General features: G+C 42.5%; 1 protein-coding gene, 1 long non-coding RNA gene and 1 pseudogene across 2 annotated transcripts; 2 read left to right on the top strand and 1 right to left on the bottom strand.

Annotated features, from left to right (window-relative positions):
* The first annotated feature begins 4,560 nt into the window (after positions 1–4,560).
* LOC120035064 lies at positions 4,561–5,741 on the top strand. Its single transcript, XR_005474103.1, has 3 exons — positions 4,561–4,611; positions 4,981–5,049; positions 5,439–5,741. It is a non-coding gene; the product is annotated as an uncharacterized LOC120035064 (long non-coding RNA).
* Positions 5,742–22,308: 16,567 nt separating this feature from the next.
* LOC120034724 lies at positions 22,309–25,607 on the bottom strand (annotated as a pseudogene).
* A 6,787-nt stretch (positions 25,608–32,394) lies between these two features.
* Positions 32,395–45,927, top strand: LOC120034725 (sodium/potassium/calcium exchanger 2-like). Its single transcript, XM_038981328.1, has 9 exons — positions 32,395–33,330; positions 42,185–42,217; positions 43,127–43,235; positions 43,489–43,581; positions 44,048–44,127; positions 44,286–44,420; positions 44,573–44,662; positions 44,937–45,103; positions 45,678–45,927. The coding sequence occupies exons 1-9, from the start codon at positions 32,395–32,397 to the stop codon at positions 45,925–45,927; spliced, it is 1,893 nt and encodes a 630-aa protein (XP_038837256.1).
* The last annotated feature ends 22,100 nt before the right edge of the window (positions 45,928–68,027 follow it).

Raw genomic sequence — 68,027 nt, forward strand, 5'->3', positions numbered from 1 at the left:
ATTGAACACTTCTGGGAGATTCTGGAGCGGTGCCTGAGACAGCGTTTTCCACCACCATCAACAAAACACCGAATGGTGGAATTTATGGTCTAAGGATGGTGTCGCATCCCTCCAGTTCCAGACAGAATCTATGCCAAGGTGCATTGAAGCTGTTCTCCTGGCCTGTGGAGGCCCAGTGCCCCATTGACACTTTGTGTTGGTGTTTCCTTCATTTGGGCAGTTACCTGTCGATGTGGCTGGCCTATGCAAGAATCAAACTCATAATAGGGATCTTGCTGCAAACAACTGGTGTACCTGGCATTGGTGTGTACCATGACCTATTGGAGAACACGTACACACACACACACAGGCGCACAAACACACTTCACTGTTGGAAGGCGCATGAAAACCAGGGTCATGACTGACTCAACAGAAATGTCTAAAGGTGAACAATTCTCCTTTTTCTTTCTGCCTCTCCCTCCCACTTATCCTCCACTCTTCTCCATTTCACTTCTTTCTTTTCTTCTTCTCTCTTTCTTTTTGTACCTGCCTTTGAAGTGAGGAAGTGTGCCGTAAATCTTGCAGAAGAAAAGCAGCAAAGGCCGAAGACGAAGAGAAGGCTTTATGGATAGAGAAAGAGAGGGCGGGGAGAAAGGAGTGCGAGGAGTTTAGACTTCTGCACCGTTTCCTCTCTCTTCAGTCTTTCTGTCGTTTTTGCCTGCGTTGTCTCTCTTCTCTTCTTCTCTCCCCTGTTTTTCTCAAGCTGGTCATCTCCAGAATGAATAGAAGGCTTGTACTTACAATCCTGGCCCTGAATGTTGGTAAGTCTTTATTTAAATACAGTCTTTCCGTGAGTCCATTATGAGACACAATTTTCTCATGTTCTGATACACTATACTGACACTGACAGTTGAACTTGAAGCAGCAGAATTGTAGTCATTGGCTGCGTCCCTATTCCCTATCAGAGATGGGCAGTATTTCTGTTACATGTATTTGATATATGTATTTCAATTACTTCTGAGTATTTTAAAATGTGTATTAAACTGGGCTAAACTCCAATGTATTTTGTGACAAGATACTTTCGAGAGCTGCAATTTTTATTTTCAAAATACAATTTCTATACAATTTCTTTAATTGCGGTTCACAATTTTGTGTCCCCCTTTCTCCCTGTATTGGTATCAGCATTTTGATGGCACTAAGGTGTACTAAAAGCATCTGCTAAATCAATTAAAATATAAATGTAAATGTGAAATTGTACAATTGCAAAGGATGCTGAGTATTATTCTAATGAAGTCCAACCCGAAACAAGGCCAATAATAATACCAGGTGTGCTTTGCAGATAATTTTGGTATATTAATTTTCACATATTTATTTACATTTTGGTCATTTAGCAGACACTCTTATAGAGAGTGACTTACACTCAGTGCATTCAACTAAAGTAGATTAACAACAACATATCAAAGAAAATAAATGTGTATTTGTCACATGCTTTATAAACAAAAGGTGTAGACTAACAGTGAAATGCTTACTTACGGGTCCTTTTCCAACAATGCAGAGTTAAAGTTAAAAAAATATATAAATATAAAATATAAAGAGTGACACGAGGAATAAATACACAGGGAAAAACGAATAATAATAATGAGTAAAAATAACATGGCTATATACAGGGAATACCTGTACCGAGTCGATGTGCAAGGGTACGAGGCAATTGAGACACAGTGCAATCGGAAAGTATTCAGACCCCTTGACTTTCTCCAAATGTTGTTACGTTACAGCCTTATTCTAAAATGGATTAAATAGATTTTTCCCTCATCAATCTACACACAAATATCACATTTCCATAAGTATTCAGACCCTTTACGCAGTACTTTGTTGAAGCACCTTTTGCAGCGATTACAGCCTTGAGTCTTCTTGGGTATGACGCTACAAGCTTGGCACACCTGTTTTTGGGGAGTTTCTCCCATTCTTCTCTGCAGATCCTCTCAAGCTCTTTCAGGTTGGATGGGGAGCGTCGTTGCACAGCTATTTTCAGGTCTCTCGGGATCAAGTCCAGGCTCTGGCTAGGCCACTCAAGGACATTCAGAGACTTGTCCCGAAGCCACTCCTACATTGTCTTGGCTGTATGCTTAGGGTCGTTGTCCTGTTGTAAGGTGAACCTTCGCCCCAGCCTGAGGTCCTGAGCGCTCTGGAGCAGGTTTTCACCAAGGATCTCTCTGTTCTTTGCCCTGTTCATCTTTCCCTAGATCTTGACTAGTCTCAAAGTCCCTACATTTGCAAACATTTCTAAAAACCTGTTTTCATTTTGTCATTATGGAGAATTGTGTGTAGATTGATGAGGATTTTTATTATTTAATCCATTTTAGATTAAGGCTGTAACGTAACAAAATGTAGAAAAAGGAAAAGGGTCTGAATACTTTCCGAATGCACTGTAGCTGTGTACATATAGGTAGAGTGACAAGGCAACAGGATCACAGTCACAGCACGTAAAACATTTCTGTAACTGTTACTGAGAATGTTGACGCTGTTCGGGCCGGCTACTTGCAAGTGTATTTCTGTATTTTAAAATGCAAAGTACATGTATTTTCATAAAATACATTTCTAAATAAAAGTATTTTGTAGTTTATTTTGATACATTGATCTTTATGGTATTTTGTAATTGTATTTAGTCATTTATGCCCATCCCTGTTCCCTATGGGCCCTGCTTAAAGGTAGTACACTATAGGATGCTGTTTGTTGTTGTTGTTGTTGTTGTTGTAGTAATAGTAGTAGTAGTAGTAGTAGGAGGAGTAGTAGTAGTAGTAGTAGTAGTAGTAGGAGGAGTAGTAGGAGTAGTAGTAGTAGTAGTAGGAGGAGTAGTAGTAGTAGTAGTAGTAGTAGTAGTAGTAGTAGTAGGAGTAGGAGGAGTAGTAGGAGTAGTAGTAGTAGTAGGAGGAGGAGTAGTAGTAGTAGTAGTAGGAGTAGTAGTAGTAGTAGTAGTAGTAGTAGTAGTAGTAGGAGTAGTAGTAGTTGTTGTAGTAAATATCATCCATTGATCTGATAATTACCCTTATGACCTCATCTCTCAGTAAAGGTTGTTGGATTAATTGATAGATTAGAGAGGGTTTAGGCTAATCCAGGCCAGTTTTAGTCCTTTAGTCCTGCCGCTGCAGGCGGCCAAACATTGCCCGTTAGACTTTTGAAAAACTGCCTCTGTGATTAGTAACTACCGCATGACATGTAATATTGATTTTTAAAAATCTAATCAAAATATATATTTTTTCCCTCTCTCTCTCTCTCTCTCTCTCTCTCTCTCTCTCTCTCTCTCTCTCTCTCTCTCTCTCTCTCTAGTAACCAATGAAATCAAGGTATCCACCTCCCAACCCCTCACACCATCCAACTCCACTTCTGCTACCTCCACTCACCCTGCTCCCACCACTTCTTGTGTGTGTAATATCTCCACTTCCTGTTCATCTCCGACCCAGCCCGAGTCTCCGCCACCTGCGCTGGGTGTTATCAAGGTCAAATGGGAAGCGAAATCCTGTAAGGGGGACATACACCTGTCTCTCCTCTCGTCCCATTCCTTACCGCTCTGCTTTAACAGTTGGACCCATCGTAGCCTTCAACATGCAGGGTTGTGTAAGAGGAAGGGCTGTGAGGGCTCCGCAAAGTGGACTAAGACCCCTGCTAGCTCTAAGGGTTACCAGATCGATAGGGATGGAAGGGTTACCAATAACTCCTGTACAACACTGAGGATCCAATGCGAAGGTGAGTCCTGTATGTTTGTGTGTCCTTTCTGCATATATTTCTCTAAGTGTCTGACAGCGGCTTTAAATACCACACATGCGTACAAGTACACTTTTTATATATTTTTGTCAATGTTTTATAAGGTGCTGTAAAACAATAGCCTGGTTCCATATCTGTTTAGTTGGTAAGACTGTACAAACAGATCTGGGACCAGCCTAGTAAAGTCATGGTTAAATATGAATCTCATCTCCTCTCCACTCCAGTCGTCCCAGATCAGTTAGTGGGCTATAAGGTGGTGACTGGTTTGCTGTGTGTTCTGGTGCTGGTGGTGCTGATGGTGCGTTTCGGGCAGCCCTCCCTCAAGGCCCTCCGTAGGAGACGTGAGTACTAGACACCTGGGCCTGTATCCACAAAGCGTCGCAGAGTAGGACTGCTGATCTAGGACCTGTCCATATACTCGTATTCATGATGATCTAAAAGGCCAAACTGATCCTAGATCAGCACTTCTACTCTGAGATGCTGTGTGGTAACGTTCCCAGATCTAAACACTTAACACATGAACGTACATTTAGGACGACAACAAAGCACTTAAATTGCTGCGATAAAGTACTTCAAGAAAAAAGTCCACAGTACTTGGACCAATCCAATAGCAGTTGATCAAATAATGTGTCATAAGGTCATTGCAGAAAAGAAAAGGATATTGATACCAGGGTTGGTGTGGCATTTATTTGATTCACATTTAGTCAGTTATGGATCAAGTGTTTGTTTGTCATTGAGGCATGTTATCTTGGTATTGTGTGTTGGTAATATAACATTATAACATGACCTCTAATCAACATGTTAATGTCTGTGATTCAGTGTCAGACAAGAGACAGAGTCGGTGGATCGGACCTACGCAGAGCCAAAGTGGTGAGTCAATGACTCCTAGACACACGCACACCCACCAGGCCAAGTTGCAGGCCTAAGTAGGAGAGACGTGGAATCGTTGAATAATGCATTGAGTTGATGAGTTCATGTTACACACACACACAGATTTCGGTTGTTCTCTCTCAAATAATGCAATATCTTGGCAAGCGATGTAATCCATAACCACCTCTTCCCCCTCCTACGTCTGTCTGTCTGTCTGTCTGTCTGTCTGTCTGTCTGTCTGTCTGTCTGTCTGTCTGTCTGTCTGTCTGTCTGTCTGTCTGTCTGTCTGTCTGTCTGTCTGTCTGTCTGTCTGTCTGTCTGTCTGTCTGTCTGTCTGTCTGTCTGTCTGTCTGTCTGTCTGTCTCACAGTCTCCTACCATAGAGGGAAGGCTGGACTCCAACTTAACGACAACACAGACAAGAGACACTCCTACCCTGGTGAGGCTCTCACACACACTCACACTCACACTCACACACGCACGCACGCACTCACTCACTCACGCACGCACGCACGCACACACACACACACACACACACACACACACACACACACACACACACACACACACACACACACACACACACACACACACACACACACACACACACACACACACACACACACACACACACACACACACACACACACACACACACACACACACACACACACACATACACTCTTCCGCTCTCCACTCTTCTATTAACACGGGCGGAAGCCTAACCTGAGAATTGTGTGATTTACACAAACTTTGAATGACGCATGCAAAGGTATCTCGAGTTTATTACTGGACCCTAAAGCGTTACATTCCCTCTCGTTCTCCCAGGATTGGAGAGGCTGACGGTGAACACCAGCCGAGAGCCTTCGTCTAACAGAAACAGTGATTATGACTCTTATAACTTGTGATCATCATCATCATCATCATCGTCATCAGTCATATCCTTCATTCACTATGACAATATACTGTACATGTATTTTTCATATTTTATTCTATTTTTTATATTTTGTTATATTTTTTATGCTAAATGTAATATTTTTTTAAGCACATAATATCATTTTTGGGGGGGTTTTTGTACGTAATTCAGTCATTTACTTCTTTTATTGAATAAATGTAAAGTTTGTTGTTGAATAAAACATTTGGACCTCATACTTATAAGTGAACAGGATGCTCAAGAAGGCAATGAAAAGCAGGATGAAAGAGAGAGGGAGAGAAAATAGTGTTGTGAGAAAGAAAGGGGGATAAAAAAAGATGTAGAGACAATGGAGGTGATGAGTGAGGGGTCTCGCGCGCGCACAAACTTCTGATTTCTGCAACGATGTGGCTTCCTGTGCCGTTGACACCAACATCCTGTTTCTGTTATTTCTGTCACACTGCCGTTTCCCTCGTTCTCTCGTTCTAAATTGATGTTCACCGTACACCTCTGTCGCTCATCTCATCCTCAAATAACCTCCATCACCCTTTTGTTTTCTTCTTCCTCCATCCGTCATTCCTTTCTTCATAACCCCCCTCTTTTTCTCCATCTTCATAACCCCCCTCTTTTTCTCCATCTTCATAACCCCCCTCTTTTTCTCCATCTTCATAACCCCCCTCTTTTTCTCCATCTTCATAACCCCCCTCTTTTTCTCCATCTTCATAACCCCCCTCTTTTTCTCCATCTTCATAACCCCCCTCTTTTTCTCCATCTTCATAATCCCCCTCTTTTTCTCCATCTTCATAATCCCCCCTCTTTTTCTCCATCTTCATAATCCCCCTCTTTTTCTCCATCTTCCTGTCTATTCATTTGGCTGTCGTGTTTCCATTTTTCAAATGTATTTTCTCAAAATAAGACTGTTGTTGTGGAGGAGCTTGTTCTTCCGTATCTTTTCATGTCTCTTTTGAGTTGAATGAAAGAATGTTTTCTGTCTGGAAGTGGAGAGGATTGTGCTGACGGCATCTTATTGTAGACAAACATTGTTTGGCAAACCGAGCCTCAGTCAATCTTCCATGTGTGTGTGCGTGTGTGTCAAAAGGTCAAATACAGGGTGCTTATACATGTCCTTTTTCACACATGTACAAGAGTGCAACCTATAGAGGTTGTTTTTTGCATATTCTATTCCCCCTGAGACACCCTTGGAGAGTGGGGTCACGGTGTGTGTGTGTGCATGCATACATGAGTCTCTCTCTCTCACACACACACAATGTATAGTTGTCTTCCATGCCAAATGGTGTGTGTGTGTGAAAGAGAGAGACTAATGTATGCACGCACACACACACACACACACCGTGACGTGTGTGTGTGTGTGTGTGTGTGTGTGTGTGTGTTTGTGTGTGTGTGTGTGTGTGTGTGTGTGTGTGTGTGTGTGTGTGTGTGTGTGTGTGTGTGTGTGTGTGTGTGTGTGTGTGTGTGTGTGTGTGTGTGTGTGTGTGTGTACATGTGAGTGCATGCAGGGCAGTGTGTGACATAATATGTGTCTGTGAGCGAGAGTGTGTGGGTGTAGTTCTGTGTCTTCCTCTCTGTCAGGTCACGCTAGACTAGACGATTAAATCTGTCCCGTCGGAGGAACAATGACAGATGACAACAGATTACACACAGAGATTATCTCAGAAAGAGGGAGAGATGTGGAGTGAGAGGGTGATGAAAGAGGGGAGAGAGGAGAGAGAGAGGAGAGAGGGGAGAGAGAGGTGAGCGAGGGGAGAGAGAGGGGAGAGAAAGGGGAGAGAGAGGAGAGAGAGGAGAGAGAGAGGAGAGGAGAGGAGAGGAGAGGAGAGGAGAGGAGAGGAGAGGAGAGGAGAGGAGAGGAGAGGAGAGGAGAGGAAAGAGAGGAGAGAGAGATGAGAGAAAGAGGAGACAGAGGAAAGAGAGAGGAGAGAGAGAGGAGAGAGAAGAGAGAGAGAGGAGAGAGAGGGGAGAGAGAGGAGAGAGAGGGGAGAGAGAGGAGAGAAAGGGGAGAGAGGAGAGAGAGAGGAGAGAGGAGAGAGAGATGAGAGAAATAGGAGACAGAGGAAAGAGAGAGGAGAGAGAAGAGAGAGAGGAGAGAGAAGAGAGAGAGAGGAGAGAGAGAGGAGAGGAGAGAGAGGAGAGAGAGGAGACAGAGGAAAGAGAGAGGAGAGAGAGAGGAGAGAGAAGAGAGAGAGAGGATAGAGAGGGGAGAGAGAGGAGAGAGAGGGGAGAGAGAGAGGAGAGAAAGGGGAGAGAGGAGAGAGAGAGGAGAGAGGAGAGAGAGATGCGAGAAAGAGGAGACAGAGGAAAGAGAGAGGAGAGAGAAGAGAGAGAGGAGAGAGAAGAGAGAGAGAGGAGAGGAGAGAGAGGAGAGAGAGGAGAGAGGAGAGAGAGAGGGGGGAGAGAGAGGGGAGAGAAAGGGGAGAGAGAGGAGAGAGAGAGGAGAGAGAGATGAGAGAAAGAGGAGACAGAGGAGAGAGAGAGGAGAGGAGAGAGAGGAGAGAGAGGAGAGAGAAGAGAGAGAGAGGAGAGAGGATGGAAAGACTGAAGTATGATCAAGTGAACCTGCTGTAAATACAGTCACTTTGAGACATTAAGTGAGGGAGTACAAACAGAATACAACATGAATACAAGCTTTAACAGGCATACAGATATTAAAATGGAGCTCTCACTCACAGATACGCACACAGATGCACTCACAGACATGTCATGCAGTATACACACACACTGAAATATCTGTACTCGGTGAAGTCCAGTCCATGTAAATAAAGATGATTAAGTTATTAGGATGTAATAACACCTCATCTTATATTGCTTGTTCTGATATTTCTTAATTTCATGTTTTGACTTTTTTTGTGTGATTATTTGTGTGTTCATATTGTACTATTAGACACTTACTGCCCTGCCGGAGCAAGAAACGTGAACATTTCGCTGCAGCTGCTTTAACATCGGCTAATCTGTGTACGTGACAAATACAATTTGGTTTGGCCAAGATAAAACAAAAAAAATGGTAAGAAAAGAGAGACTGGGAGAAAAAGAGAAAGGAAGTCAGTGAAGTAAATGAAGAAGCTTGAGGATGCCGGGTAAAAGAAAGGAGGCAGAACGAAGAAGAAGAGAAAAAGAGATGGATCCAGGAAGACATCTGGGACTGTTTCCAATTCTACTAGTAATACGAGAATGCTTTGTGAAATGTAATGCTATGGGTTTTACGCTAATCCATCCGTGTCGGGGACGTGGGTCACGTCTAAAATGTCACCCTATTCCCTATATAGTGCTCTACTTAGTGCACTGTGTAGGGAATAGGGTGCAATTTGGGGCGCAGGCATTGTCCCTAAGCCCCTTCTGTTGGCCTATTACAGGTGTATCCCTGCACAGAAATGCGGAGAGAGGGGGAGAGAGGGATCAAAACTATCCACAATTAAATTAATGTTGCAACTCTCTCCGAGTCCTCTCAATCTCTTCACATTTCTCGATCTTGTGCTCCTCCTCTCTCTCCCCCTTTCGTTTTGATACATCCTCCTCTCATCTCAACATATTTCGAGCCAAATATTCAACACCCACCTACAGATGTGTTTGTGTGTACACTACCTGTGTTCTGTAATGGCTGCCGTCAGATGAGGATGTCGCAGGTGTGACGTCACGGTGTGACACCATCAGACACCATTTGAACTGTTGTGGGGGAATCAGAGAAGTAACATGAAAACATGGAGCAGTGGGTGTTTATACGGTGGTGGGAAATGATGGTAATACCATAGTTAGAGAGAGAGAGGTGGGGGAGAGAGAGAGAGAGTGGCAGGGGAGAGAGAGCGAGAGAATGGTGGGGGAGGGAGTGGCAGGGGAGAGAGAGAGAGGCGGGGGAAAGAGTGGCAGGGGGAGAGAGAGAGAGTGGTGGGGGAGAGAGGTGGGGGAGAGAGAGAGTGGCAGGGGAGAGAGAGCGAGAGAATGGTGAGGGAGAGAGTGGCAGGGGGGAGAGCGAGAGAAAATGTTGGGGGAGAGAGTGGCAGGGGAGAGAGAGAGAGAGAGGCGGGGGAAAGTGGCAGGGAGAGAGAGAGAGAGTGGTGGGGGAGAGAGAGAGAGAGAGAGTGGTGGGGGAGAGAGTGGTGGGGGAGATCGGGATTGGGGGAAAGCAAGGAGGAGAGGAGAAGAGGTGGGGGGGGAAAGGTTTCGCGGGTTCACTTACAGATCTGTCATTTAATCAAACCATGATTATGAAAGGATAGATGGAGAGAGGGAGGGAGAGAGAGCTCAACAGAGAGGGAAAGAGTTCATACAGGATAGTGAGAGGAAAATACAGAGGGTTAACATGGGATAGGTAGGATGTGTTGATAACAGAAGGATAGATAGAGGGAGAGAGAGAGAGAGAGTGAAAGAGGCATATTCGTGTTCTATTGCAAACCACATCACAGAGTCTACATCCGAAATAGCACCCTATTCCCTACATAGTGCACTACTTTTGACCAGAAAAGAATTTCAGACACAGTCAGGGTATGGAAGTGTTAATGTCACAGAGAGAGAGAGAGAGAGAGAGAGAGAGAGAGAGAGAGAGAGCGAGAGAGTCAGAAAACATAAAAATATATAAAACAATCTGGCCACTAGCTGAAAAAAATAAGAAAAGTTGAAAGGGATTTATTTACGTTAAGAGACTGACTGGGTAGAGGAGAGTGGTTTCAACCCCTGATGCGCCGCATTTAGAACTAAGCCTCAAAATTATTCAACTATTAAACATGAGCGGCTTAATGCAGCAGATACATAGACCATCTGATTCTGAACAGAATTGAAATCACTACGAGACGAGAAGAGAGAGCGGGGGATGGATGGAGAGATAAAGAGTGGGGGAAGGTTGGTGCTTAGCTAAAAACTTTAGGGCTAATCAATCTTGCAGAGAAAGGGGGGAGTACGTAAGAAAGAGGGAAGAAGAAAGAGAAGGGGGGGGGGAATGCTTGTAGAGGGAGAGAGGGATTATTCACCGTTTCAAATGAATAATTGCGTATTGTGTGAATCTGGCACACACAGAGAGAGAGGGAGCGAGGGAGGAAAAGAGAGAGCATCAAGTTGAAAAAGACCTAAAGATCAAAGAGATCCACAAAAAAATAGAGGGAAAGAATTCTCAACTGCCAAGAAAAGGGGAAGAACAAGAACTGAATTTAAAAAAAGTGTTTTCATGATCTCTAAAATCTCTCTGCATTGGACTTGGAATAAGCTTCTCTGCAGTTACAACCACCCGATACCAACCAACGAAAGAAGACTTCGCTTTAACATAAACTTTGGAACAGCGAACAGGAGCTGAAGCCCTGAACATACGATAACAGAACATGAAAGAGAAACGAACGAACATGGCATTGGAATAGAGAGATACTCAGAGTGAGCACAGGTGCAGAAGAGAAGAGAAGAGAGAGAGAATCGAGTGAAGAGAAAAAAGAGAAGAGAAGGAACATTTCAGAGGGTATATTATTTCTGGGTCATCACCCCCGATGAGAGGACAACACCTGCCAGGTGAGTTATGTTGTTAAGCACAGCCAGGTGGGGAAAGTTTTGTAAATAACTACATAACAGAATAATGTAAAATACGATATGTCACGTTTTAGTTTTGATAGTTGTAATTATACGAGGGCGCTGTCAGTGTACATGTGGTCCATGTAGTAAGACACTGTTCTGTCAACCACTAAAGAACCTACCGTTTCATGAGGATATCGATGATATAGGACCTACTGGTTTATGAACGACAGTTTTTGGATGTATGGTCAATAGTAGCCTACTCCCCGGACGCATTTTTTGAACGTGTGTGAACCTGAATCATCGTAACACCTCTCAACACCTCAGAGCTGTAAGGATGTTACGACACTTTTGGAGTTGTGTGGTTTTTCGGGATCCTTCAGGGGTGCAGTGATGGGTGAGCTCAGCTGCCCCAGTGCATCGTGGGGGAGAGAGGGTGTGAAGGCGCTCGTGCTCTGTTCGCTCCTAGTAGTCGGTGAGTGAGGTTATTTTTCTTCCAAAGATCTATTGTATTGATATACGTTTTTTTATGAGTATATATATACCAACAATTTATCTTCTACCCTTTTCACGTGTTTAAAATAGCTGATATGTGATCTACAGTAGGTGTAGGCCTAACAATTTATGTGAAATTGATGTGAAATATACCAAAGAGAAAGAGATACAAACCAATCAATATTTCCCTCTCCTTTTCCGTCGATCTCTTTATCTCATCCACCAGTACACACATCCCATGCCCAGCCTCCCCTCCCTCTCTCCCTCCTGGCCAAAATCACGGTCCCCCCTCCCTGGCATGCTCTGCCCCTGTCGCAGGCTGATCTTGGCCCACTGTTCTCCAACTCCAGCCCCTTCGCCTTCACCCAGTCCCTGCTCATGGTGCCTCCGGCTGGGGCAGTCTCCAAAGCGGGGGTTCGGGCTTCATTCGGGCCTTACTCTGTCAGCCAGGTAAATCAATTGGGAGCAGAATGCTGTAGATCTCCGCTTATACATTTGGAGAATTAGTTCCATAGATTTTATATTATTCCTGTGTGTCCTAAGAAGTTGCAACATAATATGTCACGCAGAGATCTTCCTCTAGCCCTCTCTCTCTCTCCTTCTCTCACTCCTCAGCTGGTCTCTGGGCCCATCCTCCCCCTCTCCCCTCCTCTGTCTGCGTCTCTCCTCTCTAAACACGTGGAGAGAGAGGGGGATGAAGGAGGAAAGGAGAGGTACAGGGTGCGGGTGTTGTTCCATGTACGAGGGGACACCAGCAGAGGGAGCTGTATCACCCTCCACGCCTTCAAAGAGACCGAGGAGCAGAAGGCTTCGTGTATCACACAGGTGTGTTCGTGCCACACACTATATTTAGCCACCATCACCTGTGACCATTCAAAAGACTGAAGCCGGACTAAACGTTTTCTTTGGAACTCTAGTGGGACTCTGAATGATGGATATGTGGTATTGTGTGTTTGTTACACTGGCCAATACACTGAAATGTTCTGTTCTATATAAAGTATGACACTTGTTCTATATAAAGTATGATACTTGTTCTATATAAAGTATGACACCTGTTCTATATAAAGTATGACACTTTTTCTATATAAAGTACGACACTTGTTCTATATAAAGTATGATAATGTTCTATATAAAGTATGACACCTGTTCGATATAAAGTATGACGCCAAATGCTCACCAATCCCTCTCTTCATCCATTCCTCATCTCTCCTTCCCAGCCTCCACTGGGTCTATGTGTGGTGACCCTGGCCCTACCGAAGGACTGGTTTGAGGCGGACCAGACCAGCCAGCCCTACCTCAGCCCCAACCAGCATGCCCGGCAGACACACCACACCCGTAATCGGGGACGACGGCACGAGGGTGGTGTCGTCGGTGGAACCGGTGGCATCCCCTTCCCAGGCGCTCTCCGATACAGCCCCGCCCACGCCGGCGACCGCATCCAGCTGTACTACTCATTTTTCGGCACAGCATCCAACCTCAAACTAGCACCCCCTAGGTGTGTGGAAGACAAATTACCGCAGTCTCAGAGAGAGTTGTTTTATATAGGAGCTGTGACTCTGAGGGAGTACAATAAGCAGAAAGAAGCCAACGGGACCAAAGAGAAAATAGGCTGTTGCAATGGACAGGAAGAGGAGGAGCTATGGTTGGATTCCAACGTGCTGATTCGCTATCGCAGGGGACCGGTCCGAGCGGGACAGCCAATAGGGGTTTCTGTGAACCTGAGGCCCAATTTCAGTGCAGAGTTTGTTGTTATCCGGTAAGTCTTTGTTACGTGATGCTCTGTGATGTAAGGGATAATCCAGCAAATTGAAAAGGGACACCTGATGACGACCTAAACACATATAGGAACACAGCAGTGTGCAGGTTCTTCTCTTTTACTGATAAATACTGTATTCATATTTCGATATCAAACCATGTCTCTCATTGCCAGTGTATCTGTCTAGTATGAATAGTATGTATACAGTATGTAGTACATGTACGTTGGGGACGGCAGGTAGCCTAGCGGTTAGAGAGGAGAGCCAGCAACCAGAGAGTTGCCACTTCGATTCCTGGGTCCGACGGGAAAAATATGTCAGGAAGTGAGCTGGCAACTGGAAGGTTGCTGGTATCAAATCCTAGATGCCATTGTCTGAAGTTGTGCCCTTTAGCAAGGCACGTAACTCCCCCCACAACAACAGCTCAACGGGAGCCTAGTGTGACAGCCCCCCGCTCCTCTCCAGAACCTGTGTATGTGTCTTTCAGAGGGGTTGGCTTAAAAGTGGAAGTCAAATTTCATTTGAACAATAAAGTGGTCTTAATTTCCATTTGAGTAATTTCCCAGACGCTCGTATTCAGGGCGACAAACAGTAAGTCACACTATATCTGTATGTATCTATTCCAGACTGAAGGTGAAGAAAGGCCTTTTGTCTCTAGTTGCCCAGCGCTCTCTGAACTCTGACCTCTGGGTTGTGAACCTGGAGAGAACCCAGGGCTCCAAACATGATGTCATCTCCATCATCTGCCACAAACTGGCCAGACACATGGACAGCGACGGGTATTACTTCATCATATATATTACTGTACAATAGAGGAACGTATTCAATTTAACCGATTTGTGACATGTCAGTTACATTTATGACAATAAACATTATTCATATTGCATGCAAGTGATACCACATATGTGGGAGAATATTACTCTATTAAATATTCCAACATATGTGATTTATTTCCATCAAATCTCTTTTTTCTTACCCTCCCCACCTCTTCTCCCTACTCTCTCTCTCCTCCCCACTCCTCACCCCTTTTCCCACCCTTCTGTCGCCGTCCTACCGCCTCCTCTCCCTCAGTCCCGCTGCTCTGCAGCAGGTTGCCTGTCTGTCAGTGGACGGCTTGCGAAGGAGTTTCGGGGTTGCCATGACGGTATCGGCCAGCTGGCGGGTAGAGTACTCAGGCCGTAAAAACCCTCCGCCACCACACGGCGGAGTAGTGAGCAGCTTCTCCTTCACTGACAGAGAGATAGTGGGAATCTCTCCCATAACTGAAGTAGGTAGAACTTTATTCAATCAGGGCCAGTTTCCCGGGACACAGAATCTCCATTGAACATGCCTCTTAGTCCAAAACTCTTAGCCAGAAAAAAATAAAAAAGAGTTCAGAACTCTTAGTCGGGGAAATTGGTTTCTTCTTGTTACATAGTCTGTATGTATGTACTATGCAGTAGACTAATGGATAATGTGATAGCCACAGCACATATCCATACATCTACGGATCTCTTAGTGTTGCGGTGGACTGTTTCTGCCTTAAAAAAAGCTCATTATGCTTATTCCTAAATAAGGCCAAAAAACGGAACTTGTTGTCATCAACACACAGAGTGGCATGATCATCAACACGGCCATCTTGACCAGCGAGCCCGTGTCACTTCCTGTCATTGTGCTGGCAGTGGGGCATGATGGGAAGGTGTCGGATATCACCGCGGCGGTGAAGTGCCAGTCGTCCAACGATGATATCGTCAAGGTAAGCAGACACGACTCTACGTACTGTATACACACACGCACAGGGCTCCTGTCCAGTTCCGTTGTTTTCTGTGGGTTTTTTACGCTGATATGAACTTTTTTAGTACATAATGTCTCCGCCATCATTTCCTATGACCGAAAACAGCTTCTGTTTACATCAGAACAGCAATCACTAACCTCGATTTGGATGACAATTTCTACTTCAACGAGTTGGCACCTCTGGACGTCGGCACCTCTGGGCGTCGGCACCTCTGGGCTAGCCCTAATCCCTGGGACGCGAAAGAGGAAGCGACGGCGCAAGAGAGGCAAACGAGTACATCACTGGGGCCGAGCTCCCTGCCATCCAGAACCTCTATACCAGGCGGTGTCAGAGGAAGGGCCCAAAAATGGTCAAAGACTCCAGCCACCCAAGTCATAGACTGTTCTCTCTGCTACCGCACGGCAGGCGGTACCGATGCACCAAGTCTGGAACCAACAGGCCCCTTAACAGCTTCTACCCCCAACCCATAAGACTGCTAAATAGCTAACCAAATATCTATCCGGACTATCTGCATTGACCCCCCTTTCAACTCATCACATATGCTGCTACTACTGCTTATTATCTATCTTGTTGCCTAGTCACTTTACCCCTACCTATATGTACACATCTACCTCAATTACACGCACCCCTGCACATCGACTGGGTACTGGTACCCTTAGTATTTAGCCAAGTTATCGTTACTTGTTGTGTATTTATTCCTCTTGTTATTATTTTTATATTTGTCTCTCTGCATTGTTGGGAAGGGCCCGTATGTAAGCATTTCACTGTTAGTCCACACCTGTTGTTTTACTAAGCATGTGACAAATACAATTACATTTGTGTAGATTGATTTGACACACAATCCTCCACTCCCTTTATCACCCTCTGACTTTATTCAACAGGTGTCAAGCGATTGCTCCACCCTCTTTGTCGACGGAAGTGAATCAGGGGTGGGCAGCACCTGTGTAGGGGTGGAGTTTCTCCTGGGCACGCTCAGTGGGTCCCTGTGTCTGTCCGTGTGGGCTCCTGTCGTCCCGCTGCGCGTCTCACTGTCCGACAACGAGCTGAGCGCCATCGAGGGCTGGAACCACTACTCGGAGAACGGGTGAGTCCCCGTGCACGTGTGTGCGTGTGTGTGTTTAGAGAAAGATGAAGACACACTGAGCAGGAATGACATAAAGCAGGATTAGACATGGCCATGTCATTAACATCAAGATTCCTAATTCAGTTGATAGAACGATGGGGATTGGAACAGTTGGAACTCCCATTTTTATGTATTTTTATTTAACCTTTATTTATCTAGGCAAGTCAGTTAAGAACAAATTCTTATTTACAATGATGGCCTGGCAATATGGTCTCCTTTTAGCATAATTTCCTTTCCTAATCCATTTTTTTCTGTCTCAAGACAGAGCAGGAGGTTGAAACACCAAACCAGGCATGTTCAGTGGTGGAAAAAGTACTCAATTGTCATACTTGGGTAAAAGTAAAGATACCTTAATAGAAAATGACTCAAGTAAAAGTGAAAGTCACCCAGTAAAATACTAGAGTAAAAGTCTTAAAGTATTTATATTTAAATGTACTAAGTATCAAAAGTTAAAGTACAAATAATTATATTAAGAAAACCCCCCCAAAAATTTACGCATAGCCAGGGTCACACTCCAACACTCAGACATCCTTTAAAAACAAAGCATTTGGGAAGTGTGCGAATTGTACAATTTTCTGTCCTGCTAAGCATTCAACGTGTAACGAGTACTTTTGGGTGTCAGGGAAAATGTATGGAGTAAAAAGTACATAATCTCCTTTAGGAATGTAGTGAAGTAAAAGTTGTCAAAAATATAAATAGTAAAGTAAAGTACAGATACCCCTTAAAACGACATAAGTAGTACTTTACACCACTGGCAATGTCTGGTAGAACAGTGAAGGGCTGTGTTCCACTTGGCACACTATTCCCTATATAGTGCACTACTTTTTACCTTAGCCATATGAACCCTTGTCAAAAGTAGTGCACTATATAGGGAATAAGGTGTGATTTGGTCTACTACCAAAAAGCTTCATTCACCATACAAACACTTCAGGCAAACAGCTGGTAGAAGAGACTACTAATTCCCTAACCCAGAGCTTTAAAATAGACTCTCTGCATTTTCCACCTCTAATTCCTAATGGCACCTGCTCAACAATTCAAACACTAACATTATGACTTGCTGTCACATCTCAACCAGGGGTCAAATGGGGTCAATTCTATTTCAATTCCAGTCAATTCAGAAAGTACACCAAAATTCCATTTGTCTTCATGCTTTTCATGAGGAAAAAGTGGAATTTGATTGGAGTTTGGTTTACTTTTTGAATTGACTGGAATTGAAATGGAATTTACCCCAACCCTCAACATATTTAAGCTTATGATGTCTCCATGTTTGGTTTTGCCCAGCTTCTATGCCACATCCAGATTTGTGTAATATCTCTCACCTCCTCATCCATCCATCCATCCTTCTCTCTACCCCCACCCCCTCTCTCCCTCCCTCCCTTTCTTTCCCTGCTCCCCAGCTGTTCTCCAGTGTACCAGAGGTCCACAGTTCAGGTTCTGACCCAGTTCAGTGCTCAGGGGGGCCAGGGTCAGCTGACCTACCTGCTGGGCTCCTCTGATTGGTTTGTGGATGCCACAGAGATGGTCCGTAATTGGCTGAGGGTAGAGAATCCTCGAGTGGCGGTCCTCGACAAGCAGAGCAATCTGATTGGTCTACACCCGGGGAAAACTTCAGTTCATGTGAGTATCATGTGATACGAACAAGTAATATGATGTTGTATTTTGAATAGCATGGTGCATTTTAGTTGATGGATGGTCATTACAAATGATGAAATCTCCATTTGGTCAGATCTCAAATATATTTATTACCTATGGAAAGTAAACTTGAACAAGACACGAACAGCCAATAACTTTATTGACACCCCTCTCTTGTCTCTCAGGTCATATCAAGCCAATGGGACGGTGTTCTGGGTAGCTGTGATGTCATCGTGACCTCTGAACCCGTGACCCCAGGTGACCTCTCAGTGCAGGTTGTGGGAGGACTCGGTATGTCAATCAATGCAAGTCCTGCCCATCCTGCTGTTGTCACGGCAACAGTGACAGCATATAACATCCTCTATCACCATGGGCAGGTGAGTTCAGTGTTTTTCTTGACCCACTAACTTCACTAAAACGTTTTAGTTTTACATAACAGTAACTTCAGTGGGACATTTTTGCTTCAATGGAAGGACCTTTGTGCTTCAGTATGGTATGACACTGAGCATTTCTCTCTTTCTCCCTCCCCCTTATCTTCATTGTCCTTCTCTCTCTCTCCACCAGGAAGCGTCCATCAGTGTCTGGCTCCAGTTCAGTGATGATAGCGCCACGTTGCTCTCCACCTTCAGCCGTGGTACCTTCGCCCTTCGCCTCTCCTCATTGGCAGAGACCGTGGTTGCCGTGATGCCCGGCCCGTTGCTGCGCGTCATCGCCCAGGGCGAAGGGGGCGGGCCTTTACTGAAAGCAGAACTCCTGGTCACCACCTGCAAGCCAATGTCTAACTCCGTTGACGGGAACCTGGCCAATTCGAAAGAAGGAAGCGGAACCAGGAGGCTGGCTAAAGGATCAGGTTGGATCAGGGTGAACCTGGACTCGGAACTTCGTCCAATGGGAAGCGAGGAGGCGGACTTTGAGCTGCTCGACATGCTGGTTGAGTCATCGGATAGGGACGTTAAGTACAGCAACTTCCTGGACAATGACATCATCATAGGGAACGTCACCACCGTCAAAGGTGACGACTACTATGACAAGGCCGGCGATGGGATGATCGCCAGGAACGACCTGGAGAGAGCGGTGTTGACCCCAAATCACGAAGAGAGCGCTGTGTACTTCTCTCCCGGGGTGGAGAGAGAGAGGGAGAAGAAACTGGAGGATACAGAGCTGGGGGTGGGTGTCGGGGCAGTTCTCTCCCTTCTCTGCCTCTCCGTACTCCTCTTCCTGGTGAATTGTCTGCCCTGCGCTTTGAGGGAGAGGAGGATGAGGAGGAAGGACATGAACATGGAGGGGGTGGAGAGAGTGGTGAAGGAAGAGGGGGAGGAAGGACAAGAGGAGGAGGCAAAGGATGTTGCAGAAAAGATCGACAAAATAACATCGTACCCCAGGGTAATATCACTCCATGAGACTATTCCAGAAGAGAAGGAGGGGCAGCCAGATCAAAGCATTGACCATTAAGGCTGCATCCGAATAGGCACCTTAATCCTTTTAAGAGTTAAGAGCCCTGGTCAAAAGTAGTGCACTATGTAGGGAATAGGGTTCCATAGGGCTCTGGTCAAAAGTAGTGCACTATGTAGGGAATAGGGTTCCATAGGGCTCTGGTCAAAAGTAGTGCACTATGTAGGGAATAGGGTGCCATTTTATTCATGAGAGAAAGGTTGTTGATAAAATCATCATTCTTAGGAAAATTGACAATATACTTTTTGTCACAGTGTCACCAACAATGTATCTTAACGTCTTACAAGGTCATCTTCGTATAGGCTAGTCTTTTTCTCAGTTATTTATTTCTGAATGTTTGTCTATCTACCATCGCACATATACAGTAACTATACAACATAAGTTAAATATGTGTGCAGAAACAATGCACGTACACGACTGTACACATCTGCCATATTTATTTGATTGGTATTATTTCACATTCATCCATATACAATTGGTTGTCATATCTTTTTCGATGTAGGACTCAATGCAATCCGTATCGCTGAAGTTCACCGCTGTATTGCAATTGAATTTTAAAGGCAGCGTTCCCTCGTTCGCGGAGACTGAATTCACGATAAATACTGCACATTTCAGCTCAATCGGAAACGACCTTTACATTTCAAGCGCGCTGTAGCGCTGAACTTCGGAGATATGGAATGAATCAAGCCCTTTTAGGCCTATTGACGAAATAGTATAGGGTTGAAAAATCCTGGTAATTTTCCCAAACAATCCCGCCGGGATGACTCCCAGTTGTAGGATGCCGACATGCTTATTCCCTCCTGATTCCAGAGATTCTCCAAATTGTGATTTCTGTAAGAACTGAGAATTTGGGAATTAACACCCCCCTCCCCACTTTTCCCAGGGGGCCAGAGCCCCCATTCTGAACCCACTCTGCAGGCATACTATCAGCGGTGTAAAAAGTACTCAATTGTCATACTTGAGTAAAAGTAAAGATACCTTAATAGAAATTGACTCAAGTAAAAGTGAAAGTCACCCAGTAAAATACTACTTGAGTAAAGGTATTTGGTTTTAGATATACTTAAGTATTGATAGTAAATGTAATTGCTAAAATATTCTTACGTTTCAAAAGTATAAGTATAAATAATTTCAAATTCCTTATATTAAGTGTTGTGTAAATTCAACACAGGGACACTTACTGACTTTATTGTCCCCATGGGGAAATTTTGTTGCAGTGTCATGTACACGTTTAAGGTGGCGTTTAAATACAAAACAAAATTGACAATACAACTTTCATAACAGTTACATACCAATAAAAAAAATAATAATAATAAAAAAAGACTAGCCTGCTGGCCTTACTGAGTCGATAGGAACATTTGCCCGAGCTATTTAGGAGGGATATCACACCTGGCACAAATGATTGTCTAGTTCTGTTTTTCCTGCTGAGGGGTGCCCTGCGCCCAGAGGGGAGTAGTTCAAAGTCCGGGTACAGGGGGTGGCTTGGGTCTAAAATGATTTGAAAGTCAATACTAAATGAATCACTCTTTATTGTCAGCAAGCTGGAGAGGTCACAGTCAAACTTAGATGCACTTTCAAACCCTTCATTCTGGGTTACCCAATCTAATTAGTAACTGATCCAAGCACAGGCATGAACCAAAGATTATATATGACGAAAGAGACACAATGAACACTTTCAGGACTGTCCCTCCAGACTATACATTTCCTTCACATAAGCAAACCATTTATTTATGGCTAGCCAGGGGCACACTCCAACACTCATATGCCATTTACAAATAAAGCATTTGTGTTTAGTGAATCCGCCAGATCAGAGGCAGTAGAGATGACCAGGGATGTTCTCGTGATAAGTGCTTGAATTTGACCATTTTCCTGTCCTGCTAAGCATTCAAAATGTAACGAGTACTTTTGGGTGTCAGGTAAAATGTATGGAGTAAAAAGTACATAATTTTCCTTAGGAATGTAGTGAAGTAAAAGTTGTGAAAAATATAATTAGTAAAGTACAGATACTCAAAAACACTACTTAAGTAAAAATACTTTAAAATACTACTTAAGTACTTTACACCACTGCAGACTACTTCATTGGTTGCTTGGTGGGAGGCATCAGCATTATTCTTTGAGCCATTGTTTGACCATCAGACTTGCCAGTCTTAACTTTGCATGAGTATCACGGCAAATCTCATGTGAGTGCATACCATCTATTGGCACAATGGACAGTTTTAACATCTCGTCCCGTGTTTTATGATTCTGAACCCCCCCATTGTCAGTTTGTATTAAATTGTCTAGGCATATTGCACTAGCGTTTATGATGGGAATGCAGTAGTTTAAACCTCACATTCATGTAGCCTCTAAGAAATATGATGGTCAATTTGCCATGGGCTTGATGTGACTGACTGCTTGGGGATATAGTTAAAATTCTTTTTTCACCACACCAGTCTAGCAAAAGCTCATGTCATAACAGTACATTATCAATATCATAGATCAGGGTTATATTTTTCTTATAAAACTCACCGAAAATGACGATACGTGTTACATTAACTATATTGTTGGACAAAAGTAATACAATTGAAATTAAAAAGGGGGAGTCATATTGTACCTTCACAGTTGCTCCCTTTAGATTAGTGACGTCTGGACTATGGAGTCCTTCACTCATTAGATGAACTAGGTGCAGGTGGTTATGACCAGAGGTTGCTTCAGAAGCCTGGGACGGCGCACAAATATTCAAGTACGAGCACGGATTGGAGCAGGCGACCAAAATCAAACAACGCAGATCATAAAAATGACCCCATTACTTACAGCGTGATTCTGCAACAGAAAGCCCCCCAAAAATATTTACTACCATTTTCAATGAATGTTATGCAAATTAAATCAATTTCTTGATTGTGGATTAATACAATAATTATCTATCAATCTTAACCAAGATGGGAAAAAACGGCACATTCGTTTTCGAGATTGTCTACAGATCTAAAACAAGTTAAGTACAGACGCAAAAAAGTGATCACATTATGGAAAAATATATTTATTTTGCACATGCAGATCCTTCTACACATAACATCATCTTAGAAGTGGTAAATACAAAATGGAAGTTAACATGCTAAACAGTTGATAACATAACATTGCAGCCATCACCAGCTTCTGAGCAGTACAACGCTTCTCTGTCAAAATGTGTTGATTTATTAATTCCCTCTTGTAGTGACTTTGTGTATGGCATCTGCTGAGACGATTTCAAGTAGGCATCCTTGCTTCAGCTTCAAGGCATGTGTCAAGTATGAGGTATCAGTCATTTGAATCTCAGTTTTACATGTCGGGTGTATTACCAGCGGTCCACAAAAAAAATAAGAAAATAATAAATAAATAAAAAAACTCAGGCTACATCTTTACATCTAGGCTACATCTTAGGTCAGTTTGTGTTCACAGGTGTTACAGACCTTCCTGTAGAGATCCTCGTCTTCATCCACTAGTTCCTCAGGGCCGGTACTCGTGCCGGTGAGCACTGGTGTCCTTTGTCCCCACGCTGCTCCTCACCGCACGGTGGAGCTCTGGTCACAACAGAGAAATGAACAATCCAAGAAATGATCAATAACAGGTGTGTAGGAATTATTCAATAATGAGTTAAAAATAAAAATATGCACACTGTTTGCCAGTATCACTTGTGTTATCAGCCTTCTGATACATAAGCTCAGTAAACACAAATATAATGGCAAGCACAGCGTGTAGTTTTTTTCGTTTAAGTCAATAACGAAGAAACACAACTGAATGACCTGTTTTCTACAAGCCAGTGGAGGTGCTAGTGTTCTCTCTGTATCTCTCAGATAGTTTTGTAATGAGAAAAGGTGACGAATGGGGAAATTTAAGATCACTACATTTCATAGTCAGTTTAGAGTGGTTAAAACAATGTTGAGCTAAAACATATTTTCCCTTTCTGTAATACACATGGTTTCCAGTGTTCTATTTGTGACGCTCAAGGTGCAGGTTGATGGTCACTAGACTTGATACTGAATGTTATGGATTATTCTCCTATCTGTTGATAGTAGTTGACGCCAGACTGGAAGTACAAGGACACACTGATTATTCACTGTTGCATTGTATTGATGACAACCTGTGAACACTGTGATTCTGTAGCAGCTGACAGTTGCTGCCTTTTTGTTTTGTCTTCGTACAAGCCTCTCGGCTGGTGTTTACAGAACATTTGGTGCTGTCTGATTAGGATAGAAAGGCCCCATCTCCAAGAGGTCAGTTAGACATTATCTCTGCTTCTGGGCTGGGTGGTGTCTCTCTGTTTCAACGAGATTTTTTAAATTGACTTCACCAACAATTGGTCTTTTTTTGTTAATCTGGGAAATCCTATTACAATGACTTATTTGTTGAAGCGACATTGTGTCTGAGTGGGTATCAGAAAACAGTGTTACTGACCTTTGACCTTTGGGTTGACGCACTTCTGCACCTCCCTGTTCTCCTCTCTGGACTCCTTGGCCTCCTCGGAGCCCCACACCTCTAAGGAGCGCTTCTCCACCTGGAAACACACAGCACAGTATCATGTTTACTTAGATAACCTAAATACATATTTACCATCAAATACACATTCATCATTAAGAAATGCATGCAACATTTTGAAACTGAACACAGTCAGTTTTCTTCCGAATGCCTAATGAACAAAACCCTGGAACACACCGAGGTAGAGGTAAACAAACCACAGTAGGGGAAAACTGGTACAGTGGCAGTAAGTTCAGGACAAGGTGAGGGAAAGCTAGCCTGGCATTCAAACTGATTGAAACAATATTGGTGAGAGCAGAGTGTTCATTCTGGTTTTACCAGGCTGAGGGAAAGCAGCCGGTTAGAACCAGTGATGGTTGGTATCGGTTAGCTCGTCCTACCTGCAGCCTGAGGTAGAGTTTCATGTCTCCCCGGTGAGGGTTGTGTGGGGTTCTTCCTCAGGACGAACCTCAGCACTGGCTCCCTCTGGTCCAGGTCACAGTCCTTCAGTAGGTAGAGCTGCTGAGCCTCCGTACGGGATATCAGCTTGTGTTTCACCTCGTCGTCTCTGATCGGGGGGACATTAACAGAGGGAAGATAAGATAGAATACCTGTTCAGATGCATTTTTGCATCCTCTTACCATTGAAGCACAATGCAAACCAAAGCAAGGTAAAGCACTATATGTAATACTGCAGTGCACTCCGTTTATAGTGAATATGTGGTTCTAGCAATCAACCGGTCATACTGATCGACTTGTCCTGCACATATGGGAACACTATATATATATATATATATAAATAACAATATAGTTATTTGTGTTGGTTGTCATTGACACGAGAAGTAAGACTTTACCTGCAGTTGTCACAGACTGCCAGACGGAAGCCGTTGCTGAGGTAGGAATCCCTAAAACGGCGTGTCCCCGTCATCACACAGCAGATAGTCTGCCTCCAACACCGGGGCTAGGAGGAGGACAGAGTCAGAGAGAGCAGCAGAGCTAAACACTAAGCCTGAATGCCAGTTAGTCTCTGCTCTCCTGAAACCTACTTACAATTCCAAGTAGACTGGCACCCAGGCTCAACACTGTCTATAAACTACTAGTACATTTAAAATGATTACATTCTAGTCATTTTAGCACAAACACACTTATCCCGAATCACAGGCAGTGCAGAGAGAGTGCTAGGAGGGAGAGGTCAGCCAAGGTGTCTTGTCAGTAAAAACAGATATACTAGTCATTCAGATAGAGGTTGGTTGTCACTGTGCCATAAATAATGTATTAGGAACTTCCTTTATAATCTGTAATACCTGAAACTGACTCCACTCAGCAATTGGAATGTGGTATTACATGAACCCACAACGCATCTTTCTCTGTTACACCAGACATGCAGAGGATCTGCAGATAAGATTAATTCTATTTTTATCATGCAACAAATGTGAATACTTCCCCCTGCCATATTTGATTGACTATTAATGCACATACCTGGTTGATGCACAACTTTCTTTGTCCTTCTTCATCAATGAAGAACCATTCTCCAGAGTCGACTGTCTTGGCGACTTTAGCCGAGGTTCCACCCCCTTCTCCTGCCGATGGTCTGTTGGGCTTGCCTCGGGCATCAGAGCCCGCTGTCTGTTTCGTTAGATCTTGGCTCTCATCGCGGGGGACAGATCGCAGTTCTATCCTTCATCGGCGTGGGAGGCTCCAACAGATCCATCGTAAAAAAAGCATGCGCTAAATAACTTAGGCTAGGCTAAACTCTCCAGCGTCTTGGAAATTACAATTAAGTAAAGTTGTTTACCAGCAAGACAGCGGGCAGAGGGGTACTATTGTTTGTTTTTACTTATGACCCGTGGGCACAGCTGTGTGCTCGTGTTGTCGGCGGCTGCCATTTGTGGGTTGCACAACCAACTTCCGGGTTTTTATCATGTCAAAATAAAAGCCCTGTCATGAAACTGCTGATGCTTCTCTATGTGACCGCGACGTGTCGCCGGAGAGCGGACATATACCACCTTCACCCAGCACTAGTAGTTCTTCACAGCTTTATCCTGTTCTTTGTTGACTATGTCCTCATTGCTGGTCCATATCCTGAAAGACACAGTGGCAATGTGCCATATTTGATGTAATGGGCTTGCTGTAGCAATATCTCTGCTTGGTAAAGCGCTAAACATATGGCTCTGACTCTATCTGCATTGTGACCTGGCTGTTGTGTTGTTGATTTAAAAAAAATACTCATGAATGCGAGACAAATTATTGAAAAGATCAAGTTAAGTTAACGGAATGTGTCATCGAATAGACATGACGTTGTGTATGATGTGACGTTTTTAATAATTATTGTAGGTATAATAAATACAAATAAAACAAAGTTAAATTGTATTATATTCTACCATGAACAACCATGTTCTCTTTCCTTCCAGAGACTCTTATCAGGTAGTCCACACATAGATAGGCTAATCTGGTAATGGTTCCCACCGAACAACATAAAGTCATTCTCACAGGAAAACCCAAAGTCGGGGGGAACTGCAGTGGGGTGGCCCAAAAAAACAATACATATATTGATTTTTTTAAAGGAACAAAACAGTAAGAGTACAGATTGTTGTATGGGACAATATACAAACGTTTTTGAGAAATCTTTTTTTTTAAGTACATTTTATTGAGTAAATGTATTTCATTTGGATAACAGATGAAAATGTAATGAATTGAAGGTTATTTGTTGATGTAAAATCTAAATTTACCGATTTTAGGTTGTGTCATGAGATTCGGGGCGGAAAAAAATAGAGTCCCTGCTGAAAAAGTTTGAATATTCACTGCAGTAAGGGTGTCAATACACTATACTTAGCATCTATTTAAAGCAGTGCAGGACAGGAGCTTTAGTCATTACCGAACTTAATCTCATTTTAACAGAGTTGCATTAATCTATTGCTCTTTTTAGGGTACCACGGTGCTGCCAATACACTGAAATAGAGACTATATTCCCCTGTGTATTAGAAAAACAACAGTCTTAATATGGGATCCCGAATAGAAGACAGTTCAATTCAGTGTTAAATGGAGACTTACTGTAGGCTATATCGGTATTCCATATGCTTGTGGCCCCAATGTCAATAATATCAATGCTTCACGCAGTAACTTTTGAACCCTTGGGATTGACAAATTGGCATTGACCTTACATGCCTCTAAAAAACAAAATGATTTAAAAAATAAGAAATATAATTTCACATTTAAAAAGGAAAATAAGAATCCAGTTTTTTTTTATAACACCTCAGTTTAAGCTTTATAAGAGTTCTACCTTACATGACAATTTAGCCGTTATGTAATATATTTAGCCTGCCTTGGTTCTTCTTAACATAGCCGTGATGGCCGGTTACATAGGCCTAACCAAGGTCAGCTTCAAAGTAACCTAACCTGTAAAGTAGTTTAGCTGCCTTCACACACAACCTCATGTCATCTAGGGCCAAAGGGCAAGGACACTCACTACCTTATGCTGTATACTAGTACCACAGGTGGCACATTAATTGGGGAGGACGGGCTCATGGTCTGGAATGGAATGAATGGTATCAAACACATAGTTTCCATGTGTTTGATACCATTCATTCACTCCATTCAAGACGTTATTATGAGCCGTCCTCCCCTCACCAGCCTCCTGTAACTAGTGCCCTTCTCTACTACACTTCTATCCTATACTTCTGCCATACAGTACCTACTTGCACTTATAAAAGTCAGGAGCATATTATTTTATCTCGGCATGGTAATAGCATTTGATGATGTTCAGTACTTTGGCGCAGGTTTGAAAACCATGTCATGTATTAATTCTGTAAAGACCTGAGAGCCAGTACAGGTCAGATAAGTCGAGCTCACCTTCAGCAGAGAGGCTGCAGAGCATTACAGCGCTAATGGCTCACGTGTTTAGCCTGACCTCACCACCACCAGCTTTACTCTCCAGAAGAAGAAGAAGAAGAAGAAAAAGCTGTTGGAAGGATTCTAATACTAACCCCCCCCCCCCCCCCCCCCCCCCTCCTGCCCTCTGTCCATCCCTGAGTGTGCTTACTTACAGCGCCATATGACGATGAGCCTCCGTAAGGGACAGGTCTTTGACAGACGCCCAATTCTACACACGGACTGGTACTGTAGGCCTATAACGAACACAACGTGGCTTTTAAGTCTTAGTGACATTGTATTATAAACAGGCTACCTGGGGAGGCAGGTTGCCTAGTGGTTAGAGCATTGGGCCCGTAACCGAAAGGTTGCTAGATCGAATCCCCGAGCTAGCTGACAAGGTAAAAATCTGTCGTGTTGCCCCTGAACAAGGCAGTTAACCCACTGTGCCTAAGCCATCATTGTAAATAAGATTTTGTTCTTAACTGACTTGCCTCGTTAAATAAACCACATATTATTTTATTTTCGTTTATAAAAATTAAACAAGTCCACTGATGTTACCACAGTAAACATCATAAACAGCTATGTCTTTGAAAATGGGCAACAAGTGTAGTACATTTACATTTTGGTAATTTAGCAGACACTCTTATCCGAAGCGACTTACAGTCAGTGCTTTCAACCAGGCAGAGTCTAGGCAGAGTCTTGGTGGTTACAAACTTCTTCCATTTAAGAATGATGGAGGCCACGGTGTTCTCTGGGACCTTCAATGCTTCAGACATTTTTTTTGGTACCCTTCCCCAGATCTGTGCCTCGACACAATCCTGTTTCGGAGCTCAATTTCAAGTCTCATAGCAAAGGGTCTGAATACTTATGTAAATATGGTATTTCTGGTTTTTGTTTTTAATACATTTGCAAGAAAATTGAAAACCCGTTTTTGCTTTGTCATTATGGCGTATTGTGTGATGAGGGAAAAAAGTATGTGGACACCCCTTCAAATGAGTGGATTCGGCTATTTCAGCTGACAGGTGTATAAAATCGAGCACACAGCCATGCAATCTCCATAGACAAGTCAGTTCACAAAATGTATGCCCTGCTAGAGCTGCCCTGGTCAACTGTAAATGTTGTTATCGTGAAGTGGAATTGTCTAGAAGCAACAACGGTTCCGCCGCGAAGTGGTAGGCCACACAAGCTCACAGATCGAGACTGCTGAGTACTGAAGCGAGTAAAAATTGTCTGTCCTCAGTTGCAACGCTCATGACCAAGTTCCAAACTTCTTTATTTAACTGTTATTTTACCAGGTGAGTTGACTGAGAAAACGTTCTCATTTACAGCAACAACCTGGGGGATATTCACAGGGGGATGAAGGAACCAATTGTAAGCTGGGGATGATTAGGTGACAGTATGAGGGCCAGATTGGGAATTTAGCCAGGACACAGGGGTTAACACCCCTACTCTTACAATAAGTGCCATGGGATCTTTAGTGACCACAGAGAGTCAGGACACCCATTTAACATCCCATCCGAAAGACAGCACCCTACACAGGGCAATGTCCCCAATCACTGCCTTGGGCTATTTGGATATTATTTTAGACCAGAGGAAAGAGAGCCTCCTACTGGCCCTCCAACACCACTTCCAGGAGTAGCTGGTCTCCCATCTAGGAAGTGACCAGAAACAACCCTGCTTAGCTTCAGAAGCAAGCCAGCAGTGGGATGGAAGGTGGTATGCTGCTGGCTCTGGAAGCAACGACACCACAATAACTGTTCATCGGTAACTTCATGAAATGGGTTTAGACGCACACAAGCCTAAGATCACCATGCGCAATACCAAGCGTCGGCTGGAGTGGTGTAAACTCGCTGCCATTGGACTCTGGAGCAGTGGAAACGCGTTCTCTGGAGTGATGAATCCCGCTTCACCATCTGGCAGTCTGATGGACAAATCTGGGTTTGGCGGATGCCAGTAGAGCGCAACCTGCCTTAATGCATATTGCCAACTGTAAAGTTTGGTGGAGGAGGAATAATGGTCTGGGGCTGTTTTTCATGGTTCGGGCTAGGCCCCTTAGTTCCAGTGAAGGGAAATCTTAACACTACAGCATACAATGACATTCTAGATGATTCTGTGCTTCCAACTGTGGCAACAGTTTGGGGAAGGTTCTTTCCTGGTTCAGCATGACAATGCCCCAGTGCACAAAGCGAGGTCCATAAAGAAATGGTTTGTCAAGATCAGTGTGGAAGAACTTGACTGGCCTGTACAGAGCCCTGACCTCAACCTCAGTGAACACCTTTGAGATGAATTGTATCGCAGACTGTGAGCCAGGCCTAATCGCCCAACATCTGTGCTGACCTCACTAATGCTCTTGTGGCTGAATGGAAGCAAGTTCCTTTCACAATGTTCCAACATGTAGTAGAAAGCCTTCCCAGAAGAGTGGAGGCTGTTATAGTAGCAAAGGGGGGACCAACTCCATATTAATTCCCATGATTTTGGAATGAGATGTTTGACGAGCAGGTGAGCACATACATGTTATTTAGTATGTGTATCAACCTACTGGTAAAGCTATTTTGGTTAGTACACTATACAAACTGTCTTATGTAACCATTCCAAACATAACATATCATACTAATTTGAGTCATATATTTACGTTGACTATGTTACGTCTAGTCTTTGAGGCCAGGCTACAATACAATGGCCTGGTAGGATAAAGCCTATCAATAGGGTTGGGTTCTGGTCTTTCAAGCAACATGATCTCACGTTTTCCCCTCAAGTCAAATAAAGACAGAAGAAAACCTTAGGTAAGGTTGATTCCTGTCACGTGGCGGGTAGGCAGGTACATAAGGTAGAGGGGGAGGAGTCACCTCACCATAGGATTGACTGTTAGTTTCTGTAATCTCCACCCCTTCGGTGCTAAGGAAATTTTAGAGCAGATTTACATGAGCTATTCACAGTCTACAGTTCGAGCCTATAGGAACTTGTCACTCAGGATTGGCTTTACAGGCAAATTCTTCACCACCTACCTTATTTTCTTCTGTACAGCGTCCAACAGGAGACTGCAAGTGTGGTAAATTAGTACTTTTCTTTCAATTGTTATGCATTGTTTTGTGAGGATTTATTTTTGTTCTGAAGATATTTTTGCGTTTGATATCGCATTGGTTTGGATGGTGGTGTGCAAGATGAACTAGGTGGTTAGTTGATTGGCTTTGGTCTGTGTTCTGCAACTATGCAAGAGAATAGGGCTCATTTTTGATCTAAGGATATATTTGCTGTTTACAATGTTTTACATTCCTTTTGAGTCTTATCGTTGGAGGAAATTGCCAGTAAAAAAAGGTGAACTGTAAGCTTGGAGGTTCTAAATTAGCCTAATTGGTTTAACAATTCTAAGCAGCTATCACCTATCACCTCACCTAACACAGGGCTTCTGTTTTTAGATATCTGCGCTGTCATAACCACACTAATAGACGCATGTTTTAAAGATATTGGACAGATTTTCAAGATACCTTCCCAGGGTTTTGATAATCATCATAGCCTAGGCTAAGCTTGGTTACGCTTAGCTTGTGGGCACTGATGCAGGCACATGGAGAAATCAAACTGTAATCAAGTCAACTGAATGTATATGGAATCATTTGCCTCATGCAAAGTATTCGTCTTTCAAAATCAATATCTATTATGTTTAATTCAGCAATGATATTGATTTTTGTGAGATTGCCATTCAGCGATAGAGCTGCTGAGATTTGATTTTTAACAGGACAGGACTTTAAAAGTCAGCGAGTTTACAAGTACTAGAGATAACTGGGTAGGATTCATCTGTAAGGTAACACAGCTGTATTTCATTTATGGTTAGGCCAATGTACAAACACACCAACTTGAGGATATACATTAGATTGGAAAGAAAATAGTGATCTATCGCAGTGTTTCTCAAGCCCTGGTCTGTGAGCGGCACCGGTCCCTGGGATAGTGCTGAACAATCCCTGAAACCAATTTAGCCTGTAGTAATGTGCCAATTTTTATTTAAGCAGCCCTCAAAGAAAGAAGGACTAGGCCTATAGCTTATTGGTCCCTGGTAGGAGTATAGTAAATGTTGATACACAGGGCTTGTACACTGAGTGTACAAAACACTAAGAGAACCTTCCCAATATTGCATTGCACCCCCACACCCCTCAGAACAGACTAAATTAGTCGGGGCATGGACTCTACAAGGTGTCGAAAGCGTTCCACAGGGATGCTGGCCAATGTTGACTCCAATGCTTCCCACAGTTGTGTCAAGTTGGCTGGATGTCCTTTGGGTGGTGGACCATTCTTGATACACACTGGAAACTGTTGAGCGTTGCAGTTCTTGACACCTACTACCATACCTCTCAATTGTCTCAAGGCTTAAAAATCCTTCTTTAACCTGTCTCCACACCTTCATCTACACTGATTGAAGTGGATTTAACAAGTTACGTCAACAAGGCATCATAGATTTCACCTGGTCAGTCATGGAAACAGCAGCTGTTCAAAATGTTTTGTACACTCGGTGTATATAAATCGAGGCCTATAACTTAGTCTAAACTAAGGTTCACATTGGGCCTGTTGATATTTCTACAGATGTGAGGATTTACCTTGTAATAATCCTCTCTCTTCCCCGTTTGTGTTTTCCAGACACTAATATGAGGAAACCTTTATATGCCCCAGACCCTGGAGAACATCAGGGGCCAGTCGGTTGTTGTGTTTAGAGGACTATGCTCTCCTCGACACCGTAAGGCAAGCGCTCGTGCTAAGCCAGCCAGAGCAGCCTCACAGCCAGCCTGAGCCTCAGCCTCCACCTATGCAACAGCGATGGAATTGATGCTCCCAGGTGCTGACATGGGGCCCCAGAAGGACTCCTTCCCCCTGAGCAGAAGGCATCACTACCTCCACGTCCGGAGAAAACTGAGGCCCATAAGGATTCTAGCTTTCGTCCTCAGCATTGTGACTCTCAGCACAGTCTTCTCATTGGGTGCCTTCCAGTGGACTACTTCTTCTACTGGGCTTGATGGAAATGGAGGTGATCTACTTTCCTCCTCCCCCGCTGCTATGTCCGGGGGAGACCTACTGCAGTTGGCCCCCCGCAGAACTCTGCTCACCATCAAGCACCAGGGAGGCCACAACGTCTCTATGATGGAGGACATGCCCGTGGCCATGAAGTCTTCCATGGATGAGATGGGGGACTACCCCACGGATCTCTTCAACCTGGAGCAGAGAAGGCAGGGGGCTGTGGGTCTGCACATGTTTGGGATGTTGTACATGTTCATCGCCTTAGCCATTGTGTGCGACGAGTTCTTTGTCCCGGCCCTAACTGTGATCACAGAGAAACTTCAGATCTCGGATGACGTTGCCGGGGCAACCTTCATGGCGGCCGGGGGTTCCGCCCCAGAACTTTTCACCTCCGTCATCGGGGTGTTCATCTCCCACAGCAACGTGGGCATAGGAACCATTGTGGGTTCGGCCGTGTTCAACATCCTGTTTGTCATCGGGATGTGCGCGTTGTTCTCCAAGGAGGTTCTCCAGCTGACCTGGTGGCCCCTCTTTAGAGACGTCTCCTTCTACATCATTGGTCTGTTGATGCTCATCCTGTTCTTTTTGGATAACCAGATCTTTCTGTGGGAAAGTATCGCCTTGCTGATGTGCTACGTTTGTTATGTGACATTTATGAAGTTCAACGCACATGTAGAGACCTTCATAAAGAGTAAATTGGGCCAGAATCAAGTGGAAGAGGTGGAGGCCGCTCCTAAGGTGAGTTTTGCCGCCACCTTTTCCTCCCCAGATGTATTCTTAACTCACGTTCCTTTTGCTTTTGGCAGGAGGCTGCTCGCGTGCAGCGTAAAGGAAGGGTATTTAAAAGTCGTCCTGCGGGCCAGATAGACGGACAGACGCCAAACCTCTGCCTGCCCAGGGATTAACATTGGGTTTAGCTGCATGTCACCTGTGCATGGCCTCACAGAGATGGCCCTCCCTATTCGTGCTGACTAAGTCAAACCACCAAGCAGGTCGCTCCATGGAGTCTTCCATCCACTCTCATATTAAATACCAGGCCTCTGAGCCCTTTGCAAAGCTGGGTCACCGTACATACAGCACTCGCAGTAGTCAGTCAACTAACTTTACGCAAATCTAGTTTTCCCTTAAACGTTTTAAACATACTACTATACACAAGACACATTTACACAGCCAATGTTTAGGAAATGTATATGCCATTTAAGTAATAAATATGTAGACTTTTTATCTTCTTGATGATGGATACTGTAATTACACACCATTTATTGACTTTGTCATTAACTTTGACATTCATCGACCTATAGGAAATCGGTTACACATTAACTGGTTTACTGAATTCAGTGGTCTGTGGTTATCTGGGGGAGTTTTAAACATTGGAACCAACCAGCTGTCGACATATACCAGGAATTGTCAATATCTGTAATGGGCTGCAAATGGGGGAGGGTGGTTGCTCTGACGAGGTCTCAATGTTTGGAGATTCCAATTCTTATTATCAACATGGCTCCAGAGGGTAGTTTGGTGTGGCCACATTTCTTCAAAGTATCGAACACGTTTGAGTGGATAGGCCCAACAATGTGCACTGCACAGTGCACCTTGAACCAACTTCTCAACAGCTGCATTCATTCAACATCTCTTCATGACCAGAGTTGAGATAAAGACAGTAGGTTAAAGTAGCTTGAGCACTCATCGTTTTCTTAAAACTCCCACGTGTACTTCGTTATCAAGATCGGCTAACTAGTATTTTTTCCAGAAATGCTAGTCCTAATGTAAGAAAACAACAACAGCCCAACTTCAGATTTTAAGGAGGCTATACATACATTTCCATGGGATGAAACATTTAGGGGCCGACCCCAAAAGACACGGTGAATAAATTGATGTGCGTTAGATATAGATCGAATACATAAAAATAAAAAAAATGCATCATTATCATTCAAAACTCTACTGTTGTGACATATCTCCTACATGTGTCCGACCTGCTGTGTTCTTGTCTTTGTCTTCAGTTGGAGTCTGATTCATTGCTCTCAGATGTTATATACTCAGAGTCACACTCTTACGGAGCCCAGGTGAACCCTAGCTGGATGTTGGCTGTGATTGTTAGGGCTTACCTGTAGCTTTTGACTTGTATTGCATCCCAATTCCAGATCTTCAGGGGTTTATACTTTAATACTACTGTGCAATTTGGACTAGATTATAGGTCTCTATTTGGCATTTAGAAGAAAATAATATCCATATGTACTAATTATTATCATCGTCACACCACATTGAGACACTAGGTATTGTAAAGAAATATCTAGCAATGAGGTTTGATATATGATTCCAGCAAGCAGTACTTTAAAAATACTTAATTAAATTCATTAATGATAACTAAGTTACGAGCCATTTTTTTCTAAATATAAGGACCAATGTTGTAGTGACAGCAACATTTAGTGGGTAGCAGCAAACTTTGCTCTTACATCTTTACATAACATACAGTATCTGATCAGTAGTTATTTGATGTGTGGTACTCTTACATCTTTACATAACATACAGTATCTGATCAGTAGTTATTTGATGTGTGGTACTCTTACATCTTTACATAACATACAGTATCTGATCAGTAGTTATTTGATGTGTGGTACTCTTACATCTTTACATAACATACAGTATCTGATCAGTAGTTATTTGATGTGTGGTATGTTCAGTTTACACCTCGGATCTTAACGTTGAGATGCAAGTGCCATTATTAAACCCAACTTGAAGAGGTGGTTACTATTTCTATCATCAAGGGGATATAAAAACTCTTGTTTGTATTCCGTCCTTCGGAGAAAACTGCCCTGTTCACAGGAAGTCTCTCATCCTTGTACTGGTCTGACTCCTCAGGGCTTTCTTTTAACCAGCCAGCACATGATGTACGACTTGCTTGCCCTCATATGTCTGTAGTTCTTAAGTAATCCCTCTGCAAATCCTCCAATCCATTTACCACAGCTAATTTTAGCCAGGTGCCACTGCTGGTGTGGAGATCAAAACTCACCCAACACTAGGAAAAGTTTAAAAAAAAATGTTAACCAATTGTGTCTATTGTTTTGTCATTCAGAGTAAAGTCTGTGCTTTTAACCCAAGCCATATATATGTAGAGAGAGAGATGTATAAATATGTAAGATGGTGGAAGTCAGGAAGAACTCACCCTACTTGATTATTCTAAGACTCCAATCCTTCTTAAACCCTTTACTGATTACCATTTGTGACGACAGCAAATATAAAGCGACAGACTCCTGGGCCCCGTTGCCCAAAAGCATCTCAAGGCTAAGTGCATTGTTAGAACCCTCGTAGGGGCATCGTTGAAGCGCCGAGCTGTTTTCCAAAACCATCGTTAGTAAAGTTGCACTTGAAAACGTTCGTTATTTACCAACTGCCTCCTGACCACTCGTACAACAGCTAAGTGTGTCGTTAGATGCTTAATTGTCCTTCTGCGTTACTTTATAGTTACTTTATACACAGAAGATCTCCACTAAACATCTTGATGCTATCTGAATCTTCTGTGTCCAGCCGCCGATAACTTCAGCACGAAGGTGCAAATTTGCCAATGTTTTTGTATTTATGACTTCACAACTTACATCTTTCCCACTTGGTTATGAACGCAGCATTAGTTCCATCGCTATCAGAAATCGGGCCCTGGGCATGATGTGACTAACCTGCTGCAGCTGACTGACTAAAGCTGAATGACTAAAGACACAGAAACCTACAGTGACTCAAAGAACGAGCAATGAACAGTAGAGGATCCTTTCCACATTACGTTTCTCTATATCCACTATATATACACACTGAACAAAAATGTAAACGCAACATGTAAAGTGTTGGTCTCATGTTTCATGAGCTGAAATAAAAGATCCACAAAATGTTCCATATGCACAAAAAGCTTATTTCTCAAAAATGTGCACATCCCTGTTAAAAGCTTATTTCTCAAAAATGTTGTGCACATCCCTGTTAGTGAGCATTTATCCTTTGCCAAGCTAATCCATTCGCCTGACAGGTAGGGCATATCAAGAAGCTGATTAAACAGCATGATCATTACACAGGTGCACCTTGTGCTCGGGACAATAAAAAGCCACTCTAAAATGTGTAGCTTTTTCACACAATGTCTTGAGGGAGCGTGTAATTGGCATGCTGACTGCAGGAATGTTGAACAGAGCTGTTGCCGGAAAATGTAATGTTCATTTCTCTACCAAAAGCTGCATCCAATGTTGTTTTAGAGAATTTGGCAGTACGTCCAACTGGCCTCACAACCGGAGACCACGTGTATGGTGCTGTGTGGGCGAGCGGTTTGCTGATGTCAATGTTGTGAACAGAGTGGGGTTATGGTATGGGCAGGCATAAGCTATGGACAATGAACACAATTGCATTTTAGCGATGGCAATTGAATGCACAGAGATACCATGACGAGATCCTGAGGCCCATTGTCGTGCCATTCATCCGCGGCCATCAACACATGTTTCAGCATGATAATGCACAGCCCCATGTCGCAAGGATCTGTAAGCTGAAAATGTCCTAGTTCTTCCATGGCCTGCATACTCACCAGACATGTCACCCATTGAGCATGTTTGGGATGCTCTGGATCGACGTGTATGATGGCGTCTTTCAAAGTTCACGCCAATATCCAGCAACTTCGCACAGCCATTGAAGAGAAGTGGGACAACATTCTACAGACCACAATCAACAGGGGTGGCAGGTAGCCTAGTGGTTAGAGCATTGGAACAGTAACCAAAAGGTTGCTAGATCGAATCCCCAAGCTGACAAGGTAAAAATCTGTCGTTCTGCCACTGAACAAGGCAGTTAACCCACTATTCCTAAGGTGTCATTGTAAATAAGAATTTGTTCTTAACTGACTTGCCTAGTAAAATAAATAAAAATAAAAACAGCCTGATCAATTCCATGTGAAGGAGATGTGTTACGCTGCATGAGGTAAATGTTGGTCACACCTGATACTGACTGGTTCTCTGATCCATGCCCGTACTTATTTTAAAAGGTATCTGTGACCAACAGATGCATATCTGTATCCCCAGTCATGTGAAATCCATAGATTAGGGCCTAATTCATTTATTTCAATTGACTGATTTCCTAATATGAACTGTAACTCAGTAAAATCGTTGAAATTGTTGCATGTTCCGTTTATATTTTTCTTCAGTATAATACACTAGCGTATAGTACTTAGAATGACGCAACGTATTGGGAATGCATTCTAAATAGTATGCTAGTATGGACATTGGAACTCATGTGTAAGAGCTTTTGACTAGCATGATCTGACTGCACTCGGAAGTGTTTGCCGGCCAATTTTTTTTTGCAAGAGACAAGAAGACTGCATGCTTATTTTGCAGGGCAAAATTCTCACTGACGTTTTAGATAGAAAGCAACCACCAGTGTTTACGTAATTCCATCAACATTTTCCTTTCAATCATGCTTCTCAATGACATGTAAATGATTCTGGACCATGTTGTAAATGTCCATGCTTCCATAATCTTTAGTACAGGGCTCTCCAACCCTGTTCCTGGAGAGCTACCGTCCTGTAGATTTTCACTTTAACCCTAATCAAGCTCACCTGATTCTAATAATTACCTGGTTGATAAGCTGAATCATGTTAGTTACAACTGGGGTTGGAACGAAAACCTACAGCTTTCCAGGAGAAGGGTTGGAGAGCCCTGCTTTATTGTAATGTTTACCTTAATTGTGAGGGTTCACTTCCTGTGCTAAACCCCAGGGCCACAACTGACCAATCAGCTACACTGCGTTTCATTGTCTCAGAAATAGGGTTATGCTCCAATCTTTATTATTAATTGTAACCAAAAGTGTACTTGTATTGTTATTGAGTTAACTTCTTTCCCATGAAGAAAGGTTACCGGTAACACACTTAACATGTTATTCTATATCCAAGATCTTCTATATCCAATGGACACTGGAGCCCTTAAGGGTTGTAACGCCATTATTCAACCCAATACAGAATAAGTGTAATAAAAGTGTGAGGTTCGAATCAAACGTCACATTGTGACATGTGAAGGTTGTTATGAGAGTTAACATGAAGGGGTTGAAATTACTGTTCTAAATACGGTTATCTCTGTGGATTAATCCTCTCTAAGTCTGGGAGCTTGGCGGGTCAGGTGGACACAATTGACTTCTGCCTTGCAAGGATACTTGCAGAAACTCCCGGCTTCGCAGAAAGCCTTGGCTGGCTGGCTGTCAGCCTTATGGCATTTACGGCTACAGTATACTGTGAATAATTGTTATTTCGAAAGCACCACGTGTTCCTTGTAAAGATCTTAAAGATCATTTTGATTGGCAGTTTGAATTAATTACACTTTAATTAATCGCATTACATAACAAGGCAGTTAACCCACTGTTCCCCGGGTGCCGAAGACGTGGATGTCGATTAAGGCAGCCCCCCGCACCTCTCTGATTCAGAAATGTGGAAGACACATTTCAGTTGAATGGTGCAGTTACCTTCTGCAGTGCAAGTTTGATTGAATTCCAGGCGTAGCTATTTCCTGTTATCGAGGCACTGAAAGAAGTAAAAAAGATGCATTTGATATACATGTTGATTTTCTCTTGCAGATATTTGTTTTAGTACAGTGTGTGCATGTATGTATGTCCTGTTTGTGTGTTTATGTATGACGAGTATGAAAACCCTGCAAATTCCCTCTCCAAGCCATTCCCCAGCATTTTGGTAAATATTGTTTTAGCTATGAGGACATGTCTAGTGTTTGATTGCGCTTCTACAGCAAAAACACTTTGTGGAAAATAGTACTTAAAAGTAAGCAAAAAATAAGTATATTTCCATCATTATTGCAGAGGTATAAAGGGAGTTAGGGCGCCCGAGCTACTTGATATAAAAACAATGGCAGTGTATGTAAAGATCCCTATTAATCAATTAACTTTAATTAACTTCAATTACCCTGTTTGTGGATCAAATGGATCACCCATTAGTGCATTGTTTACTCAATCCCAGATTCTGTACCTCGAGACATCTATGCCTCTGTTATCATTTTGGCAAGAGTTAATAACTATCAATTTGATGATGTTCTATTATAATGATATTAATCACAGTTCATCCTGTGCTCCTGTGTTCTTTTTGGTATTTGTTTTTATATGTAGACTCATACATAATTCACCTCAAAATGTTTGTCTAGATAGGCCTACAGAATTTGTCAACTCATTATTTGTTCTTTAATAAATCCCTTTCCTGCAGTCAAATGACCAAATCGCTCTCTAGTGGCCTCGTTGGTGGACTGTTAAAATGTTTCATAATTAAATCAACATAAAAAAATAAATTCTACACAAAATATCCAGTGTTTGTATATCAAATGGTTTTGTTATATTTAAGTCTTCTGTGATGCATAAAAAGTGTAATATTGGGATGGAAACTCAAAACTGAATAGATTTCAACTCTATATCTGACATGGTACAGGTGTCTTCTTTTTTTAAAGCCCATAACCATGTGTGTGAGGTGTATACATTTGTTTCAAAGTAGATTTGTTTAAGACTACTAATAAACACTGTGTGACCCTAATTTAGCTTACTGCAGTAAAGGGTTAATGCTATAAGCTATAGCCAGTATAAGGCCAATGACTTTTCAGTTGAACAAAGATGGATTTGTAAAATATTATTTCTATATTTGTATTGTGTCTACCCAATTTGTTTCTACCCTATTTGTGGCTACGCCGAAAACCTTGAGTATTCTCCAAACCCACTCCCCTCCTGACCTAGGTGGGAGTTCTGTTAAGAATCTATTTCTACACTGTCAGTGTCTATGTCCTGTCGACGTCAAATTCAAAATCAAACGCATTCATCACATACACAGTTTACAGCAGGTATAAAAGGTGCAGTGAAATGCTTATGTGCTAGTGATGATAATGGCGCCCATTTCAGACCACGTTACACACGGCAGACCAACTGTTAAGCAAACTGGTCAGTGTGGTGAGAACGGGACAGGTTGGAAATGTGGCGGTGTTTTGGCGGTGGTTTCAGAGGGGATAAAACTCACCATGTCTGTACATTTGACATTTTAGTCATTTAGCAGGCGCTCTTATCCAGAGCGACTTACAGGAGCAATGAGTTAATTGCTTTGCTCAAGGGCAAACCGGCAGATTTTTCACCTAGTCGGCTCGGTGATTCAAACCAGCGGCCTTTCGGTTACTGGCCCAATGTTCCTAACTGCTAGAGTACCTGCCTCCCACAGTAAGCCAGGCCACAATGCAAACCGCCAGCAGTTCTCCATCTTGCCAATCCATCCGTTCCTAACCCTAAGCTCCGGCAGCAGATGCTCTGCAGGTTATTAGGCTCAATGCCTAATAAATAACCTGTATGACCCGTTAGGGCCATGTGAGCATTAGGCAACAGCCAACCGCAGGGGAATCAAACACAGCACAGGGCCTTAGCCTGCCTTACTGGAAAGGCCTAAGTTTGGGTGCTCACATGGCTAACGCTCATCCGCTAACACTTTGAGAGACAGCTACTAGTGGCTCTGGATGGATCCTCCTAGTCCCAATGAAATCCTTAACTAGACGACATGACTCGGTCTACATTGATGCAAAACGGTTGTGTAATTGTTGTCCCATTTTCTGGTAGACAAACAGCAGGGCTGTTCAGGGTTTTCAACTCTGCTAATTGAAGAAAAGAGTTGAAATTCAGTATTTTTTAAATTGGTAATCATAATCTAGAATTTTTAAAAATTGAAACATACAATAGTTGACTACAGTATGGCTATGTCTGCTTAGTCAAATTGCTCCTGTAACTCAAGACTTTTAGCTCCTATAATTCAAGATGCTCCTTCTTCCATTTTTAAAGGTAATAAATATTAGGATTGTCATGTATTCCTATTCCCTTGTTTTGTGGTGTGAAGATACGTCGTTAGCTATAGTATAACACTGTGTCTGACCACAGCAAGCTGCTGAGGTGTTGCATAGTTTTGTTGTCTTTGCGCATGGTTTCATTGAAGTTATTAATTCCATATCATTGATTTACAGTGCCTTCATAAAGTATTCAAACCCCTTGACTTTTTTCCACATTTTGTTGTGTTACAGCCAGAATTTAAAAATGGATTACTTTTAGATTTTTTTTGTCACTTACCTACATGCAACACCATGATGTTAATGTTTTTCACATTTTTTCAAATTCATTAAAAAGGGAGACCTACTGCTTGCTATGGTATCATACTGTACCTTACATTCCAAACAGAAAAGCAGTATGCTTTCTCAATTTAATTTCTCTCTCAAACAGTTGTGCAGATGGGATTCTGTCTCCACAACTGTAAAGTATATGTCCTCTGAAGAACTGTTGGCTTTAGATTAGAGGAGCTGCATCTGTAGGTTTCAAAAGCTTTATGTCTTCCCAGCTGCCAAGTATTCCCAGCTGCATTCCAACCTGTACATTCTCGATGGATCATTTTGAAACCGGCTTACCTATTGACAGTTTGATATCCTGATAATTTATCATGACGGCTGCTTTTATTTAATTCATTAGGCCACAGTGTCTTGTCAATAACTAGCATTTCTTGGCAGATGATATTTTCTGTTTAAGTGCGATTTCGTGAGACTTCATACATGCACGTCTTTACTTCTCTCCTTTGAAGGCAACCACGGGTGACGACGAAAACAAGTTGACGGTATGTTTATGTTCTGTTGTGGCATCTTAACCTGTATTTATATGGGTCATATTGACAGTACTGAATATCCAGTGTTCTTAAGCAAGCACACAAAGCATGTTGCCATAGACAGCAATGCTGCAAGAATACAATGAAATGTAAAGGTCCACAAATGCGTCAGATAGTTTGCGCCAGAGCCAGGTATTTAGAGTGTTGGGCCAATGCTGTTTCTGCATTATGACACATTTACATGACACGTCAACATTCAACATGGCAGCCACGTTAGCTCCCCACTAACGAATGAATTACTTGGGGAATATTTAAAAAATATATTATAAAACTGAACGTCTAGGAGCATTATGATGCATTTACATGACACTGCAACATTCTATAGCAGCCATGTTAGCTCCTCATTAACATTACATGGGCAATATTTAAACAATGCTATGTAACTGAACGCCAAGATTTAGAACAAAAGTTGACCTAACTCTCTAAATATATGAACTCTCTAAATATATGCCGCTGTTTTGCACCACAAGGCACTGCATTATTGACACTCACGCACTTGACACGTCACACTGTGCATTCACTGTGTATACCACTTTGTTCAACTGCGTCATTGTTACACCACTGTGTACCAAAGACACATATGCATTGTGAGCTCAGGGTTGGGGTCAATCCAGGAAAGTAAAATCGAAACTCAATTCATACATTGAATTTCAGTTCACTTGACTGAATTGAAAACCAAATTGACTCCACCCCTGCAGTTTTAAATTAGAGCTATGTATTGAAGCTATAGATGATCTAGTATTGAAGCTATAGATTAGAGCTATGTATTGAAGCTATAGATTAGAGCTATGTATTGAAGCTATAGATTCTCATCTGGTATAGAGACGTTAAAGCAGCCTATGCCCTTGGTCTCTACTGCAGGCCAAACCCCGTCTCCAGAGAGGAGGCTCATCGGCCTCCCTCCACAACACCCTGATGAGGAATAGCATCTTCCAGCTCATGATCCATACACTGGACCCCCTCAGTGAGGGTGAGGGACTGGGGGGTAAAACAACGGGTTTTTTGTCACACCTTCAATATAGACACACTTCCAATATTTATATTTTATGTATTTGTTTCAATATGTTTCTGTATTAGACATGTTTTCACAATTTCTCATTAATGGAAACAACATCAAATATTTGTAATGTTTTGTTTTATGTTTCCATTAATGGGGAATCCGTAGCTAGGTTCAAATCGTTAGGGTTTATCACTGACTCTATGCAGCAATGATTGTGTTTCAGGGCGATTCAAAGAGAAGGCCTCCATTCTCCACAAGATGGCCAAACAGAAATGTCAAGATGGCGGGGAGGGGGAAAAACCCAACGGTGTCGCAGGTGAGCTTTACATTTTAAATGTACGTAAATGTTAAATATGTTAAAATACTTTATACGTGTTATATACTATATTATAAACTGGGTGGTTCCAGCCATGAATGTTGATTGCCTGAAAGCCATGGTATATGAGACCGTATACCATGGGTATGACAAAACATCTATTTTTACTGCTCGAACTACATTTGTAACCAGTTTATAATATCAATAAGGCACCTCTGGGGTTTGTGATAAATGGTCAATATACCACGGCTAAGGGCTGTGTCCAGGCACTCCGTGTTGCGTCGTGCGTAAGAACAGCCCTTAGCCGTGGTATATTGGCCATATACCACACCCCCTCAGGCCTTATTGCTTAAATATACTGTATATACATAATATATATTGTATAACATTCTCCAGTGACTCTCACTGTCTCTCCTTCAAGTCTAACTCCTGACCTCCCTCTTTCTCTCTCTGTCTCTCTACGCAGACAAAAACATCCCCAACAGTTCCAACGTAACAGTGGAAGTCACTTCGCCTGCAAACGGCGACGTAGGACCGGTAGGCTTTGTCTACCAAGTACCTCCAAAATCAGTGACATGATGTTTAAGAGAGTAACTGACACACACTGGATGAATTAGTTCTGTTTAAAATCAAATATATGTTTTATAGCCTTGGTATTTCTGTCACTGTTTCTCTCTAACCCCCCACTCCTCTCTGTTTGGTAGGCTGAGGAGGAGGAAGATGAGGATGCTCCTCTGAGTTTGGAGTGGCCGGCGACGAACCGCAAACGAATAACGTATCTCCTTATCCTCCCCATTGTCTTCCCCCTGTGGCTCTCTCTGCCCGATGTCAGGAGAAAGGCAAGTGGAGCTGCTATTCTCCTCAGACTACATTAACATTTGGGGTGTAGCTACGATTGGTTGATTGATTTGTGAAAATCTATGACGCTTCAAAAAAGGACATGAACGTTTTCATAAACTTATCATAAACTTTTTTTTTTTTTTTTTTGCAGACTTCCACAAAATTCTTCCCCATAACTTTCGTTGGTTCCATCTGTTGGATTGCTGCCTTCTCCTACCTCATGGTGTGGTGGGCTCATCAGGTAAGCCCCTCCCTGACACCTGTCACTTTCATTCTGAGCCAATCAAACCATAGGGTTTGGTGTCAATCATTACCTCACCTCACCTATGGCCTTTTGATTATGGTGGAAGCATATCAGTCTGTGTGACCACGACACATAATCAAGAGCCAACCAATCCAAACAACATCCAGTCATTCGATTGAGTTCCAGCCGTGTCTATCGCCAGACGTAATAACGCCAAATCTGATTATTTGTCTTTGTTTGAACAATGTAGTTAACCCATTTTCACTCTCAGGTTGGAGAGACCTTCTGGATTACAGAGGAGATCATGGGATTGACCATATTAGCAGCTGGTACATCAATCCCTGATCTAATCACCAGTGTCATTGTAGCCCGGAAAGGCCTTGGTGACATGGCTGTGTCCAGCTCGGTGGGCTCCAACATATTTGACATTACCGTGGGGTAAGTCGGTCCAAAAGCACATTTAAAATGCTGTTTGCATGAATGAGTCCTTTTTTAAAATGTTTTCTCGGGCAAGCTCTATTGCTGCACTTTTGAAATGTTACAGTAGTTTTGCACAGATCTATGCTCTTTTGAAATGTTACAGTAGCTTTGCACAGATCTATGCTCTTTTGAAATGTTACAGTAGCTTTGCACAGATCTATGCTCTTTTGAAATGTTACAGTAGCTTTGCACAGATCTATGCTCTTTTGAAATGTTACAGTAGCTTTGCACAGATCTATGCTCTTTTGAAATGTTACAGTAGCTTTGCACAGATCTATGCTCTTTTGAAATGTTACAGTAGCTTTGCACAGATCTATGCTCTTTTGAAATGTTACAGCAGCTTTGCACAGATCTATGCTCTTTTGAAATGTTACAGTAGCTTTGCACAGATCTATGCTCTTTTGCATGACAAAAATGTCAACCTGGAAGTCAAAAGATCAACTGCAACTATGTTTTCACTTTACCACCGTATAGTCTACTCTAGACAGTCACGGTACATGTGATTTCTCTGTTTCTCCTTCTACCCTTGCAGCCTGCCGTTCCCTTGGCTCATCTACGGCCTAGTCAATGACTTCAAGGCGGTGCAGGTGAGCAGCAACGGCCTCTTCTGCGCCATCGTGCTCCTCTTCATCATGTTGCTCTTCGTCATCATCTCCATCGCCTCCTGCAAGTGGAAGATGAGCAAGGTTCTGGGAGGCCTCATGTTTTTACTGTACATCTTCTTCCTGGTAACCAGCGTCTTGCTGGAAGACAAGGTCATCGTGTGTCCCATCTCCATCTGAAGGCCCCTCTTCAACCCCAACCTCCTGGAAACACAAACACACATTCTCTCTCACACACACATACAGTAAACACAATCATTTGATCCTCCCGTTATCAATGGGGGCTTCCATTGGGAGGAGCAGTAGAAAACTAGCCTGACTTGATTGACTTCAAATGCCCGAGCACAACCTGCAAATTATCATTTGTGAACTTTGAGCAGGGCAGACGGACCTGTCGATGAGCGATTGATTCACGATGCTACTGCCCAATGGAATGGGTTTCTCTCCACGTCACATGACCACATCCGAGAGCTTCCATTGGTTTAAATCCGTCATTGACTGACAAACAGGCGATTGTAATCACGCCCATGTCGGAGAGTAGGGGACCACGTCTGGTTACTCCAATCCAGAGGACTATGTGATATGATTAGAGAATGCATTTGAATTAGTCAGGTATCAACTGTCCATCGGTCAAGAACGTTGATGGCTGTATGAAGTGGAGCTCTGGAAAAGGTCCTGCATTGTCCTAACCAGAAAGTGGAACCTGGCAGGGAAATGGAAGAGAGGTTCAACGGATGCAAGAAATATCAAGGCATGAGGAACATGGTTGGATCCACCAACAGGTAGATCAAAGAGCAGCTCCTCAGCTTTCATCGAGTTTACCGAACTCCAGTAAATCGAGATCAATTTGCACAGGTCCTTGTTATAAGAGTGTCTGAAGATTGCGTGGATCAAGTGGAAGTGTTTTTCTTGATTTTTGTAAATTAGTTTTCAGTTGTATTTATATTACAATTGCTTAATTTGCAAAGCCCAAAAGGTTTTTGTTCTCAAATCAAAATCTAGAATTTGTACAGTTCTGATTTGGTTTATAACTGTTACATGTTTGTATGAACTTGCAAAGTTTGGAAAGGTAAACGTGTAAATGAAGAGAAAATGGTAGTAATATGACGAGGGTGGTTTTGTTTGGGACAATTTTGTTAAGTAAATACAATGTAGTACTTGTAATTTATCTTCTGTTTCTTAAGCCCAACCCATATTTTCAAACTTGTTTGACATTTAATATTAAGGTGAATCGAGTTGAGCAAATCTATTGTACCTAATGCTACAACATTTTTATGGTTGAAAATGTAACAATACCATTTTTTCCGGTAAAATAATATATCTTTTACCGGAAAAAATATATATAGTATATATATACACAGTACTCCACTTATTCTATATGCAAATCAGCTGAGGAACATGACAAATGTAAATAGTTAAAATGGTCGACAGGTGTGATGTAGGGACACACTATATTAAATCACTTTCAGTGTACAACCCCGTTCAATCAAATGTATTTATAAAGCCCTTTTCACATCAGCAGATGTCAAAGTCCTATACAGAAATCAAGACTAAAACCCCAAACAGTGCAGATGTAGAAGCAGATGTGAAAGTGGAAAATATGTGAAGGGGTTGTGAACTCTGTACAAATGAGCAGTTTTCCATGTTTGATGCAGTTTGTATGTTTCAGAATCATATAGAGATATAAATATATATTTTTTTATACGTTATTTCTTTGCTTGTTTTCTCTATATAATAGAGCAAACAGTAACATGTATATCTGAATAACATCCCGTTATTTTCTCTCACTTTTGATCAACTGAACAGAATAAGGGGTTTAAGATTTTATATTGACCAAAGCAAAATAGCATGTGAATGATATTCTTAGAATAATCAATAGTTCTACTCTGTAAAAAAATCGATATGTTTCTTCTCCACTATAAGATCGATCATAAAACATGTCTAACTATTTAGTTGCTTCAGAATTGTTACCTTACCATTGCTGTATGGCGCTTGCCCTTTGACTGGCAACGGCAAAACATATCTCTATCACAGGATTCTCCAACCATGTTCCTGGAGCGCTACCTAGGTTTTCAATCCAACCACAGATGTAACTAACCTGAGTCGGTTTATCAACCAACTAATTATTAGAATCAGGTGCGCTAGATTAGGGTTTGAGCGAAAATTCACAAGACGTTAGCTCTCTAGGAACAGGTTTGGTCAACTGATCTTGCTGCTCTAGCACCTGCTCTAGCACATGAAGCATACAGTATGTGCATTACCACAATTAAGTTGTTTTCTTATAAATAGTTGTTAAGATAACAAGCCCAATTTTGCAATACTTGTACCATAATAGTTACTTGTTATATTATCACATCCTAGTGGGCAAAACTGGTGTAAAATATGTCTTTTCGAAAGAGATGTGTCGTGGAAACAACGTATTTTGAACCATATTTGCTCACTGGGATATACTATATGTGATTTTTAACAATAATTGAACCATCTGAAACTGATATGGCAAAAAAAGAAAAAAAATGAGCTACTATATTGACAACTAAAATAATGGATTATCTTTGTTAAAAGTTTTTCCATGTATTACTGTAACCCCCTTCACTTTTCGTTAATTTCTCTAAGCCAATTTCATCATTGTCAATTTGTTTTCTCTCGTGTATGCAATGTTTATGCATACAAACAGTTTGTAAACTGTAATGTAAACTCAAAAACATGATAATTCCATTTTATGTTTATACCAATATCGCTTCCACTGCTTTAGGGTTTAATGTTATTGATATGTATAGAACATGTTTAAATTACAGATAACTTCATGACTTTAGACATCCACGTTGCATTAATAAAGAAAGGACTTTCATATAGTGGGTAATTTCTTGATCTTTTTTCAATGGATGTTATGCGTGTGTAACATTTAATGTATGGATGAGTAGGAAGGTAAAACGGTCGATATACAGAACTATATGGACGGTGTGGAAGTCTATCATAATAATACAGAACAAACAATGAATGGCAATGCTTTTATATTTCTGTTACATACCATATATTTAAGTATGAATCATGTATATGAATCATAATCATGTATACTTGAATCATGTCAAATATTGTAAAACTCATATCAGTCATTCTGTATAAAATGTCATATGATAATAAATGAAAATTTGTTTGAAATGTAGGTGTAAATTGCTTTGTTTCAGAATCAAATCACCCAAAACGAACCTATCAAAACTATCCAATAAATGTTGTCCTCTACAATATAATATATAATATACAAATATTCATTATAGAGTGCAATGGTGGAGACATTGATTTGGTTACCCAAGAATACAAATTTGATATGCACAAGTACATAAGCCAGTAGCTTCACCTAGTGGTTAAAAAGAAACACTGCAACCCGGGCCACATTCAGATGGAAAATATTGAAATAGAAATGGCATGAATAGTGCTGTTAGGATTCCTTTTTCTACTTGTCAAAGGCATCTTTGTTCTTCATAAAATATTTATATCTGAACGTTCCACAAAGTTTCTCCCTGCTGAACGCACCCCTGATTGTTGGTGGTAGTGGTGGTATTTGTAACATAATTTCGAAAGGGTTTTCTAATGATCAAATAACCTTTAAAAATTATAAACTTGGATTAGCTAACACAACATGCCATTGGAACACAGGAGTGACGGTTGCTGATAATGGGCCTATGTAGATATTCCATAAAAAATCTGCAGTTTCCAGCTACAATAGTCATTTACAACATTAACAATGTCTACACTGTATTTCTGATCATTTTGATGTTATTTTAATGGACAAAAAATGTGTTTTTCTTAAAAAACAAGGACATTTCTAAGTGACCCCAAAGTTTTGAACGGTAGTGAATATAACACAGTGTTAACTGGAATCACTGACTTTTTTTGCAGTCAGTTCCAGACAGGGGAAATTGTTGGCATCGCATGAGGCAACTTTGAAGAAGGGCACATCAAGCTCATCCAGGAACTCCACAGCCATCTAACAAGCGATGCAAAGCAGTTGGGATAGTCATGCATGTTTTGCTTGAAATCCGGAATATAAACACAGTCACAGCAGACGAATTCAGTCAAAATTTAAGAATGTCTCTTCATTTAGCTTCCATGACCTTGGCCATCTTGATCATTTTCTTTGCGATATCAATATCTCCCTGATGGTTCTGTCCAATTTCTGCAGTAATGAAACAGGGGTTAGTGTAACGATCGTTGTTGGAAGGATGGTCGGACCAAGATGCAGCGTGGGTTAGGTTAATCATTTTTTATTTATGATAACCGGCACAAAACAAGAACGCGTAACAAACGAAACGTACAGCTAAAAAGCAACAATACAAAATCAAGATCCCAACACAACAGGTGGGAAAAAGGCTGCTTAAATATGATCCCCAATCAGAGACAACGATAGACAGCTGCCTCTGATTGGGAACCATACCAGGCCAACATAGAAATACATAAACTAGAGTACCCACCCTAGTCACACCCTGACCTAACCAAACTAGAGAATAAAAAGGCTCTCTAAGAACCGGGCCGACAGTTAGAACACCCAATCATCCTGCCAGGACCAAGTTCGAATTTCAAAGGCATTTTCAAAATAAAGTGATACATTTAGTTGGTAAATGATTGACAGCCTATGGCAAATAAAGCACACTCTTTTTAAGGATGGGATTGTCAGAGGCAATCTTGCATGGTGGAAAAAGGAAGAGATTGCTTATCACCTGCCCTTTTATCCAATTCCTTCAAGTTGGCCCATCCAATGATATGCCAATATCCTCATCAGTCAAACAGTGTAAGGGGGTGCGTACTGGCGGCAGAGAAGTCAGACGCAGGAGAGAAAAACTGTGTTTCCAATGGCGCAGTTTATTAAACAAACTGGGAAACATAATAATAACATGGGTAAATAACCCTACACACACCAGAACAAACGTGCACAGACACTTACAAATAACAATCATCGACAAGGACATGAGGGGAAACAGAGGGTTAAATACACAACATGTAATTGATGGGATTGGAACCAGGTGTGATACAAGACAAGACAAAACCAATGGAAAATGAAAAGAGGATCAGTGTTGGCTAGAAGGTCGGTGACTTCGACCGCCGAACGCCGCCCGAACAAGGAGAGAGACCAACTTCGCCGGAAGTCGTGACAAACAGAAAGAGACAGGTAGGACTTTTTTTGGTAGAGTCGTACCGGTCTGTTTCTGTTTACCTTATGGAACTGTCAGTTGGCAAGAGCACAAGAAAATCTAGGACCAGGCAAAAAAAATGTGTGCCTTCAGAAAGTATTCACACCCCTTGACTTTAAAAAAAATATTGTGTTACAGCCTGAAGAAATGTGGCAAAGCATTTCACTTTTTGTTCTGAATACAAAGTGTTATGTTTGAGGCAAATCCAATACAACACATTCCTGAGTACCACCCTCCATATTTTCAAGCACAGTGGTGGCTGCACCGTGTTATGGGTATGCTTGTAATCTTAAGGACTTGGGAGTTTTTCAGGATAAAAAAATAAACGGAATGGAGCTAAGCACAGGCAAAATCCTAGAGGAAAACCTGGTTCTGTCTGCTATCCACCAGACACTGGGAGAGCATTTCAACTTTCAGCAGGACAATAACCTAAAACACAAGGCCAAATCTACAGTGGAGTTACTTACCAAGAAGACAGTGAATGTTCCTGAGTGGCCGAGATACAGCTTTGACTTAAAGTGTTCACTCAGGGGTGTGAATACTTATGTAAATGAGATATACCTGAAACCCCACCTCTTTAAGGAATACCTAGGATAGGATAAAGTAATCCTTCTGACCCCCCCCCCCCCCCCTTACAAGATTTAGATGCACTATTGTAAAGTGGCTGTTCCACTGGATGTCATAAGGTGAATGCACCAATTTGTAAGTCGCTCTGGATAAGAGCGTCTGCTAAATGACTTAAATGTAAATGTAAATGTAAATGATATTTCTGTATTTCATTTTCAATACATTTCCAAACATTTCTAAAAACATGCACTCACTATGTAATTAGGGGGTATTGTGTGTAGATGTTTTGTTTTTTTAATCGATGTTGAATTAATTCTGTAACACAACAAATTGTGAAATAAGTCAAGGGGTATGAATACTTTCTGAAGGCACTGTAGAAACCACACCAGACACACCAGTATGGGTTTCTTTATGCCTACAGTACCCAAACAAAAATAAATAGAATTTGTCGCTCAGTTATGTTCAGAGCCATGTAATCTATGACCAGAGATTACTCAGGCAAACGCTTTAAAAAACAGAAACAAATGAAACATAGTGTCACAGTGCCTCTTATCTTAATAAACATGTAATTTAACTGCACTGTACATAATAATATGAATATATATGAGAAGGAAGTATTTTTGTTGTCTTGACAATATGACTCTTATTTTTAGTTGTATCTCATATTGTCTTGTGTTGTTCTTGTCTATAACTGTTCTGTACTCTGTCATGTAATGTATAGTGCATTCGGAAAGTATTCAGACCCCTTGACTTTTTCCACATTTTTTTTACATTACAGCTTTATTAAAAAATGTCTTACATAGTTTTTTTCCCTCATCAATATACACAAAATTCTCCATAATGACACACAATACCCTCCATCCTGACTAGTTTCCCAGTCCCTGCTGCTAAAAAATGACTCTCAGACCATCAGAAACAAGATTCTCTGGTCTGATGAAACCGACATTGAACTCTTTGACCTGAATGCCAAGCGTCATGTCTGGATGAAACCTGGCACCATCCCTACGGTGAAGAATGGTGGTGGCAGCATCATGCTGTGGGGATGCTTTTCAGCAGCAGGGCCTGGGATTCTAGTCAGGATCAAGGTAACCTGCTCTAGAGCGCTCAGGACCTCAGACTGGGGCGAAGGTTCACCTTCCAACAGGACAAAGATCTTAATTAAACAGCCAAGACAATGCAGGAGTGGCTTCGGGACAAGTCTCGAAATGTCCTTGAGTGGCCCAGCTAACTAACGTAAGCTACGTCACTTCAGCTGCATTGCAAGGCAAGCTTACACAATTGTACATTCAATTTGCAGTAAATGGTTTAGCTAGCTAGATTCGACAGGGACGGGTGGCTTGCGTCAAATTTGTCATTGGAACCCCTCGATATGATTGGTCATATAAAAACCTTTGGAACCAAATGCATAATGAGTGCTCTAACTCCCCCTTGTGGTGGTGTGGAGCAATGAAGCCGTGACGCTGGGTAACTCTTAAATCCTGCGGCGTAAGCTCGCAACTTTTAAAGGAGGAACCACTAAGTACGTAGAGGGCTTGATAGATTTGGGAGCAGCAGGTAATTTTATCGATCACCAGCGAGTACAAGCGCTTGACATTGATCTAACACCTGTCACCCCTCCCTTAAGGATATATAACACCCTGGAAGGGCAGTCATTGGGCACAGGCTTCATTACGCACCTGACACAGAGCGTCACCCTCCAGATTGGAGTCTCCCACACTGAAACCATTCAACTCATGGAACTCTCATCCCCCAAACAGCCACTTATCCTCAGACAACCCTGGTTTTGTCTTCATAACCCTGCCATATCGTGGCGACAAGGTGAACTACTGTCCTGTTCTTCTACCTGCTTCACCAGTTGTCTCAGCCTACCCTGCAGAGCCACCACCATTGAGGACTCTGCCTCTGCAGTGCCACCCACCATACCATCTGCATATGCCCAGTACAGCAATGTCTTCAGCAAAATCAAGGCCTCCACTCTGCCACCACATCGCCCAGGGGACTGTGCTATTGACTTACTCCCTGGAGTGTCCCCACCGACGGGCCGTGTTCACCCCCTATCTATCCCGGAAAATGAGGCAATGGAGAACTACATTGATGTGACACTCAAACGGTTTCATTCGTCCTTCTTCCCCGGCTGCATCCAGCTTCTTTTTCGTTGGCAAAAAGGACGGTGGTCTCCGTCCATGTATTGATTACCATTCCCTGAATGACGTCACGGTCAAGAACTGTTTCCCTCTGATCCCAGAGACCCCTGAACAAGTGGGCCGCGCCAACATCTATACAAAACTCGACTTGCGAAGTGTATATAACCTTGTCCGTATACGTGAATGGCGCCGAATGGAAGACGGCCTTTATCACCGCACGAGGGTACTACGAATACCTGGTCATGACCTACAGCCTTACTAACGCCGCCGCCGTCTTCCAATCCTTTATGAACAAGGTTTTCCAGGATATGATCAACCGCTTTCTCATCGTCTATATTGACATCCTGATTTACTCCCACTCCCTGAAGGAACATACAGTGGGGCAAAAAAGTATTTAGTCAGCCACCAATTGTGCAAGTTCTCCCACTTAAAAAGATGAGAGAGGCCTGTAATTTTCATCATAGGTACACTTCAACTATGACAGACAAAATGAGAAAATAAATCCAGAAAATCACATTGTAGGATTTTTAATGAATTTATTTGCAAATTATGGTGGAAAATAAGTATTTGGTCAATAACAAAAGTTTATCTCAATACTTTGTTATATACCCTTTGTTGGCAATGACAGAGGTCAAATGTTTTCTGTAAGTCTTCACAAGGTTTTCACACACTGTTGCTGGTATTTTGGCCCATTCCTCCATGCAGATCTCCTCTAGAGCAGTGATGTTTTGGGGCTGTTGCTGGGCAACACGGACTTTCAACTCCCTCCAAAGATTTTCTATGGCGTTGAGATCTGGAGACTGGCTAGGCCACTCCAGGACCTTGAAATGCTTCTTACGAAGCCACTCCTTCGTTGCCCGGGCGGTGTGTTTGGGATCATTGTCATGCTGAAAGACCCAGCCATGTTTCATCTTCAATGCCCTTGCTGATGGAAGGAGGTTTTCACTCAAAATCTCACGATACATGGCCCCATTCATTCTTTCCTTTACACGGATCAGTCGTCCTGGTCCCTTTGCAGAAAAACAGCCCCAAAGCATGATGTTTCCATGCTTCACAGTAGGTATGGTGTTCTTTGGATGCAACTCAGCATTCTTTGTCCTCCAAACACGACGAGTTGAGTTTTTACCAAAAAGTTCTATTTTGGTTTCATCTGACCATATGACATTCTCCCAATCTTCTTCTGGATCATCCAAATGCTCTCTAGCAAACTTCAGACAGGCCTGGACATGTACTGGCTTAAGCAGGGGGACACGTCTGGCACTGCAGGATTTGAGTCCCTGGCGGCGTAGTGTGTTACTGATGGTAGGCTTTGTTACTTTGGTCCCAGCTCTCTGCAGGTCATTCACTAGGTCCCCCCGTGTGGTTCTGGGATTTTTGCTCACCGTTCTTGTGATCATTTTGACCCCACAGGGTGAGATCTTGCGTGGAGCCCCAGATCGAGGGAGATTATCAGTGGTCTTGTATGTCTTCCATTTCCTAATAATTGCTCCCACAGTTGATTTCTTCAAACCAAGCTGCTTACCTATTGCAGATTCAGTCTTCCCAGCCTGGTGCAGGTCTACAATTCTGTTTCTGGTGTCCTTTGACAGCTCTTTGGTCTTGGCCATAGTGGAGTTTGGAGTGTGACTGTTTGAGGTTGTGGACAGGTGTCTTTTATACTGATAACAAGTTCAAACAGGTGCCATTAATACAGGTAACGAGTGGAGGACAGAGGAGCCTCTTAAAGAAGAAGTTACAGGTCTGTGAGAGCCAGAAATCTTGCTTGTTTGTAGGTGACCAAATACTTATTTTCCACCATAATTTGCAAATAAATTCATTAAAAATCTTACAATGTGATTTTCTGGAATTTTTTTCTCATTTTGTCTGTCATAGTTGAAGTGTACCTATGATGAAAATGACAGGCCTCTCTCATCTTTTTAAGTGGGAGAACTTGCACAATTGGTGGCTGACTAAATACTTTTTTGCCCCACTGTATACAGCATGTGCAAAAGGTTATTCAATGGCTCCTCGCCTCTTCACCTCAGCTCCTGTCCTTCGCCATCCTGATCCGACCCTTCCTTTCACCCTGGAGGTGGATGCCTCCGGAGTAGGAGCCATACTCTCTCAGCGGGTGGGAACACCTACAAAATCACATCCCTGTGCCTTCTTCTCCAGGAAGTTAGCCTCCGCTGAGAGGAATTACGATGTGGGGAACAGAACTCCTCACCATCAAGCTGGCCCTCGGAGTGGCGCCACTGGTTGGAGGGCGCACAACATCCCTTTCTCGTCCTAACAGACCATCATAATCTGGAATATATCAGAGGGGCCAAGAGGTTAAACTCCAGACAAGCCCACTGGGCTCTTCACATGCTTCCATTTTCATGTTACATCCCTGGAAAGAAATGTAAAAGCTGACGCTCTCTCCTGCCAATTTGACCTTCCGACCAGTAACTCAGACCCTACACCAATTTTTCCTTCCTCTTGCATTATGGGACCGGTACAGTGGGAGGTTCACTCTGCCACACAAGAAGCCCTGACCTCAGACCCGGCTCCTCCTGAGACACCAGCTGGGAAGAGTTACGTACCAGCAGCTGTTAGACCCCAACTGTTGCAATGGTGCCACACGTCCTTCGCGTCAGGACATCCGGGCGTTACATGAACCACCAAACTTATAGCCCGTAAATTCTGGTGGTCCTCACTGGCATCCGACGTAAGGGATTACGTACTCTCCTGTCCAGTCTGCGCCCAAACCAAAAGCCCTCGTCATCTCCCTTCCGGTAAGCTTTAACCTTTGCCAATCCCTCACAGACCCTGGTCCCACATAGCTGTTGACTTCATCACAGACCTTTCTGAATCCTCTGGTAACACCACCATCCTTGTCATAGTAAACCGTTTTTCAAAAATGTGTTGTCTGGTTCCTCTTCCTCATTTACCTAACGCCATGGAATTGGCTGAGTGTATGTTCCAGCAGGTGTTCCGTCTGTATGGGATTCCCGGAGGACATCGTCTCTAACCGCGGGCCCCAGTTTGTCTCCCGGGTGTGGCAAGCCTTATGTGACCGACTGGGCGCTGCCCTCAGCCTCTCCTCTGGGTACCATCCCCAGACCAACGGTCAGACGGAACGCCTGAACCAATAAATGGGGAAGTACCTCCGCCAACAATGTTCTGCCTCTCCACACGACTGGAGTCGGTATATGGCCTGGGCCGAATGCACTCAGACGACTGGTTTCGGTGTAGTGAGCGGGTATGGGAGACCACTCACCGGCATCTGCAGGAAGCCTCTAATACCCAGAAACGCTTTGCCGGCAGACACCGCCGACCTACGCCACTCTTTCATCCTGGACAGCGTGTGTGGCTCTCTACCAGAGACATCCGCCTCCCCTGCAAAAACTTCTGTCCTCGCTTCATTGGTCCCTTCATGATACCCTGGGGGGGGGGGGGGGGGGGGGTTACTGTATTTATTTTCTTAGTCAACCTTGTGTTCTGTTTCGTTGTGTTCTTCAACGTAGCCCTGTCTTTCATTTTTGTTCATTGATTTCACCTGTGTTAGTTACTCACCTGGTCTCATCGGCTCCTTATTTAGTTCAGTTCATTCTGTTTGTGCCTTTCTGGTATTGTTCATTTTAACTCTACCAAGCCTCTTCCTAGCTCGTTTGTGAGAACCAGTTATAGCCTTCAGTCCTAGTTTTGATTCACCTGCCTGTTTGCCTACCTGTGTATGACCATTGCCTGCCTGTGACCATGATTCCTGCCTTCTACGAAGGTGAAATAAACACCTGCCGCTCTCTGTGCGTGAATCTACACCTTTTTCTTGCTGAGTATTCATTACAATTTCAAATCGCATGCTTTTTGTTTCATAATTGTAACTAAGGCAATCCATAAATAAAATAGATTTTACACATCTGTGTTTTTTTTCCTTTTTACATAGCCCACAGTAACATAAACTAATAAAAAAAGTATACTGTTAAATATGCATGTGGTCATTTGGAGCTTTGAGGATGAAATGCTCAAAGCTTTTGTCTTATGATATTTATCTCAACATAATGCTAGAGTGTAAAATAATCATACTTAAGAAAAGTCAGGGACAGGTGGGTTCAATGTTTTTATTGAAATGAAATGATTGAAATGACAAAATGTGAAACTGATCAGATTGACTTGGCGGTTCTGGTGTTAAATCAGGAATAGGCTAATTCTACTTAATAATCCAGATGAATGGCTTTCTGAGATGTTTCTTAATTTCAGATTAATTAGTTCTAGACTAGGGAGTCCCCGAATAAGGTAAGCAAGGACTAAGCAGTTTATCTTTGAAGTCAAATTAGATTAATGATGTGCACTTGGTGCTGACCAGAGGATGCATCAAAAACCAGGGATGGGATGCTAATGCTAATACGTAAGCATTGTGTGAAATTGGAGCAAGTCATCTAAACCAAACAGTTGATGGAGGTAAAAAAAAAAACATTCAAAGAATTTAGTGGGGGAAAAAATATGTTGAAGCGAATTGTGTCAAACCACCCAATTATCAAGAGCAAATGGCTGACTCATCAACAGAAAAATATTATTGGATACCATTTGTAATGAACGCCACTGAAGTCAAAGTAAACAAAAGGACGCTACAACTTCAGGTCAAATACTATAGTTATTGTTGGTCCAGTTTTACAAATCAGTCACTTTGAAATGTTAGTTATCTTGTATAACACAACACAGTGGGGCCTAAATGTATTTGTGTGACAAATGTAACACAATACCATTTCTATATTGTCTTGTCTTTCTAAGGTCCTGTGGAAAAGCATAAGTCAAATTAAAGAAGACAAATGCTGTTGCTCGTAGCGAGCGTTTCAAGACTGGTGGCGGGCCCCCAGTAAGACCAGAGACAGGTGAGTTGGGGGACTTGCTGACCTGGATCATTGATAGCCAGCAACCCCTGGAAGGTAGCCCCGATGATGACCATTTGGACAGTTCAGATGGAGGACCGTTCAATACTCATTTGGTAGGACACATTCATTCAACATGTGCCATCCACAGACTCCAGGGAATATGTCATGTTGTCAGTCATCTCTTGCACTTCCATAATAACAATTATGTAATGAACTCAACTAGTGAAGAAATAATCTTATCTAATGCAGTAATGTAATCATTATCTCGAGGCAGATGATCCCCATAGCTTGGAGGGGATAAGACAGGATGAAGGTCAGCTCACTACTTCTGCAAGAGGGAAGATTGTTTCACTAACCCGTAGCCGGAGGACAAAGACAAAGAGGCAGAGCACGCATGAGAAACTGGCCATGGAATTTCATGAGCACAAACTAGTGAATTTAAAAGAAGAGCCTGATATGAAGACGCAAATCCTTCATGTTGAGTTGGATATAAAGGAGAAGGGAAACATGAAGCAGCAACAGTACCATTGTTCTTCTCAAACCAGCACCAGTTCAGGGTCCTGATATTTCCATTTGTGAATTAAAACCCTTTGTGTTACCAGTCCATGGCCATTGTTTGCTTCCTTGAGTCTATTCTGCACACAGTCGGTTCACTTACACCACACAAATCTCCTGTTTCACAATGGAAGGTTCCAGATGCTAAAAACCTCAAGGTGATCAGTACTTGTAAGGAAGGAGGGATGGACTTTCCCCTAAGAGAGTCAGATGAAAGCCTTGGCGCTCAAGCAAACAAATTGTCAGCACCATTTTCTTTGTACATATGGAAACGGTCACAGAAATGGATTTAAACTAAATCATTCAGTGGGTTTCTCCTGTCTATAACTGCCCTTCTGTCTGGACTTGGTGGTTGCTCTTTTATCATCAATGAAATAGTCCAGTTAATCAATTTTCCTCCATTGCCAAGGTCAACCTGGGGGCCAACATCCATTCATCTGAAGTTAAACCTGCCTCTGGCCAGGTTTAATTTAATGCTTCATTTAGATCTAGATTAACTCTAATCGTCCTTCTGGAAATCAGACTTTTAAAATCTAGATTAGGGCAAATCTGAGAGTCTGAGAAATGCAATTTCAGTTAGTCTAGTTTAAAAGTGCAATTTAGACTAAGACTAGGCTTAATCTGTGTCCACGAAACCGCCCCATTGGTATAACATTGATTATTGCAATGTGCTTTTATAGTATCTGATCGAAACAATGACTTGAAAGTGATTGGTTTACTTATTGGACATTAAAAAGTACAGAAGGTCATAAATGTGTGCTCAACGCTCATGACAATGCGATAACAATGCATGACAATGCAATAAGCAGTCATTGATTTCAAAACTGTTTGCTAAGAGATATAGGTTAGAAGGTGACAACAAGGGGTTAGAAACATTTAAGCCTAAAAGGCCAGACAGTAATTCAGAAGTCATGGTGACCTCACTAAAGGGTACAACAAGTAAGTGCCCACTCAATATCCATTCTCTGACCGCTATAAGCTTCACTCTGCCCTAAACCAAAAACACTTTTTTTTTGCCCTCAGCTGTACCTTAACCACCACAGATACAATTTTCTCCATCTTCCTCAAAGTGAGTCCAGAAATAATCTGAGTCAGCAAATGGTGTCAGCAAAGACAGCAAACAGACCTGACCTTAGTTACACAAACATCGCCCGGAGAGAGGGAGAGACGGAGAGTAGTGGATACCATGTGACTCAGTTGGTAGAGCACGGTGCTTGCAATGCCAGGGATGTGGGTTCGGTTCCTATGAAGGATTAGTTTGAAAAAGTACCAAAATGTAGTCACTCCCTACAGTAAATTGGTCTGAATAAGAGTGTCTGCTAAATTACTCAAATGTAGTAAAGAGCATAGTGACAATCCTGCAAGGCTTTGACATCAGTTAAAGGGATAATCCACCCCCAGAAACAAAAATCATGAAATTCCTGTTCATTTGGTGAAAGCCTATGTTCTATCAATGGATAAAATAAATAGTTTCCCAATGAATTAACTTCTAAGTGGTCTGTATCTGGAAATTGATTATCGTCACTGGAGATAGGGCATGATGGTAGGGCATGATGGTAACCACAGTTTGGTGGGCTAGTCACTCCCGAAAAAACTGAAATATCACAAGTTCACAATTCAGACCATATACTCAGTACTTTGTTGAAGCACCTTTGGCAGAGATTACAGCCTCGACACTTCTTGGAAACGACGCTACAAACTTGGCACACCTGTATTTGGGGAGTTTCTCCCATTCTTCTCTGCAGATCCTCTCAAGCTGTCAGGTTGGATGGTGAGCGTCTTTTCAGTTCTCTCCAGAGATGTTCGATCTGGTTCAAGTCTGGGCTCTGGCTGGGCCACTCAAGGACATTCAGAGACTTGTTCAAAGCCACTCCTGCGTTGTCTTGGCTGTGTGCTTAGGGTCGTTGTCCTGTTGGAAAGTGAACCTTCGCCCCAGTCTGAGGTCCTGAGTGCTCCGGAGCAGGTTTTCATCAAGATCTCTCTGTACTTTGCTCTGTTCATCTTTCCCTCAATCCTGACTAGTCTCCCAGTTCCTGCCACTGAAAAACATCACCACAGCATGATGCTGCCACCATGCTTCACCGTAGGGATAGTGCCAGGTTTCTTCCAGACATGACGCTTGGCATTCAAGCCAAATAGTTCAATCTTGGTTTCATCAGACCAGAGAATATTGTTTCTCATGGTCTGGGAATCCTTTAGGTACCTTTTGGCAAACTCCAAGCGGGCTGTCATGTGCCTTTTGCTGAGGAGTGGCTTCCGTCTGGCCACCATCGGGTTCTTGGTCACCTCCCTGACCAAGGCCCTTCTCCCCCAATTGCTCAGTTTGGCCAGTGGCCAGCTCTAGGAAGAGTCTTGGTGGTTCCAAACCTCTTCCATTTAAGAATGATGGAGGCCACAGTGTTCTTGGGGACCTTCAATGCTGCATCATTTCTTTTGGTACCCTTCCCTAGATCTGTGCATCGACACAATCCTGTCTCAGAGCACTACGGACAATTCCTTCGACCTCATGGCTTGGTTTTTACTCTGACATGCACTGTCAACTGTGGGACCTTATATAGACAGTTGTGTGTCTTTCCAAATCAGGTCTAGTCAATTGAATATACCACAGGGGGACTCAAGTTGTAGAACATCTCAAGGATGATCAATGGAAACAGCGTGCCCCTGAGCTCAATTTCGAGTCTCATAGCAAAGGGTCTGAATACTTATGTAAATAAGGTATTTCTGTTTGTTTTTTTAATAAATTAGCAAAAAAATCTATAAACCTGTTTTCGATTTGTCGTTATGGGGTATTGTGTTTCGATTGATGATTCCTTTTTTTAATATAATCCATTTCAGAATAAGGCTGTATTGTAACAAAATGTGGGAAAAGGGAAGGGGTCTGAGTACTGTATATACTTCCATTCATTTTTTAAACTGGAACTGGGGACCTTAAAACAAGTCTTGTGAGTCTTGTGGGCACCCTAGAGCAAACTGAAGAACGCTAGTGTGTTCGTGAGTCTCAGCTTTCCAACTTTTTCAGCTTTCCCTTCGGACGCTACAGAAGTTTTAATGAGAAGACCGATTTTCGGGATGTCTCATGGTCTGACAAACTCTGCCACCTTTCACCGCAGATGCGGAAGGGCGATATCGGCGGATGCTGTGGATTGAGACGCAGGTCATGCAAAAATATATATCTCGACCCTCAGGGGCGCAACTTTGGTTTTAGGGGTGAAGGGGTCGTAATATTCTTCTTCTTTTATTTCTTTTTTTATCCAGTCGGATAAACACTCCAAACAGCCTACCCGACCGCTCGGAGGCATGGTCCTAAAGCACACCATTGCCTCTTTTTGTATCACATTCCAATGATAAAACTTGGGGGTGCAAAAATGCAATTTAAGAATGTGGGGGGTTAGGGTTAGGGTTAGGCATGTCCCCCTGTCCCCAGTGAAAGTTGTGCCCCTGTAATAAGAGGTAGAGTGACGTGTTTGACAGATGCAATTATGCTATACATAGATTTGTCGGTATAGCCCAATCCTCCAATGCTGTCACCATGCACTCCTTAAATAGCTCCGTGTCTGGGAAGTGCTTGGTGTGTTTGGTTAAAACCAGGGCTCAAATTGTAGGAGGTATGCCATACCCTTTGTTAAAGAAAATGGCTAAAAGGATAGGCTACCTATTGTTAGGTTTATATTTTTAAATAAATAAAAATGAAATATGCAGATAATATAAAGCGTTCTGTAACAATGAAGATGCCATGTGCTAGAAAAACAAGCTTTAAAATACCCACAAAAGACGCGACGTTGGGCCAGTAACCGAAAGGTTGCTGGACCGAATCCCAGAGCTGACAAGGTAAAAATCTGTCATTCTGCCCCTGAACAAGGCAGTTAACCCACTTTTCCCCAGTAGGCTGTCATGTAAATAAGAATTTGTTCTTAACTGACTTGCCTAGTTAAATATATATATTGATTCCTCACTATGACATTCTGTAGATGAGCCTTCAATATTGGGTCAGTCAAAAAATGTACTTTGCTATCCCTATTAACTGAGCTTTCACTTTCTGAAAAGATGTTTAAACCCAGCAGTGGTGACCCGTCATTTTTTGGGGGGGTTGCTTATTTTGCATGTTATTTTGACATTAATAGGTGTCACATTTCAATTTGCAAACAATGTAAAACAAATAAAAAATTAATGTTGTGTTAATAAAGCTGCATACCAACTTGGTTTCTTTTTTGCTTTCTTGAGTAAGGCATCTCCAAAATGCAGGTGTTTCAGCCTACCTCAGTGCTTCTGTGGTGGTGTGGCAGCCAGTGGAAAATACGGAGCGTAGGGGTTGGTAATGTGCTCTAGTTGCGCCATGATTGGCTCAGTGTTCTGTCACTCATTGGGAAACTATGTCACCGCTAAATCTAAGGGTAGAGCTAAAAAATTCAAGCCCCTTGGGTGCTGTTATACACGATAAAATGACGTCAAATCATGGTAGCTTTGATCGTGTCAACGTCATACTTTCAAAACCTTAGCTAGCAAGCTAGCAGTCATCATCATGAATCAAGTTGACAGTCTACTGGCAAATGCTTTTTAATCCTTGTCATATGAAGATAAATAATTAAGAGAAATGATAGATTAAACATATCTGTGCTCATCAACCATTGGACATAAACATTACACAACAAGTTGGAAATCGCAAATTCAACAATGAGTGGTTTGGAAGGAATCAGTGGCTAACTGCAAGCATTGCAAAGCAATCACTAGCCTGATATTTAGCGGAGTGGGTGTGTGGTCCAAGTCTGGGTTTAAGGGTCTCTTTTCCAAGATTAAAATGATAAACATTCAACATTGGCCATGCTGTCAATCCAGCAGGACTTCTGCTGCGCTCAAAACAATTGGAAACTCAGAACTGGGAAATATGACTTCAGTGAGTTCAAGACAACTGGGAACTCAGAAAAAATTTGCTCCGACTGGGAAAATACGTTTTGAATGGTCGTTCAACACGGAATTGCAAGTAGGGAACTCGCGTCTCTTTCTAGAGCTCCGACCTGAAGATCACTGACGTCATCATGATTCAACCTTGTTTTTTTCGAGTTCCCAGTTGTCTTGAAAGCACCTTCTACGCCACCTTCCTGTTCAAGTGAGCACAGCACAACAAGGTGTCCAAAAATGTCTTGTATGCTGCTGCATAAATGATGTAATATGCCAGGGAGATATGTATACTGTACAGTAGCTAAGAAAGTAATACTAAGTACATGTTGTGTAGTAAGCTTTTAGTAGCCCATGTGCCTTACCCTAATAATTTGGTCCCTTTTCCCCTCATAATTTTGCCTACTGTTCTGACTTGGTGGTGCACATGTAGCCTGTAGCCTGTTTTAGAGAAATGTCATCATCAAATATTGTAAGAGCTTTCATTATCTGCTTATATGCCCCCTTTATTTATCCTACGGTTCTGACTTGGTGTACAGGGAGAATACTGTAAGAACGGCCCATGGTCTGAATTATGTCGCTCTAAATTTCAAAAGTGCTGAACAAATAAGCATTTCGCTACACTCGCATTAACATCTGCTAACCATGTGTATGTGTGACAAATAAAATTTGATTTGATTTGAATAGTTATATTGACTACGTCCGTCCTAGCTCGCTCATTAATGTCTTAATCGAAATTACGGATTGCCTCTTATCCATTAATCGTCCCCTTATGCCATAGTTTGTACATCTCAATTGTCATTAGAAACCACATTTGCTGAAGCAAGTCAGCCATATCAGCTATGTTTTTTTAAAAGGCAATAAATGAGGCTGAATTGACTGTTTCGCTGCCATACAAGGCTCCCCTGATAGCCAGGTGTAGCAGTGGTAACGTGTTGGGACTGCTGTTGGGACTCTGCTGTTAGGACAGCTTTATGTAGGTCCTAACAGTTTGTGGGCACTGTTTGTCACCATTATAGTGTAATTAATGTATTGTTTAGTGTTGTGTTGTGTAGTGACTTTGCTGGGCATGCACCCCAAACATTTTGGGGGAATCTGCCCCACCAGGATGTAAATGCTAAAATCGCCACTGGCACGGAGAACACCAGCACCCGGCACACCTGAAAGTAACGAGTGCTCTAAACAGCTGACTGACAAAAGCAAACAATGATAAATAATCGGATAAATCTAATGCATTGGAATCAAGGCTAATTTGATCAAGGACGCATGGCATAGAAATTGTGAAAATGAGGAAGTAGACCTACAAAGGAAAGTCTATGCATAAAGGAGCTCAGTTGAGGCCGAAATTCAGCACTAATGGATGGACAGTCACACCACAGAAATGAATGGTTAGACCATGAGAGAGAGGTGGGGGTCTTCGTTTCATTGGAAGATCTTCATATTTACTACTGTAAAACATATTTACCACTGCATTTTAAAGAAATACAAGAAGGGTTAAATTAGCATTATTTACATCTCATTCAGGGGAGCTTGTACCTGTACACTTTCCATCACCATGAAGAAAAACAATGCACAATACAGTAATTGAGTATATTGAGACATCAAGTGGTTTGTGATGATATGATGTGGCTCGGGTTGGTAGAGCATGGCACTTGCAATAATAGGGTTGTGGGTTTGATTCCCACGTTGGACCAGTATAAAAATGTATGCACTCACTACTGTAAGTTATAAGAGCGTCTACTGAGAAGGAAGGAATAGATCATTTCAGTTGTCACAGAAATACACTACATGACCAAAAGTATGTGGACACCTGCTTGTCGAACATCTCATTCCAAAATCATGGGCATTATGCAGTTGGTCCCCCCTTTTCTGATATAACAGCCTCCACTCTTCTGGGAAGGCTTTCCACTAGATGTTGGAACATCGATGCGGGGACTTGCTTCCATTCAGCCACAAGAGCATTAGTGAGGTTGGCCGATTAGGCCTGGCTCGCAGTCAGCGTTCCAATTCATCCCAAAGGTGTTCAGTGGTGTTGAGGTCAGGGCTCTGTGCAGGCCAATCAAGTTCTTCCACACCGATCTCAACAAACCATACCTGTAAGGGCCTCGCTTTGTGCACGGGAGCATTGTCATGCTGAAACCGGAAAGGGCCTTCCCCAAACTGTTGCCACAAAGTTGGAACCACAGTCTAGAATGCAATTGAATGCTGTAGTGTTAAGATTTCCCTTCAATGGAACTAAAGGGCCTAGCCCGAACTATGAAAAATAGCCCCAGACCATTATTCCACCACCACCAAACTTTACAGTTGGCACTATGCATTGGGGAAGGTAGCATTCTCCTGGCATACCCCAAACCCAAATTTGTCCATCAGGACTGCCAGATGGTGAAGTGTGATTCATCACTACAGAGAATGCGTTTCCACTACTCCATAGTCTAACGGCAGCGAGCTTTACGCCACTCTAGCCGACGCTTGGCATTACGCATTGTGATCTTAGGCTTGTTTGTGGCTGCTCGGCAATGGAAACCCATTTCATGAAGCTCCTGACAAACAGTTATTGTGCTGAAGTTGATTCCAGAGGTAGTTTGGAAGTCGGTAGTGAGTGTTGCAACCGAGGACAGACGATTTTTACGCGCTACGAGCTTCAGCACTCGGCGCTCCCATTCTGTGAGCTTGTGTGGCCTATCATTTAGCGGCTGAGCTGTTGTTGCTCCTAGATGTTTCCACTTCACAATAACAGCACTTACAGGGGCAGCTCTAGCAGGGCAGAAATTTGACAAACTGACTAGTTGGAAAGGCAGCATCATCCGACTGTGCCACATTGAAAGTCACTGAGCTCTCCAGTAAAGCCATTCTACTGACAATGTTTGTCTATGGAGATTGCATGGCTGTGTGCTCGATTTTATACACCTGTCAGCAACGGGTGTGGCTGAAATAACTGAATACACTAATTTGAAAGGGTGTCCACATACTTTTAGATATAGTGTAAGTTGCATTTGCAAAAGTTTGGACACACCTACTCATTCAAGGGTTTTTCTTTATTTTTTTATTTTTTCTACATTGTAGAATAATAGTGAAGACATCAAAACTATGAAATAACACATATGGAATCATGTAGTAACCATTTTTTTTTTAACAAATCTAAATATATTTGAGATTTTTCAAAGTACCCACCCTTTGCGCCTTGATGACAGCTTTGCACACTCTTGGCATTCTCTCAACCAGATTCATGAGGTAGTCACCTGGAATGCATTTCAATTAATATGTGTGCCTTGTTAAAAGTTCATTTGTGGAATTTCTTTCCTTCTTAATGCGCTTTAACCAATCACTTGTGTTGTGACAATGCAGGGGGGGTATACAGAAGATAGCCCTATTTGGTAAAAGACCAAGTCCATATTATGGCAAGAACAGCTCAAATAAGCAAAAATAAATGACAGTCCATCATTACTTTAAGACATGAAGGTCAGTCAAATAGGAACATTTCAAGAACTTTGAAAGTTTCTTCAATTGCAGTCGCAAAAACCATCAAGCGCTGTGATGAAACTGGCTCTCATGAGGACCGCCACAGGAAAGGAAGACTCAGAGTTACCTCTGCTACAGAGGATAAGTTCATTAGTTACCAGCCTCAGAAATTGCAGCCCAAATAAATACTTCACAGAATTCAAGTAACAGACACATCTCAACATCAACTGTTCAGAGGAGACTGCGTGAATCAGGCCTTCATGGTCAAATTGCTGCAAAGAAACCAATACTAAAGGATACAATAAAAAGAGACTTGCTTGGGCCAAGAAACATGAGCAATGGACATTAGACCGGTGGAAATCTGTCCTTCGTTCTAATGAGCTCAAATTTGAGATTTTTGGTTCCAACAGCCGTGTCTTTGTGAGACGCGGATGATCTCTGCATGTGTGGTTCCCATCATGAAGCATGGGGGAGGAGGTGTGGGGGTGCTTTGCTGGTGACCCTGTCTGTGATTTATTTAGAATTCAAAACAGACTTAACCAGCATGGCTACCCACAGCATTCTGCAGCGATACGCCATCCCATCTGGTTTGAGCTATCATTTGTTTTTCAACAGAACAATGA

The sequence above is a fragment of the Salvelinus namaycush genome, chromosome 42 (assembly GCF_016432855.1).
Source record: "Salvelinus namaycush isolate Seneca chromosome 42, SaNama_1.0, whole genome shotgun sequence".
In the NCBI taxonomy this organism is placed as follows: domain Eukaryota; kingdom Metazoa; phylum Chordata; class Actinopteri; order Salmoniformes; family Salmonidae; genus Salvelinus; species Salvelinus namaycush.

Bases quoted from the DNA above. Each gene is read 5' to 3' on its own strand.
- LOC120034725 (XM_038981328.1), top strand. From the start codon at position 32,395: ATGGAATTGATGCTCCCAGGTGCTGACATGGGGCCCCAGAAGGACTCC. The intron at 44,421-44,572 runs GCAAGTGGAGCT...TTTTTTTTGCAG, and splicing joins TGCCCGATGTCAGGAGAAAG to ACTTCCACAAAATTCTTCCC. The intron at 44,663-44,936 runs GTAAGCCCCTCC...TTTCACTCTCAG, and splicing joins TGGTGTGGTGGGCTCATCAG to GTTGGAGAGACCTTCTGGAT.